At 33.5% G+C, this 72,089-nt stretch overlaps 2 protein-coding genes across 2 annotated transcripts; one reads left to right on the top strand and one right to left on the bottom strand.

Annotated features, from left to right (window-relative positions):
- The first annotated feature begins 16,476 nt into the window (after window positions 1-16,476).
- Window positions 16,477-18,851, top strand: LOC114167561 (cytochrome P450 81E8-like). The gene is made up of 3 exons (XM_028052659.1): window positions 16,477-17,037; window positions 17,298-17,664; window positions 18,044-18,851. Exons 1-3 carry the CDS (start codon window positions 16,523-16,525, stop codon window positions 18,650-18,652), a joined length of 1,491 nt encoding a protein of 496 aa, XP_027908460.1. The 5' UTR covers window positions 16,477-16,522; the 3' UTR covers window positions 18,653-18,851.
- A 19,083-nt stretch (window positions 18,852-37,934) lies between these two features.
- On the bottom strand, window positions 37,935-38,408 carry LOC114165215. Its single transcript, XM_028049874.1, has one exon. The coding sequence runs from the start codon at window positions 38,406-38,408 to the stop codon at window positions 37,935-37,937; it is 474 nt and encodes a 157-aa protein (XP_027905675.1).
- Between the last annotated feature and the right edge of the window lie 33,681 nt (window positions 38,409-72,089).

Here is a 72,089-nt window from a genome sequence, read left to right as displayed (position 1 = left end):
TGTTTTGGGGTTTCTGGGTTGATTCTAATTGGGAAAAAGAGAAGTTCTAAGTGATTATAAGTGATTAGAAGTTTTACATTGATGTATTACTTGTGATTGAAGTTAAATTCGATAAAATGGTCATGAACATTCTTTTAGGGTTGAAATTTGGGGTTTTGGTGAATTGAGAGTAAGGTTTGTTAAATTGTATTTGGATTGTTGTTGAGATAGCCAAAATTGAATGTTGAGTCAAGGTTATTACTTTCAGGTGTGAAAAGCTGAGTAATGCAGTGAAAAACATTGGGAAAACGAGAGGGGGTCTTCGTAGGTGCTGAAATTATGGGAATTTTCCCAGAAACGCATGTACCGCCTGGCGGCATGGAGCCTGCTGCCAAGCATCAGTGCAGAGGCAGTGAGTCTGCGTGGCTGCGAGGTTAAATTCAGGTTTTTAGGTATTTTGATATCCAGTTGTTTGGGAAAAATTGGATTTGGAGAAATTCTAAGGATAATTGGAATTGGATAAATTTGAGGGTGGAGTGGAATAGGAAAAATTGGAATTGTGATACTTTACAGTTAGTGCCTACTTAGGGGATAAGAATGAGATTGGCTGAGAAGAATCAAAGGAAAGACTTAGGCAATTGGAATCAATATTAAGTGTCTAGTTAGCCAAGAGTATAATCAACATGTCTAAGAGATGAGTAATGTGGCATGAGTTGTAAGGGGTAATTGAATATGGCAAAATAGGTTTATATTACAGAGTGGAGCAGAGGGTATAAAGTTAGTGATTGTAAATTGACAAGAATGAGTATAACGACTAGAGCATTTAAAATAGTAAAAAGGTAATGATAGGTTGGTGGTTCAATTGATCTTATGGAAATTTACTTGATATAATGGAATTGGGAACCCATATGGGTGTAAGGACATTAGTATTAAGACGATTATTAGTAGATTTGGTACTATGGAGAGGTGCAATTGCGTGACTGAGGGGAGCATGGGAATGAAGTGCAGAAAACCATAACTGAGCAAGGTACTGGTGCAGCTCCTGGCGGCAGAATGGGATTCGCCAGGTGATAGTTGCTAACATAGTGGGATCATGGAGCGCGTGCACCTGGCGGCGAGGGCAGTTCCGCTAGGCGGTGTCTGTAGCTTTGGCATCTTATGAGGCGCTTTGCGCCTGGCGGTACATGTACCCCACCAGGCGGCTTGGAAGTCTGTTGTGCCAGGTGCCTCTTTTTATGTCGCTAGGAGATGATGTTGCAGTAGATGTGTAATGCACTTGCTTTGGTGTGCGTGGTCTACAATGTTTTAGTGATTCCTTAAAGGTGTGGTTAAGCACGTGGCATTCCTCGAGTTAAGCTCAGAATGGCATCCCTCGAGTTGATCTCGGGATGGCGGATGAACACGAGGAACCCTTAAGTTGAGCTCCAATTGGCGAGTGTTGCCAGTGTGAGTGTGTTGGTTGTGGCGAGTATGGATGTGTCTAGATAAATTGCGCTCCTCAGTAATTAGCTGACAAGTTTGGTAGTCTTAGGACGTTACAAACTATGTTCTTATTTGGGAACTCCACCTGGCATTATGGTGTGTGATCCGTAGCATGGTTTCTCGCACGTGCTCTTATGGTTGTGGCCGATAGGTATGGCAGCAAGACACCTTGAGGTACTCACTAGAAGATATAGAACACGAATAACATAGTTGTGGCCATGTGTTATGGAATCAGAGGAGGGATTTCCTTTAGTGTGATTGTATGATATATATATATATATATATATATATATATATATATATATATATATATATGCATATACATAACTATATGTTTATTCTGTTAAGCTCACTCTATCTACTTGAGTTTGGCGATGATCGTGTCTGCAGGACACGGTAGAAGATTATGTGGTTGCAGGTGGTTCTGGTGAGGCTTAGCTACAGAGCGGGGATAACTCGGGAGTTTTTATTATTTTATGCTTTTGAAATAATTTGTAAACACTTATGAGATACTTTGATGTTATTTTCAGTTTTATCATTTACGAAATTTGGATTATTATTGGAAGTAATGAAAGTTGAAATTTCCCGCGTTTTAGGGAAATAGATTTATAATAAATGTGATTTTATTTTCTTTTTTATTTTATTATTTAAATCCATAATATTTAACGGGATGTTACAGTTAGGATCAATTGCATCCAACCTTAATACAAGAGATTAAAGGTGTGCTGATGTAGTTGAAGTTAAGTTTGGTGAATCAATGGTGTGAAATTAGATTGTCTCAAGTTACAAAATTAATCTAAAATTACTAAATTCTAGAAAGAAATAATTTAGGAACTAAATACACCCAAGTGTCTATTCTACACACTCCGTTTTCAAGTGGATCACCCAAAAACCTATTCTCCACCCTATTTTCTACTAAGTTACACTCCTCATTTCACTCAAAATTCAGCCTCATTAATAAACTTACATGTGGCAATCCTTAACTTCTAAAACTAACCAACCAAAATATGACATGTGGCATAATCCTTATACACAAAAACTAACCAATCAGGATGCGACACATCATTGTTTTCCTCTTCACTCTTATCTAATTATCCAACAACCTAAACATTGCAGGAACTCCGTTAGCCACATCGGAACAACACCAGGCACCACCTGCAACTGCGCATCGGAGATTGCATAAAAAAGCGAGCCAACCCCACCATGTGAAACCCACACTGTCAACCACCGTACATCCACCATTGACGAAGCAGCTTGCCATGACCGAGATCGAAGGAGATTGGTGCGCTACGCACACTTGCAGCAAAATGCAAAACAGATTTGCATGAACCACCGGAACGCGAACTCACGCTACCACTTGCTATCATGCTCGCTGCCTAGTTCAACGTTCTACAACCATGATGGCAACCCTCACGAATCCAAATTGCGCCTTCAAGCAACACATATGCACCATGGACAGAAGAGCGATGTTGTCAGATTTGTTCATGGACCTGCAGAATAGACACGTCAGTAGAAACCACAAATCGCGCCACCATCCATGTGCAAGTTCAGCATGGTGGGCGCAAAAACCCTAATTTTGGAGAGAGGGTAATGCGACGTGGAAAACTCTAATCGGGAATCAGGTCAAATAATCAAGTATGACTAAAGTTGGTCAAATAAGGAGTTAAAATGTCAATATTGATATATTTATAGTAATTGGCAAGTTTGGATAAGGGGAAAAATGATTATTTGGAAAATTAATGCAAATATTAGTTGGTGATGATTAATCAGCTATCTTTAAATAATTAATATATTTAATTATGTTAAAAATTATTAACCAAGTATATATTTCAAATAGTTATAAAACTAGTTATATCTCTCCAATTTTTTTAGATATTCATAATCATTATAAAGATAAATGATATTTATTTTTATCTTTATTTTTAAAGATATTTGAGAGATTTCAACAATAGAAAATACCAGTCCAAGTCCTATACAAAGAGACTAAGTAGAAGCGGAAAAGACGAGCTTAGAACTTCGGAGTTTAGGAATCCTTTACGATGGCCTAATTTTGTTCTCTCTCCATTCTTCTGCTATTTTTGTTTTATGTTGATTTCATGGAGTGCTAAGCTTCAAGGATTCGTTCCACTCTAATTTCATTATGATTATGACTCTGAGGTTAAAATAAATAAATTTATTTGTTCTTTTGATTCTTGTTATGATTTATTTTCATCTATGTCTTTTCCCTTTAAATCAAGTAAAAGTAATAATTTTTACATTGTAACAAGTTAGCACGGTGTTAAATCTAAATAAAATATCAATCTTATGAGTTCAAGGATGCTTTTTAATTTTAATTGAGAACGTACTTTGATTAAAGTTAGAAACTTTCATGTGATTGAATGAGCTTTTGTCAATGATTGAGAATGTACTTTAATTAAAGGTGCAAACTTTAACCACAATTAATCAAGAATGTACTTTGGTTATTATCTTTTTGCTTAATATTAGAGGTAAAATAAGAAACATGATTAGGCATGGTATTATTTAATTGAGAACGTACTTTGGTTAAAGTTACTATGATTAATCTACAAATTTCTTACTTTTAATTGAGAATGTACTTTGGTTAATAGTGAGAATGCTAACAAATTAATTGAGAATTTACATGATTAATTTGCAAAACTACAACAATATTTAATTGAACAATAACCTTTAGACAACTGATGATTGTTCTATTTTGCAAAAATAGTGGAATCAATATATTTTCTTTATCACTAATTTTTATTTCTTTTTATTTTTATCTTCTTCTATTATTTTTCCTAATATTATTTAACTAACCACTTTTGTATAATTTTTATAAGAAATAATTTGTCAAGGATCAATTACATATTCGTTGGGAGACGACTTAGGGTTAACTTTACCCATACTAAACAATTGGCTACTTTCATAACAATATTGAAGTTGTTACAGATGAGTAATATTAATTTGATAGCTTCACGACAATGTTTTTGGGGAACACGATTAGAATTTTGATTATCTAGTATTTTACTTTTTCTTATTGTTTTGATTTTATTTTTTTAATCACTAACATCTTATTTTTCTTTATTTTTTTTCTAACATTTATTTTATTTTATTTAGTCATTTTTAATTTTTTCTAAGCACAATTTTTGTTTGAAAAATTTTGTAGGAAAATTTGTGAAACTAGTTGGGGAACACTTTGACGAAGGAAAGATAAGATACTTAAATTGTCCATTGAGACACCTCTCTTTCTTGGAAGTTTACTCAACAAGATTTTAACTTATTTCTTTTCATAAACCTCTTTCAAAAATGCAACATAATTTTTCATATGAAAATAATCAAAAGTGGTATTTTCAAATGAACTATGATTACTATCCACAACAACCACCTCATCCATATGAATATCAATAGCAAATTGTTACATATACTTTTGCACCTGATATAAATGGGTTAACTACACGTGAACTAAGTGATCTATATCCTAGATCATCTTTTTTAGAATATGAGCAACAACCATACCATGAGCAACAATCATATTTTTAGTATCCACTCTAGCCATCATATCTTCCATTTGGCTCTCAACATCATATTTTTGTTCTCCGTTTAAATTGTCTATTTCTACATTTGATTCGTGGAAATTATATGTTTTTGTGATTGGGGATTTGCGAGTGCACTTACATTGATTTACATGGGTATGGGGGTTTGAAGGATAAATTGTTTAGTTTGTTTGTGTGTTGAACTACAAAATAAATAAATAAATAAAAATTATGGATCAAAGTAAAAAAGAAAAAACTATATATTGAAAAAAAACAAGTAAGGAAAAAAAAAAGTGGAGTTCAACACAACCTTTTGTTGCAATTTTATTTGTGCACTAACACAAAAAAGACAATTTACATTTGCGACTTTACGTCTGACCAACCAGAATCAGACATAAAAAATGACCGGTGACAAACTTGTAATTAAATTATCAATTTTTACGTCTGACTAGCACTAGTCAGACGTAAATTTACGTCTAACTTGCACTAATTAGACGTAAATTTACGTCTGACAAGAGAAATCAAACGTAAATTTACGTCTGATTAGTCCCATCAGACGTAAATTTATGTTTGATTTCTCCTGTCAAACGTACATTTTTGTTTGATTTCTCTTGTCAGACATAAATTTATGTCTGATTAGTGCAAGTCAGATGTAAATTTACATCTGACTTCATCGCGTCATACGTAAATGTTGAAACTTAAATCTCTAACCTTCTTCCCTACAGTGTTGCGACTGTGCGAGACGGGAACGCGATTTTACCATTTTCGAACTGCACCGGTGGACATCAAGTGATTAATTGTTGAAAGGTTAGTTTGTCTTTTGATTCCATTTTGCTGCACCTCAATTTACCTTGAAACCCCTAATTTTCTGCAGCGGCGATGAACTGTGCAACGGCGGCAGAACTACAGTGACGGAGGACTGTGCAGTGGCGGCAACAGCGGTGGAGGACTGTGTAGTTGCCACTCCATTGCAGAAACGCGAGCAGTCACCATGGAAGCGCGACGATGCAGAACCTCCACGCATGAGACGAACCAGAAACACCATCGCAGCAGCCACCGCGACCTTCAGAAGTGGCACCTGTTCGAACTTCCAATGTAGAGCTTTATTCATGCATCACTTTTTGCATCTCTTTTGCGAACCTATGGCAGCAACTTTGTGAAACATGAACTCATCGCCATTGTCTCCCACCTGCAAAGCTGCAACTAACTTTACATCTGTTCTCTTGGGTCAGACGTAAATTTACGTCCGGTTTAACGTCAGACATAAATTTAGGACTACCGTTACTACGACTAACCTGGACCAAACAAGAAAAGCAAAAAACACCGGACGTCAAAGACCTTTTTTCTGTTAGTGGTGGTTTATTGATATTTTACTTGTAATCAGTCTTTCTCTTAGAGTCTCCATGTTGTCTCCTTTAACTCTTTTTGGTAGTCCTATTTTGTTTTTATTGTGTTGTGTCTTTAAAATTTCTTGAAGTTTTGTTTAGAGTTTTGTATTTTCTTTGATCTCTTGAGTCAAGATTTAGATCTCGCAACATTTTTCACATTGTTTGTTCACTCTTTGCTTAAGCTATTGGATTTCTTTGCCAAGCACTAAAGGGTATTTGAGTGATAAAAGGCAAGAGAGTACATTCAAGAAAAAAAACCTATAAGTATGATACACAAGTGAGAATTTGAGTGAAACACTTAGAAGAGTGGTGAGGTCCTTAATATATTTTATTATACTAACATTTTCTTGCAGGAACTAGCAATATTGAGTAATGCAACATGTTTCCACAGAGGCATCCTTCTGGAACTGGTTTAACATATGGTTTAAATTATCCTACTCCTAACCATGAACATTTGGTTATAGGACTTGACCGTACCAAGAGAGTGACACGTAGAGATACACCTAGTGTTTATGAGGCCGTGGTAAAAGATGTCAATGCCTTGGAATCCATAATTATAAAGCTAAATGACAAGTTGCTAGTATTAAAAGGAAGCACAATCCTGATAGAAAATCATTGCCAAAGACAAGTGCACTAAGACGTTCCAAATGTGAAGGCTATGGACATGAAACTCATCAATGTCCTAATGGGGATGTAAGTCACATGACTAATGAAGACCTTAAGAACTACATTTCATATTTGAGAGAGGAGGAATGAAGGACAATTCAAAAATTATATGTATTGAAAAGAAGGCAAGAGCGGAAGCTAAAAAGAGCCCATGAGAAGGAAACACTTATAAAAAGTGAAGCAAAAGAAAAGAGAGAAAAAGAAGAGAAAGAAAAAAGTGAGAGAGAAGAGAAAGAATAATGAGAGAAGAGAAAGAATAATGAGAGAGAAAAGAGAAAGAAGAGCGAGAAAAAGAAAAGAAATAAGAGAGTAGAAAAAGAGAGGAGGAAGAAAAGAGAGAAAAAGAGAAAGAAATAAGAGAGCATTATGAATTGTCAATGAAAAAAGGTACTAACTTTCCTTTTATTGTTTTATTGCCTATGGACGAATTATTCATCAAAGAGTAATGGCATCAATAATGGAAAGAAGAAAGGATACTTAGGGAAGACTTGTTCATCAAGCAACAATGGGATCAACAATGGGAAGATGAAATGATGATAAAAAAAAGACACAAGCTTAGAAATATATGCTCATGAATTAGCTTGTTTACCCATTCCTAACAAACCTATTGGTGTCATACCTATAATTTGGTTGTTTGTTTGCACAATATTCCTTTTCTTTTCTTTGAGTATTATATCTTAAAATTGTTTGATGATTTGTGCAGGTGGGTATTTAACCCTGGGGGCAGACCTCCAAAATCTTTGATAATAAGAGATTGGCCTCTTCCAAGATCCAAATCCCATTTTAGTAGAATTTCTATTTTTTTTTAATTTAGATTTTTGTCTCTGATTTATGTTTGTGTTTATGCATAGGACCTTCTAGAATTCAGATCGAATTCTCTCCAAACAGGGGAGAATGGTAAAGAATCTTCAAGTGAGAAAAATTTACGACAAATTATTTTTAAGAAGGAGGGTATGATAAGGACTATCTCCTAAACTTCAAGTTGTACAAATTTGAGGACAAATTCTCTTCAAAAAGGAGGGAATGATAGAGGACTATCCCAAGATTCCATACAAGAAGAACTTGAAAATGAACTTGAAGATAAACCTTTAGGTTTTCTTTTAGAAATTAGTTATGTTATATGTTTTTGGGCTTTGGGCTTTCTTTTATAAATTAGTTTATGTTTATTATGTTTTTGGGCTTCGGCCTTCTTGTAGGGTTCTCAAGTTTTCTTAAACTTATGTGCCTATATATAGAGGTATCAAAAATTAATGTAGCCACTTTTATTCATATATTGAATTTTATTTCATTAAAGAGAGGATTATCTTTGTTCTTGGCTTAGGGCATGTGGTTCTTATCAAAGTTTAACATCTATGTGGCGAATCTTCACTTGACTTACCAATCTGCTAGATTGTGGCGTCCTCCATCTCTGTCTTATTCCGCTTTCTTCTCTGATTTATTCGTGTCATGCCTCTTGAGGATTAAAATTCAGAAATGATCATACTCTTTCCTGGATAGGATCGTATCAGATCACATGTGTTTGATGAAGATTAATGAAGATCCACTTGAAGATAATGCTTTTATAGTGCTAAATTTGTAAATGGTGTGTTAAATGTAATGGTTACATGTTATATCATGTTGGTAGGCTATATGACATAGGTTAGATGTTTTGTTAGTCTTAGTATGTCCTTTTTAATATGTTAAAATGGGTTTTAACAAGTTAAAAGGCTTGTTGTAAATAGTTTCTAATATGAATGTATTCAACCAGTTGAATTGTTTTTTATCGACTAATTTCACTTTAGTAAAGTGAAATCAAATGATTGTACGAAAAATTCAATCGAATGATTTCACTCAAGACCAGACTATATAAGTTGTGTTTTCGAGAGTAGAGGCACGATTCTGAGTTTTTGAGCTCGAAAATTTGTTATTCATCACTGGAAAACTTTCTCTTCGCTGAATTACGAATAAATTTTTTCATTAACTCCCATAGGAATATTTTTTATCATCCAATTGCACACTAATTGATTGAAGAGGATCATATTTACAGGTTGTCATAACAAATCGAATACAAAACAGAAATTTGAACCACACACAAAAGCAATGAACAAAACAAAATACAAACCTAATATAAGAGGATTGTAAATACCTTAAAATGACATAAAGAACATGGTGCAAAACCTCAAAACATGTCTCAAAGCAAAAAAAAAATAAAATTGCGATCAAGTGAAACCTAAAAAATTGCAAAAGAGGTTTAGGACTTAGGGTTTATGGCTTAGGGCTTAGGATTTAGAAAAGAGTAACTTACTGCAATAATCCGTTCTCAATCATAAAATTTGCAAAAGAGTATTAGGTCTTAGGGTTTAGGAAAGAGAAATTACTACAAGAATTTCTTCTTGATCATGGATCGTTTGAGGCTCTTGATACCCAATGACGAATCTTGACCAATAATTATGGGAGAGCCAAATTAATATATTCAAAATTTTGAAGTTGTATTTGATATGAACACCGTTTTAGATACACTCTCCTAATTTCATCCTTTTTATTTATTGGATATTCTCATATTTGAATATGTTTTCTTGTATAATATTGTTCCAAAGAATTATTATCAAACTCATCATCACCTGTAATTTTCTTAACCTTAAGAAATGACTCCTCCAATTGAACAATTGGATTATAAGTACGATATTCTGGTTTGTGTAAAGAATTTGAATTTGTTTTAATTTTCATCTTCGTGGGTAGTTTTCCTTTTATTATTTTTAAAAATAAATATAAATTCTTTTACTCTTCATCAATTGACCTATTTTTTTTTAAGTTTGAAATTCAAAAATAGTTTATCATAATCTAACGAAAAATTCAAAGTTATACCTAATAAAAGAAAACTCTAATAATCAAGTCACAATTGAAAACTCGTTATGAAAAAAATACATAGTACATTATTTTTTCTTCTATCTTAATAAAAAGTGAACATACAAAGGCTCATGAGATTAAAAAAAATAATGTTAACTATAATAAACTAATAATTCACTAGCAAGTGAAATAAAAAAGAGATTTTTCTTCAAAAATTAAAGAGAACATAAGAAATGATAGTAAAAATATTAAGTTTGTCTTTAACGTTTTTTTTTTCTTCAAAAACAAAAAGAAAAAAAAAATAGGTGAAACTGAGAAATAAGTATAATATAAGAAAAATTCAAGAGACAATGTAAAAGAAGATAAAATAAAATCTTAATAGATATTTTTATTTTTTATTTTTTATTTTAATATTTATTAACATTAAACGTTGTGCATTATAAAATGAAGGCTTAATTATATTTTAAATGTCACTTGTTCATTGTTCAATCGTCGTCACATGTCATCTTATTATTTTATTATTTTAAAATTTTATAATATAATTTATAATTTTATAATTATTTGATTTAATATTTTTATAATTTAATAATTTTTATATTTTAATTCAAAATTATATAATTATAAAATTATGATATATTTTTAATTTTTATTCAAATAATAAAATTATAGTTTATTAATCATAAAATTTTGAATTAAAATAATAAAATATATAATTATAAATTTATAAAATTAAAAAAATCATAAATTACAAAATTTTACAATAATAAAATAATAAAATGATATAGGTGACAAGTCAGGAAAATGACATGGAAAGATAATAATTATGTCAGTCCCTTAAGAGTCACATCATCTCATCTAGAAAAAAAGTTAACATTAAATACTTAATTAGTACTTAATGAATCACAAAAATTTATCACCACTCAATTAAAAGTTCTCATGTTTATTAGAAACCTAAAACATAATTAAGCCAAAAAATATAAAAAATACATAATTTAATTTTTATTAATTTTTAATATATAAATTTTACAAAATTTAAAAAAATGGGGGATCATGATCCCCTACTCTATAAAAGCTCCGCTACTATTGATACCCTATATAAAACAAAAAAATATATGAGAAGGAAATTGTATTATGTTTGATACTATGTTGAAAACAAAAAATATATATAGAGACAAATTATATTGTTGACTGTGTATTGTATTATTGACCGTGTATAAAATATATTACACACAAAACTAATCATATAAATCACGGGTCTAAAACACGAACATATGTTATATAAAAAAATTTATAATTAAAATGGTTAAAACCATATTTACATTCTGATAAAATATTCTTGCTCTATTTTCTATTTTCAATTAAAATTATATTTATGACTATTAAAAATTATTAACAATTTTATAAAATATTATATTAAAAACCATGCTCAAATAATTATAAAGTAGCTAGAAGACGGGTCGTTGTCACCCATCTACAACCTGACATCTCCACCTTCTATTCGTAAATACGAAAAAAAACAAACTCCTTTATCTATAATTTTGCTGTTTCAGTCTCTACCACAAAACATTGAAGTCATACGTAAATATTTATATATTTAAAATATTAAATTGTAGGTAGTATATTTTAAAAATAGATGAAAATTAAATTATGTATTTTTCTATTTATTTTATAAACCATAACATTTAGTGTTAATAGATAATATAATATAAAATTAAATATAATTAAGAATAAAAATATTTAGGTTTAATTTTTTTTTATCAAAAATTATCCTACAATAATGTTAATTACATTAATAAATCAAACTATCCATATTAAGAGTTTCAATTTTAATAAAAAAATCATTGATATGTTTTAAAAAATTTAACGAAATTTATCGTAAAAGATCAAATTGTATCAATTTTTCAATAATTGAGACCAAATTAAAACTAAAAAAACTGGAGGACCAATTTAACATTTTTAAACCAAAATATGAATAAAAAAAGTAACTAAACCAAATATTTTTTAAGATAATTTTTATTTTCTTTCTCATTATCTTTTTAGTTCTACACAAATTGTAATAATTTCTTACTCTAATATTGTAATCATTTCTTGCTCTCATATGTTTTCTTTCTGTTCTTGAAGAAAAAAAAAAGTTAGAAACAAACTCATTATTTTGCTCTCATTTCTCATTTATCGCATCACTTTCTTGTCTCTTATCTGAATAATGAAAAACATTATTTTTTATCTTATAAACTTTTTTGTATATTCATTTTTTTATGAATATAGAAGAAAAATAAATAATATATTATGTTTTTTTTATATCTGATTTTTAATTATGACTTGATTATAATATATTTTTATTTTAATAATTATGTGTCTCAATTATAAAAAAATACTATGATAAATTATTTTTTAATGTTATTTACAAAAGAAAAGTATATTGATAAAGAATAAAAAAATAAATTTATTTTTTAAAAGTAATAAAAAAGAAACTATTGATGAAAAGAAGATAAACTCTATTTCTTCATATATTTTAAAGCATTAAACTAATTATCAATTCAGTTAAAAAATTTATTTTTTAAAATATTATATTAATGATCAAATCTAATAATCTTAAAATTATATTATTTTCACCCTCCATAATTTTTTTTTATCAATGTCACTAAATTCTGGTTTCCAAATCATTCATCTCATTTACATGTACCCTTTTAGAGCACATGTAATGCAATGTATTATTTTGAAATTTTAGATCACATTTTTGTCCTATTATGTTGTACAATAAAAGATCTAACCTAACTTTTGCTAAGCAGTACACCTTACAGGTTTTAAATAAAATCGTGTCACTGTCACAATTTGATTTTTATTGTATTTTCTTCGGGATGTAAAAAATTGTTTTTCTTACGATTTTGAGGGGTTTTTTACAATAATTTTCTTCATGTTATAAATTATAAATGTTGAATGTTATTTTCTGTAAATTTTAATAAAAATGAGATCTTATATTTACTGTATAAGTTATTGTACTTTCTATATTTTCTATGGAATTCAACTAGCAAAGTTGCTTGATCGTCAAAAATTAAGACACTTTGAGTTATGAGCATTTATCGGAGAGAAAAGAAAATAAATAAGAATGAGTGATTAATAAAACATATAAAAAATTTAAAAGACAATAAAGAGAAAATAAAAAAATATTTTAATAATTTTGTTTCTTTATATATTTAATTATTTATTGTTGTACATTATAAAATAAATAAAAATACTTAATTTAATTTTTATTAATTTTTAATATAATATTAAACTAATTTAAAAAGATATATACAATTTAAAATTTTTTAACAATTTATACAATTTAAAAAATTTTAAAATATAAATAATACAAAAAAAAAAATCAAAAAATTGAGGAAGGGCCGTGGTCGCCGTTTGCCCTTTCTAACATTAAAAAGATATAAATAATATAAAGTATTAAATGTTCTTACAAATATTTAACATTTAAAAGATTAAATTGAATTTCAACTCTTCTTTTATGATAGATTTGTTCTCTCTCTACTCTATATCACCCATGCGTTTAATATTGTTTGAAGGGTTAACGTAGTCAAATTAATTGAAAAATTAATTAAATAATGAATTTATAATGATACATTAGGTATATCTTAACATTTTAATTTATTTATAAATTTTAGTGATTTTTTACTATTGCGATTCTTAAGGATATATTTATATCATCTTAATATTGATTAGTCTTTTTATAATATCATTAACTGTAATAATATGTATAACTGATACTCTTCGTTATAGTTGGTGGGTTGGTTGATAAGTTAATAAGATTAACAGATTTCTTTATTTCAATATTTAACGAGCTTATTTAATGTGATTTTTTAAATTTATTTTCTATTTTCTTTAAAAAAAATTAATGTCCATTTTTTCTAAATTAATATTGATAAATCTTAAGAAATAACATGTCAAATACATTAGGAAAATCCAAATTTAGTACTTCATATTCATTTTCTAAATAATATCAACATCAATTAATACAAAGAACATATATTGATCACAAAATAAACCACATTAACTTTTTTAAAATAAAATAAATATTGAATTGAAAATAAAAATAAAAATTACATCAAATAAATGTCTCACATAATAAAAAAGGCTTACTAATTTTAATAATTTTATAGTAAACAGATATAAAATACTCTGCTGAAATGATACAGAGTATCTAGTAGTAGACCCCTCGCATTTACCACGTGAAGCAGAGCCTCTGTCTTTTCGGAGCTGCGGGCCCTATGATATACACCTCCACGTGTATGGTACTGTACCCAGATAAATACTCATCTTTTTTTAATTGATATTTTAATATCTTGTCATTTATACAATTAAAAATTATTTATAATAATTTTATATTATATTTATTTTTATTATTAGAATTAAATATAAATGAATATAACCATTTTATTTTAATCATGTTAATTTTTTTATGTATTAAATACATAATAATATTTAATTTATTTACTTCATTCATTTTAATTTAAATGTAAATTTAAAATATGATTTAATAAATTTAAAAGTCGTTTAAAAATTGATGAACCCAAAATTCACATGTATACAAGATTCACCATATATGATAAATATATCTTAAAACAAATACTAAATTGAATATAAAATATTGACATATAACACTATATTGATATATGGTACTAAGCTGACAGATAACACTATTATTATCACGTGATATGATATTGTTTTGACAGGTGAACATCTTTTTAAATTAAAAGATTAAAGAAATTACCAACTGACATGTAACATACATTATTCATTCTATATTAATTATTTAAATGATGTTAACAAAAATGATTAAATAAAATAAAATTGACAAAAAATAACATCAAAATAAAATATTAAGACTCAATTAAAAAAACCTCAACAAAAATAAGAAACAAATTAATATTTAAGTATTTTATATAATGTAAATAAAACAATTGATTCTCTTAAAAGAAACTTTTGAGAAATATAATACATATAAATAGATATATGGTTGTTTCAAAAAATTTAATTATTTATAAAATATATCTGCGGTATATAAAATAGTCTTAATTAATTCTATTACTTTTATATCTTTCAAAAAGAAATTCAAAATTAAAATTACTAAAATCCATCTTATCCGTTCACATTCTAAATAATTTCATTCATGTTAGACATTATTTCATTACATAAACATTTTATTAAAATAAAATATAAAAAGATATATAAATCCATACTAAAATTCATCCCATAATCCATCTCATATTAATTAACAATAATTCTTTTTTACCTAATGATATTATAAAAATAAATATTATCGTAGATTGCACTAATAATTGCCCAACCACGTGAAGTCGACATATAGAGCCGGTAGCTGGTAACTGCGACACGCGTAGCTGTGGACCCACCCTTATGCATCACGCCTGGCCGTGATAGCTACTCTTTCTTCTCTATCCATTTATTTTACCTAAATAATACAAATAATAGTAATACCTATTGCTGTTTTTCTTGTCCAACATTTACCAAACAAGATCCATTATTTTTCTTGTCCAACTACCTATTTGACCAAAACAATACCGACAATAGTAATAACAGAGCTACTTTTATTATCCAACATGTTTATTGCACCCAAATAATATTAATAATAATAATAAATAATTGCTCGTTTATTTTTAACACTCTTGCTTTGAAGTGTGCCTTAATCCATAAAAAAATTATTGTAGTCATAGTTATGTTAATCTGAGATGGGATCTGTTGGTACTCTTAGTTGGAATGAAATTTATTTGGACCAATAGTTGCAAATTATGGTATTTATTATTTGTTTTAGAGTTTGAACATGTATTTAAATTAATTTCAGTCTTTACTTTTAAGTAGTATGACTATTAGGTGTACATAAATAAATTCTGAATTAAGGTATAAGGAAAATGAGTTTTATCTTCAGAATATTTTTTCATCTTTCAGAAAAAAAGAGATATTTTAATTAGAATTTCATTTTCATGGTAGGATAATTATATCTAAAATATTATCTTTTTCAAATTATTCATAATTTTATATTTTAAAAATGTTTCGGAGAATTGAAAGAACACGATATATTTAAATTATCTTTATTAGATGAAAAATAACCCAACTCCAAATTTCACATTGAGATTGACTTTTTATTTTAATTTTAAAATATAGGGTTAAAATTGATTTTTATATAAATTAAAATTAATTTATAAAACCTGTTACATGTGTTTTTAAAACACAAATGATAAAATGACTAATTTGTCTTAAATTATTTCATTTTTAAAGCGTTAAGAAAATTTTCACATGATGTAATCATCATCATTTTTATTTTTCTAAAATTATTTTCAGTATAAAAGTAATTATTATACTATTTTATTATGTTTATTATTGTAATACTATTTTTTAGTAATTTAAAGTTAGAATATAATATTATTATTGAATTCCTATTAGTTTTTTGTATTTTTTTGTCACTGTTGATTATAGTGCTATGTTTTATTTTATTTACTTTATATTTGTTCGAAGAATGTATTATTAATATACAAATTTATATTTTTTTTGTCCATCTTACCATTTTTCGGCCTTTATAAATTGACATGCATGGAAATGAGAAATCACAACCAAGAATCAATCAGTAGCAGAAGCAAAGCTTGAAGCATGGCTATGTTGTATTTGGCTTTGCTCATTCTGCTCTTTCTGTTTTCCCTGAAGCTCTTGTTCCAAACAAGAAGATTCAGAAACCTTCCTCCAGGACCAATGTCTTACCCTATAATCGGAAACCTCTTACAACTGAAACAGCCTTACCACCGCACATTCGCTCAAATGTCACAAAAATACGGCCAAGTCTTCTCTCTCTGGTTCGGTTCCCGACTCGTTGTCGTCGTTTGTTCACAATCCGCGGTGCAAGAATGCTTCACCAAAAACGACATCGTCTTGGCCAACCGACCTCACTTTCTCTTTGGCAAATACATCAGCTACGATAACAGCACCATCCTTCACTCTTCCTACGGCGACCACTGGCGCCACCTCCGTCGCATCTTGTCGCTCGAGGTTGTCTCAAACAACCGTTTGACCTCCTTCTACGAAGTCCGAAGAGACGAGATCATGAGGCTGGTGCAAAAGCTCGCTAACCTCTCACGCAACCAATTTACCAAAGTGGATCTTAAAAACATGTGAGTTTTTGTCATTTCAAAACATACGTCCATATCATGTTTCTAAACTATTAAATGGTGCTCCATAAAAACACAATCAAAGACTAAGGCTAAAAATGGACAAAATAAGAGATAATTATTTACCTCTCCTCAAGGTTGGGAAGTAACAAATAAAATATGCTCTATCTTTTATAATTACCAAAACTAGTTTATTCAATTACACATTTCTCTTATTTCTATTATTATATTAACATTTATCTAATTAACATTTCTAAATTAAGGTTTATGGAAACGTCATTTAACACTATGACGAGAATCGTAGCTGGTAAAAGACTCTTTGGTGACGACTGTGATGTGAACGATGTGGAGAAAGCAAAAGAATTCAAAATTATCATTAAAGAGTTGGTGATATTAGCAGGAATTAATAATCGTGGAGACTTCTTGCCTTTCGTGAGATGGTTTGATTTTGATAATTTGGAGAAGAAGTTAAAAGGATTTGGTAAAAGAACAGATGCATTCTTACAAGAACTCATTGAAGAGCGTCGTAATGGAAATAACAATGGAAATACTATGATAGATCATCTCCTTGCTCAACAACGATCACAACCTGAACAATATACCGATCAAATCATTAAAGGACTTTCTCTGGTAATTAACAATTTCTTTAAATATGACTTTCCTCATTTTTATGTGTAGATGACTAATTTATTTTTGAAAATGATAAAAATTTTCATGATGGTCATAGTTATCCAAATAATAAATAGAAATATGTAAGTTGGAATATATATGTCAATCTTCATAACTTAATCTAATGTGTAATTTAAATTATAGCTTTAAAACAAATGTGAATACTAAAACAACAATAAGTATATTTATTTACGTAACAAATTTTTGTCCATTTTGTTTAGATTCAAAACAAAAAGACTAACATTTTGGGAGAGTCATTATCTAGTAATTAATTGCAAAGAAACTAAGAAGGATTTTTCCGCTTTCTGTCATGTATTAACTCTTTTTATGGATTTCACAGAGCTTGCTACTTGCCGGAACAGATACATCAGCTCTAACTTTAGAATGGACAATGGCTAATTTATTGAACCATCCAGAAGTTATAAAGAAAGCAACAAATGAAATAAACATTCATGTAGGATCAAATCGTCTCGTAGAGGAATCTGACATGTCAAAACTTCCTTATATTCAATCCATAGTTTACGAGACACTTCGATTGCATCCTGCTGCTCCAATTTGGTCACCACATTTGTCTTCAGAAGATTGCACCGTAGGAAAATATAATCTCCCGAAAGACACAATTGTGTTGGTGAATGCTTGGGCTGCTCATATGGATCCAAAAATGTGGAGTGAGCCAACACAATTTAAGCCTGAAAGGTTTGAAAATGAGAGTGAAGTAAACAGATTACTTTCATTCGGGTTAGGAAGGAGGGCTTGTCCTGGATCAAACTTGGCGCAACGTACCGTTAGCTTATCCATAGCCTTATTACTTCAATGTTTTGAGTGGAAACGAATTGGTAAGGAAGAAATTGATATGTCTGAAGGAAATGGAATTACCATATCAAGAACAAATCCATTGGAAGCTATGTGCCAACTTCGTCAATCATCTGCAGTTAAAGATATGTACTAATTTATGATGTTATTTTGTGTTGTTTAAAGAATAAACATTTCTGTGGAGCATATAATATTATAGTGTTATTTAAAGAATAAGATAATGTAATGCATGGAGAGTAAATGTATCTTAAGATTACGTGGTGATTATGTAATGTGTTGATAATAAATATGCTTTTGCATTTAATGTGATAAGTTATAAGTTCTTATTTTATTTATCTTATTTGATGTGGTAGTTACTTTTATAAATATGTGATTATAATTTAAGGTTTTTTATTATAATAGAAATTGTGATAATTAAAAAAATATATTTTTAATTCTTTTTTAGTTTTAATTATGGATTACTAGAAATGAAATATTAATAATCCGAATAGATTTTATATATATATATATATATATATATATATATATATATATATATATAATATTCATTGAATGAAAATTAATGTGTCTTATTTATTAATTTTCATATATTAATTTACATATGTAGATGATAATCATATTGAATGTACATATTGCTGCTCTTTGATTATTGCTCCTCATAGATTCTTGCAAGTTAGGGGAAATTATATCTGCTGTATTCTCTGGTATATTGTTTGTTGTTGTTTTCCCCATCAGAGTGGTATCAGAGTCGATGGTTGAAACCGGCTCAAACGAGTGCAGTATGGTCCTTGTATCGAAAGTCTTCCTGATAGTGTGGGTCAGGTAAAGCGTGTCCCGTTAAGAGAGAAAATCTTCAAGGCCAAGATACTATAGATATTTTGAGAATATTAGGAGATTTTAATAACCAACTATTTTATCTTTGTAAGCCACTTTCGATAAATATAAACCGATGTATGGAACGTTATTAATCATGATTTATTATCTTTTAGGTAGATAGGTTTAGCTATATATACAAAATTGTAACCAATTTACCTATAAATAAAGCATTAACTCCTATGGTAAAAGGAAAGAACTATTTTGGCCAGAGTGTGATTTGCTAAGGTTGAGATACTTCTTCACTTTTTATCTTTAGTTTAAGATTCATTTACACTTTGGAATAATTATTAATAAAGATAATTGAATTATGTAGTAAGATTGTAACATCCTAAGCAGATATTACTTAATAAAAAGTAATAAGAATTTAAATAAATCATCCTTTAATATTTTGTCCAAAAAGTGCAGGAAATTTTAAAATTTATTAAACACACTAAAATCCAAAAATCCATAATTTAACTTAATTATTTCAAATTCCAAAGTTTAACCAGAATTAAACCAATACATGATAAAAGAAATATTTTTCTTTAAATCAATCCGCATAGCTTACCCTCACTCTAGCCCTATGCATCATCAACAACACCTGTGATATCCTCTGCTCCCGTGTGACATGTCACACGATCATCGTCAAACACAAATAGAAAGGGTGAGGTCAATATAATTAAACATGCATAAACAAAACCATAGCATAAACCCTCCCCCAAAACATTCTAACTACCAAATACCCCTTCTTAGAACCTTTCTCACCATGCATTAGGGCAAATAGGTCTCCTATCCTATCCATCCAGATTTTACACAACTTGACCGTGGCATTACAAATATCACATGCTTCCACGAATCTGACCGCTCATGGCCCAACTCTACGAACCTCCCCGCTCGTAACTGCCTCAAATGTGAGCACAAAACATACGATCCTCCCTGATCGTATCCCCACACGAGAGTACATCCAATATGAACCTCCCCGTCCGTATTAATCATGCGTTTCATCACTAATCACGAACCTATCCGCTGTAGTAATGTCAAGCATATCCTAGCCCAAGGTCATCATCTCCAAGCATGCAAAACACTTAAAATCATCAACCTGACCTATATGAGATTCGTACACACTCAACCCTGATCATATGGATTTCATATGCTTCCATGAACATACCACTCATGGTCCAACTCTACAAATCTCCCTCTTGTAGTTCAACACGTGTGGAAACATCCCGTTACGAACGTCTCGCTCGTAACAATCAAGTTGGACTAGCCAATATGAACCTCCCACTCATAACAATCAAATGGATATAGCCAATACGAACCTCCCGCTCGTATTCAACCATAAGGTTTCCAACATCACAGACCTCTCGACTGTGATTATCACGCGTTCAACCTCCATTACGAACCCCTCGCTCGTAAAAGGATCCAAGCATATCCCAGACCAAGACCATCACACCAAACCATGCAAATCACAACAATATATTGCATTGTCCCTACGCAATCACCTAGTGTTGCCTAAGTGCCGCCAGGCCAAATTTCAGTGCAGACTATCTAGCAGTCTCAAGTTTTCGTCGGGCACCGCTCGCTGTAGGGCCTCCCTAGTTCTTCCTATCACTTGACGGTCTCCCCTAAGCCGCTAGGCACTATACTAGTAGCTAGGGATGGCAAATAAACCCGCCCCCTTGGGTATTGCCCGAACCCGTCCCCGTTTTGATGGGGAATCCCCGCATTGACTGGGTATGGGGAATCCCCGATTTTTTCAATTGGGTAAGGGGATGGGGATGGGGATGTACATATCTCCGCCATAATACCCGTCCCCGTCATATCTCTATCCTCATTTAAATTATTAAAATATTTATAATTAATTAAGTAACCCTATATATATATATATATATATATATATATATATATATACTTTTGGTTTTTTATTTCTTTTAATTATTTGATTTTTATGAAACTCATTCGCATCTCCATTATAGTTTTTAGGTTTAATCATGCCTTTGGTCCCCATTTTCGAGTCAAAATCTCAACTTAGTACCTGAATTTTTAAAAGTCTCAAATTGGTCCCTTTTTTTGTTAAAACGTCTCAAGTTTACCCTTTTTGTTAAGTTTGGATTGACGTCGTTAGAGGGAGTGCCATGTGTCAGTTCCTCGATTTTTAATTTTTTAATTTTTAATTTTTTTTTGAATTTTTTTTAAAAAATAAAATTTTGGCACGTGTCAAGCTGTTGTTGTGCCACGTGGCAGTGACAAATTGATGTGGCAGTGACAATGACAGGTGTTAGTATTATTCCAGGTGTCATTTCCTTAGTCTCAATTTGGTCCCTGTATTCTAATTTTTGTCTCAATTTAGTCCCTATTTTTGTAAAAATAATCTAATTTCGTCCCTCTCCAAATTAAAAGAAAAATTAATTATTATATAAATGTTATACAAATATTTGTATTAAATTTGATATTTTTATTATATCTTTTTAACATAGCTAAGTTTATTTAAAATTGTGTTTCACATTCAACTTTACTTAAAATTGTTTTCAAATTTTAAATTTATATGTTTTTTATTGTCACATGAACTAGTTAATTTATGAATTTTTTTTCTATTAACAACTTTAAAACAATTTTAAATAAAGTTCAATGTAAAATATTAATTAAATGAACATAATTTGGTTAAAAATATTTACTTGAAATATCAATTTTGATAGAAATATTTGTGTACATTTATATAGAAATCAAATTTGATTTCAATTTGGAGAAGGAAAAAATTGCTAATTTTTAAAAAATTGGGATTAAATTGAGACAAAAATTAAAATAAAGGGATCAAATTGAGAAATTGGAAATGACATAAGTGACACGTGTCATTGTCACTGCCACATCACTCTGTCACTGCCACGTGGCACGATGATAGCTTAACACGTGACAATTTTTTTTTAATTTTAAAAAAGAATTTAAAAATAAATAAGAAAAGTCAAAAAATTCAAGAATTGACACATGGGACTCCCTCTAACGGCGTCAACCCAGACTTAATAGAAAGGGTAAACTTGAGACATTTTAACAAAAAAGGGGACCAATTTGAGACTTTTAAAAATTCGAGTACCAAGTTGAGATTTTGACTCCAAAATGGGGACCAAAAACATGATTAAACCTATTTTTTATCTTATCATAACCTTTATGTAATTATGTTAAAATTGCATTTATAACATTTGAATATTTCTATTATTTTTTAATATTTTTATTTATTGTATATTTTTCTTTCACATGAGAATGTTTAATACTCTCAATTTAAGTGTTTAATAGCATAAACCTTTCATTTACTAGGTAATATTTAAAAAAATTTACTTATTACTATTAATTATTGTTTCATTTGAAGAACTCTTTTATGTGGCTAAAACAATTTTTGTTATTTCTCAACCATTGAGTATATATGTTATATTTGAAAATTTTTCTTAGATCTCTAAGATATTTTTCATCTTATCATACCCTTAATTATACACTTATTTTCCTTTGTGCGATTCCTTTCAATAGTCTCCAAATCGCTTATAAGACACACATTTGTAATTTTTTAATATTTTTATTTTTTGTTTATTTTCATCACATAGAATACTATTTCGATATATTTTATCTAATTATTTTTTATTTTCTAACTCATTACAATCACACTTTAATTTTTTCACTATAATTGTATAAATAATTTTTATTTACTAAAATATAAAAATTTAATGTAATTGCTATGAATATTTTTTTATCACCATTTAACATATATTGGAATTCAAAAGATACAAGATCTATGTTAAAATTTTATTATATTTATTATTTATTCTTTGCGTCATTTTGATTAAGTGATCTATTATGTCTTTTATTAGTGTATAAAAAAGAGATTCATTATAATTTAAAAAAATGAAGTAAACAAACATTTAAAATATATTTTAATTTGAATATTTTTTTTCCTTTTATATATATATATATATATATATATATATATATATATATTTTAATATTTTAAATTTTATCAACTAGGTTTCATTAATGTTTGCAAATTTAATAAATGTTTTGGTTCTCATGAAATTTTATTTGCTATTCTAATCTAAAATGTAAAAATTATAATTTATTTCAAAATATTTGATATCGAAGAAACAACCATCCTTCTAATATTGAATATTTGATAATATTATGTTTCCTTTACCGTAATTTTTTATTATTTTATAAAAATTAATTAAAATTAATATTAAAGTAGTAAGAAAACGGGTACGGGTATGAGTACAAGATTATACCTGTTACCTGGTGGGGATGGGGATGAGACAAAAGTTTGATACCCGTTGGGTTTGGGTATGAGGATGAGGATGAATTGTTTATACGGGGTTGGGTATGAGATAGCGAAACCCGTCCCCGCCCCGCCCCGCCCCGTTGCCATCCCTACTAGTAGCGTGACAACTGCTGGTTCAGCACCTCCAAGGTAGGTTTTAACACCTCAAACAATCAAGTTACACATCCAGAACTCAAAATACATGTTCATGCATTTCAACTTGACTCACAATGCATTACCAACTCTCATATACAAGGATCATGTATATGTACACATGCATTGACAATGAAGACCATGCTAAGACTTGAATTTAATAAATAATTAATCGTGCTCTTAAGGAACTCATAACAAATACCAAACATTGCATACCACTCCTACAAAGTCATAACTTACCTCACCGGCCCCTACAATAATCCCTTTAGTTCAATTCCCCTTACTAACTCAAGTTTAGCATCATGCCATAACCATATCCCACCCGTTAGACTCACAACAAAACCATAGATTCATTTTGTAACAAAACAACATGCATCTAAGGGAAAACGCCAACAACAACCCAATTCGCACCAACACACAATTGACATATTCCATGATGTATACTAGGCGTCGCTTGGCGGTGCATACCTACCACTAAGCGATGCATCAGACAATAGGTGCATAACTCCCCAATTCCTCCACTACGAGAACCCTGAAAAGACCCAATGCTCAACCCATTCGTCTATTTTCACATAAACACATTCCATCATGCTTTCAATTTTCATACATACTCAATTAAACTCAAATGAATACAATATCCCAACAATTGTAACCTGGACATTATGTTTCCGCTTCATTCCCAATCACAACATGAACCCTCACACTCAAACATGCAACGATTCACCAATTTATCATCACGTTGTACACTTCCAAACACTAATCACATAACAATTCACACTAACATACATATAGTTTCAAGGAAAGTCCCCAAACGTCACAAAAGCCATGAGATGCAGAAAATTAAGCAATCCAATTCGCGTCACCTAACGGGTAAAACATTGTCACCAGGCAGTTCATAGCAAAACCCAGAAAATGGGTTTAGAAGACATGCATCGCCTTTTTGGGCCCAAAAACATGATTTTTTTGCACAAAATGCGAGGGAAAGGGATTCTATACATTCATTATACCACAAAAACATATAATTAAGAAACTAAACAAATAAAGCAGCATTGCACACACAATGCCAAATATCCATCGTTTGCCTCCCAATTACCAAGCATATACACAACTATCAATCCATTACATGTTTCATGGCATTTCATGCATACATAGATTTATAATGTCATATCGCACAACCATACATGTATCCAACATAAATTAAATGATTAAACATTACACTAATGGCATACACAATATGACTCAAACTCAAGTACTCTCAACATTACTCAACACTTAACCACTTGAGTTACCAATACTCCTTATTTTGATTGATCCATCTAATTTCTTTAAATGTATCCCCACTCCACAATTATTGATAAATAAATATTTATTTATATTTAATTTTTTCGAGTCTTGCAAAGTTCATCAATAAACTTTGCTTAGAATTAACTATATATATATATATATATATATATATATATATATATATATATATATATATATATTTGTAACCATAATATAATAAAACAATTTTGCACGAGAAAAGTTTTTACTTTCACCATAAAATAATCAATTATCACTATATTTATTAATTTAGATACCATTTTATAAATTAAAAATTCTTGGTGTATAATTTTTATTAAAAATTAAAAATCATAATTAATTTGAGAATTATAAACCGGTTTTTAATTTTAAATTCAAGACTAAATTAAATTAATTATCTCGCAATTAAAATATAAAGATTAGATATCAATTTAGATTCTAATTTATAAATTAATTTTAAATACTAATAATTTTCTAGTTTAACATTTAAATTATTAAATATTTACTATTTATTTCTAAAATTAATTTAATTAACTTTCTGGGCCGTGATAGAATATTCCGGAAAAGGAAATTCTTGTACCAGTAATGTTATTAGTGTATTAAAATAAGGAAAATGATATTTTAATACATTTTTTTTGACCCACTTTTAGCCCATCACTCTTATCACTCTTAGATCATCTATTTTAATTTTTTAAAGTGATGTGATGTGATGATTTAAGGGTGATGAGAGTGGTGGGTTAAAAGTGGGTCAAAAAAAGTGGGTTAAAGTATCATTACCCTTAAAATAATTAGAAAGTAGGTAGTAAGCATTAGAGTTGTCAAAATAGGTTGGAACCTGCGATCCAACCCGACTCACCACGGGTTCAGGCCGGATTGGGTTAAATTTTTTTTTACAAATTTCAATACGGGTTAATTTTTGACCCGGCTCATCTAGAACCCGGCTCATCCGGGTTGAACCCGTGGTGAGCTGGGTTGGCTCACTGACCCGTAGATAAAAGGGTCCCACAAGTATTTTTTATTTTTTTTATTAAGTTAAGCTTTACATTTAGATCATGCTAGGTTTTTTTTATCCAACACATAAATAATTTGTATTTTTTTTTTTATTTTGATTTGTATTTGGATTGTATTAAAGTTTATTTAGATTTTAATTAGAATTACAATTTATTTTTGACTGAAAAAAATAAAAAAATTGTATCATTTTAATTAAGTGAACCTGTGAGTCAACCCGTTTAACCTGCTAATCCGTGTGGGTCGGGTCAGGTTCAAATTTTCTTGACTCACTAAAAAGTGAGCCGGGTTGGGTTGACTCATTAAATCATCAACCTGTGATGGGTCAAGTTGGGTCGGACCGGGTATTCATTCTCACCCATATCAACCATGTGAAGTCGATCTGATGTTCTGGGTACATTTTTAGTCGTACTATCTGAAGTAGTTTTGTCTTCACATGGGATTTTTATGTTATACATTCGAAGAATATAATATTTACATAAACCATTTATATCATTTTAGAAAATGTGTATATGATATTTTAATTTTAAACCCCACCATATTGATGTTATAGTAATGTGATACCGAATCAAATATTAAAGATAAATACTAAGGTGTAAGAAAAGTTATATTAGATACCGGCCCTATAGCATTGAACAGATTTTTGGTTATGATAATCTTAATTTGATTTTTGGTTATGATAATCTTAATTTTATTTAAAATTTATTTTTTGAACTTTTTTTTATGCAAAAATTATTTATTAAATTGTTATAATTAATTTCATTTAATATTTCTTTCTCAACAGATAATTGAACTAATTTGTTTAATCTTTCTTGAAACATTGTTAGATCTTAAATAAGCTTTTATTATAATTAGCTTTGAAAAACTCCTTTTGGCTGAAACAACTGACACTAAAATTGTTAACATTATTCTATAAGTTATAACAAGTTATATATGCATTTGGAAAAGAATTTATTCTTTTTATATAATTAAGAATGTCAATTGATTTATCATTTTCCAAACCTATAATTTCCGTTAGGATGTATAATTCTGAAATTAAATCAAATCCATCAATATCCAACGAATTATCGTGTTTTAAAGATTTTTCAAGGTTTAAGCAATTTTCTTTTCAAAAATGAATTGTCTACACACTATAATACACAAGACATTGCTTTTTTTTTTTGTTCATAACTCCTTTTTGTTGTATAATTAAAGTCTCAATTCTTCTTTTCTTTTAAACTTTTAAATAGTCTGATTCAAATTTTCTAGTTGACATATCTATATACTTTTATATGAAATTAAAAATGATAATATATAAAACATTACTAAAGATAAATATATAAAACGAATGAATTAAAACAATAGAACCTGGTTCCGGTTGTCAAGAAAATAAACTCGATAGTAGACTTGTAGTATCTTGAAGTCTGAAGTCTCTTTTTCGTTCATTAGTCTCAACTTTTTCACAAACTTGCAAAGTTGTTTATTTTAAAATTAATTATTAATAAAAATAATTAAAAAAATATTGGTCTTCTAAACTTGATAGTAAGTCTGTTTTTTCCCTAAACTTGAATTATCTTTTTACAGCAAACTCAATTTTGAATTATGCTTCAATTAATCTATTATCCACCAAAAGACTAAACCATAATCTAATTAATAGTTTTGTAAAAAAATTCAATTTCTCCTTAAGATATATGTAAAAAAAACTCTCGAAACCCTAAAATCTAAAAGTACTGAAAAACAAAGTTGGGGAAAAGAAACACATTTCTAATTCTAATACAAATCCAAAACAGAATAAAAATAAAAACAACACAAAAAGAAATAAAAAACATACTAACTAAAAATAAGGATGAAAAAATTGGTACACAAGGACAACATGAGATTCAAAAGATTTAAGGGATGTGATATGCCAAAACCCTAGAAAAAGGACTACCAAAAGAAAATAAGGTAAGGAAAGGTAAGAGAAGTCATAGATAGATAAAAGAAAAAAATATAATTCAGATTAATCATAAGAGAATAAAGAGAGTTAATCATTCTCTTCCTCATAAACAAAATTATAATTTATTAAGAAAATGTCTTAACTCATTAATTATCATTTATACTACCAATAAAAATTAACATACACTAATAATAATTTAATTAAATTTTATTCCCAAACATAATCTTATAATTAATTTAATAGAGCTATATTAATAATAAAATATTTTTTTGAGGCCTTTTTTATCTTAAACATAATTTTATAATTAGTTTAATAGAGGCATATTAATTAGTACTAAAACAAATTTTTAAATATTTTTTTCTTAAACATAATTTTATAATTAATTTAATAGAAAAATATTAGTAGTAAACTTTTTTTTTAGACGTTCTTAATCTTGAAACCTAAAACGAGTGCTTTACTCTATTTACCTTTAAGCCGACAGTGATTGTAATTGTCATACAGATAGAGTATGTCGTTGTTAAAAAACATTACACCCTCAATAAAACCTTAAATATATATAGGACACTCTTTTAAAATCTATTTCTTTATACATTATAAATACAATAATCAATTCTCTCAGAAAAATTTGAATATATATATATATATATATATATATATCCAAACTAACTTTCTACACCCATAATAAATAAATTATATAAGCTATATTTTATGTAATATCTAACAATATTGTATAATATTGGAATCTACTACTCGTAGTTGAAAAAGACTTCAAACGTGTAATTTGCCAACAACCAACCATAACTTTATCTAATTATAACCCTCCTCTAATGTGAAGTCCAAATCATCAATTTGCCAACCATCAAAGCCGCAATTATGTTAATGAAAACCAAATTTCTTTAATTTGTCAAAATACTTTATCTTTGTAGTGGACAATATAAATCATTACAGTCTCCATTGCCAAACTTTACTGAAATAAATCACCCTACATGATTAACATCCAAACTGCAACAGTTGTTATGGTATTGCTAAATCAATTTAATAAAAAAATAATAATATCATCACACCAACCCATCAAAACTATATACATTACCATTCCAGCATCAAAGTTTGGATCCAAAGCATAATATTTTTTAATGATCACGGATTGGATTTTTAATAATTCAATCCATATCCATTTTAGATCTAAATAATTGAATCAGATTTTCAATCTAAATCCATTTTTTAGCAAAACTAGTTTGAATTTTCCTAAAATCTAGATCCAAATATTTGGGTCAAGATTTGAATCTAGATCCAAATATTTGGATCAAGTTCAAAATCCAGAATCCATTTTTTATAAAAGAAAATTAAATTGAATTTTGTTCTTACTGGGACCAAACTGTATTCCGCAAACCTGTTGAAGGGTTCTTGTATCCGGTTGTAGGTGAATTTTCTCTTGCTTGGATGAACTTCGGGGACGGTGCAGGGAGACCTGCAAAAGACACTCTAATGCCTAAGTTAGTACTGGTGATGTCAGAATCTCAGGGAATATATTAATGCGTAATCAATGCATGGGATAACATGCTATATATATATATATATATATATATATATATATATATATATATATATATATATATATATATATATAAATTTTTACCTGTGGGTCCTACCTGTAATGGGCTTTGGAGGCCTAAATACCTCTTTACTTGCTTCTAGATCCATTGGCCATGGGTGAAAATACCAATAAGCCCCTCGAGAGTTATTAGCAGACGATTATTGGTTATGAGTGTGGAGCGCCGTATACCTTGAATGGTGTCTTCTAGTACGCGGGACTCGGTACCCGGCCATATAGATCTGAAGGGTTAGCTAACCGGTGCTGTCTAGTTCCTTTAGGTGGTCGCTGGCTGTGGGATGCTTATTCTGCGCTTTGGGAGGCCTTGGAGGGTGCTCGTAGTATGTGGAACTCGGTACCCGACCTTGTGAGTCTGAATGGTTGGTTACTTGGTGCCGCTTAGTTACTTTAGGTGGCCGCTGGCTTGGAGGGTGCTCATAGTATGCGGAACTCGGTACCTGGCCTTGTGGGTCTGAATGGTTGGTTACTTGGCAGGTTGCGTACCGTATTTTATGTGCATTTGTACATGTTGATGGTATGATTGGGACAAATTTTTTAAGACTTGTGTCCTTAGGGCCGACACCATGGAATTTGAGAGATATTTTTCTCGGGACTAAACTCGATTGACTGTCGGTCATGGCTAACTCGACCGAATTTCGGTCGAGGTCGGCCTAATTTTGGTCGAGGCTGACTTGGTCGAATTCGGCCGAATTTTGGCTTGGGTCGACTAAACCAAATTCGAACGAATTTCGGTCGAGGCCTTCTCGGCCAAGTATGTATAAATTTTGGTCATGACCGACTAAGTAAAATTTGGCCGTGTATGACCGCATCTCGGCCAAGTATTTATAATAGTAACATTATAAATGTAATAATACAATGTGAATTATGACATTTATAAGTGTCGTTCTTTTCATTGGATTTGTTTTTTAGTAAGTAAATAACGTCATTTTTAACTTTCATTAATTACTTCTTAAAAATGTCATTTTATACAACGTATAAAATGATGTTTGTTGCAGCGTTTCACTTTAAAACGCCATATTATATTTTGTGGCGGCAAGAATTACGACATTTTCGAAAAATGCCGCGCATGTAAATTACGACGTTTAAAAACGTCGTAATATACAAAAATAAACGTCACAACTTACACGATTTTTTGTAGTGACAGGTAAATTTGGGCTAGTACATCTCAACATTTAGACTAACTCAACTAAAAATTTAAATTGAAAATTTGGATTGGAATTTTTGGATTATCCATATTTGAAAATCGAGATTTAGAAAATGAATATCCAATCCCTAAAATATGTAAAATATAGATCAAATTGAAATCCATATCCAATAAAATAGATTTTAAATGGATTGGATTTTTAATAAAGTGAATCTTAAATCGATTGGATCGGAACAAAAATGGATCAAATTAAAAAAATGGATTTTTTGCATACTCGTAATATTTTTCATAAAAAAGAACAACCTGATAGGCACCTTCAAATTCATACACATGAAGTTTCCAAACCTTTATTTACAATATACCTTATCACGTTATAAAAAGTACAATTGCTTCATAATTTTGCACACACACACACACACACACACACATATATATATATATATATATATATATAACAAAATAACCAAATAATATATTACCTAATTAAAAAAAAATCACCAAATAATACAATTTCAGTCCACACTTTTGCTATAAAAAATAAACCATGTGTAATTGTTACCAAATATCAAATCAAACCAAACTTTTATTTTCATATATTTTATGTATTATGAAAAATACCAAAATGGTATATCGTTTGAAAAATGAATCAAATCCACAAAATATATATAAAAATATATATATATATATATATATATATATATATATATATATATAAACTACTTATCAATATAAATTATATACACTTTTTGTCCATTCTACATAATAATATGGCTTAAATACCTATTTGGTCCACATTTTCACGGTGTTTGTTGTCGATGATCCTAATTTTTTCCAAATGTTTAAAATGGTCCTCATTTTTGCAATTTGGTTTTAATTTGGTCCTTTTGTGTCACACCATTTAAATGACTAATAGAGCACTATACAGGTGGCACTGTTTCTATTATGTCTTCCATTATGTGTATTACGTGGAGGGGTAATGTACAATGAGTTGGATTATCTAGGTTTAAAGTAGGGAATTGTGGGAAAACATAATTAGAGATTTGGGGAGATGAATTTTCAATCTGAGGTTTGCGATTTTGTGGGGCTTGTTCAAGCACCCAAGGAGTTGCACTAAGTTATGGTAAAATTTTAAAGCAATTTAACGTTGGTTAAGCGGGACACCGATGTTCTTCGACTTCGATTATAGGAGGGGCCGACTTCCTTCGATTTCGATTGTAGTAGGGGCTGACACTCTTCTACTTGGTTGCAGCAGGGGTCATTCCTCAACTTTGATTGCAGTAGGGCCGACATTCTTCGACTTTGATTGTAGTAAGGGTCGACGTCCTTCAACTTCGGTTGTAGTATGGCCGACATCCTTCAACTTCTATTGTAGTAGGGCCAACATCCTTCAACTTTGGTTATTGTAGGGTCGATGTCCTTCAACTTCTGTCGTAGCAATGGCCGACATCAAACTTGTCATTTTATTTGCAAAAATACCACTGGTCATTTTTTATTTTGGCATTTTCTTAGACAAACATTGGTTTAGAGACGTTATAGCCCATTTTTTTGTGTTAGTGACACACATTTTAGTGCTTTGAAGAAGCTTATATAATAAAGTGGTATTGATGATAGTAATGATCTTATAAGATAACAATTTGCCCGAGATGGCTAGTTATTGACTTATGATATTATGGCTTACCAAATATGTTTTCTACTAGGGTTCCCCATATTAGCATGCAAATGTACTTAAAAGGTATATCCATGTTCTTGCAATTTAACATTGTGGATACTTTTTGCATGAATTCCCTGTTTAGACCCACTCAACCAACCTTAGTTTTGGAGAAGTTCACTAAGGGGTGCATAAGTGATTTTTCTAGAACTTGTTGATTTAAGCCTAATTTAAAGGTGTTTTGTAACTTTAATCAATTTATTTTCCCACCTTAAATGAGCTTAATCTTAACTTCAATTTCATGAACAAAATATAATATCAAATTTGATAACGTCGTCGTTGACGTGATCTGTAACATTCCTAAGGAATATTACTTTTAAAATAAATGTAGACGAATAAATAAAATTAAAATAAAACACAATGATATTAATAAACCTCATTTATAATTATAATTTCCCAAAATGCGGGAAAACTTAAAAACTTTAATTGTAACATAATTCAACTATTCGCAATTACTTTATTCATAAATCTACCAAAGTTCAACATAATCAAAATTACATCAAAATTCTTTAATAAAAATCCTTTCAAAAGCCCCAGGTAAACCCTACACTCCGCCTCTAAACATCTCCTGGCTCACTTGTCAAAACATCTGCTCCCGGATAACAGGTTATCTGATCATCACCATACAGACACACAAATAGGGTGAGCTATGCACATTTATAAATATATATATATATATATATATATATATATATATATATATATATATATATATATATATATATAAAATAAATATGACATCCATCCAAAAGAAATGACATCCATCCTTGATCTCATGGTCCTTCATGAGTCATATGCATGAACTAGGTCTTGGGACTTCACTGTGCTCCCAAGAAACCAACCCATTTGTGGTCCAACCCTACGAGCCTATCCCGCTCACAGTCCTGCCCCACAGACTCCTCGTCTGTAGTAAAACATCCAAGCCTCCCTCGCTTGGACCATGGCACACACGCAATCACTATACTATGGACTCCTCGGCCAATAGCGGCAACCGGGAACATAACAGTTCCTTGCCCATCGTGCCCCCGACGCATGTAATCACCATACTAAGGACTCCTCGCCACTTAGCAACCGACGGGAACTACACAGTTCCATGCCCATCATGCGTCCCAACCATAAAGCACATCCCAGACCCATATTGGACTTAGTCCTTCAAGCCCAAACACCACAAACACAAGCATATAATTCCTACACTTTAGAAACTCACAATCAAACAGTCCTACGTCGTACACAAGCATGAAACTCGTAGTATACTCGCTTAAGCACACAAGCATGAAACTCGTAGTATACTCGCTTAAGCTAGAGCTCTTCGCCCAGGCTAGCCAGTCAACCTCGCTTAAGCCACCCCATCTCGCCTGAGCGAGCGTGAAGCAGTGGCTTCATCACTTCATCTCGCTGAGGCGAGTTCTTCTCACCTGAGCGAGTCATACTTGCGCCCAAAAACACATAGACCTCGCCTGAATGAGAATTCGACTTAAAGTTTGCATCAAACCACTTCGTCCACTCGCTTGGGCGAGCTACTTTCGCCTAAGCGTGAGTATCCATCGCTCAGAACTCAAAACTTCTCGCCAGGTTTCATTGGAACTCGCTTAGGCGAGCCATTCTCGCCTGAACGAGACTGCGTTTCGCTCAACCTCAACCTTGATTGCCTAAGCGAATTGCTCGAGCCTAAACCCTGAATGAACTCCTGCAACTCTCGCCTAGGCGAGAAGGAGTCGCTTGGGCGAAACTTGTAGAGTTTCGCCACTGTTCAATCATGAAAAGACCCAAAAACATACCCAAAACGCAACAGATACAATGCCAAGCATTCCACATCAACACTCAACCTATCAGTATATGTTTACATCCAATGGAACTACTAAAACCCAACATTTAATCAATTATACCCATTCAATACCCAAAACCCTCACTCTAATCATAAAAATGTATAACATGGCTTTGCATACAATCTCAACCAACCAAATTCTGAATCATAACACAAACCACACGAATTCCATGACATACAATTATCAAATTCATACACCCAAAATAACAACACGAAAATTAGGTTCAGCTCCCCTAACCTGAAATCTTAGTACCAACTAGTAGCCTTTGAGGGTTCATGTCCAATTTCTTAATCCCCTAATTCTTCCTCTCAAGTCTTCCAGTAACACTCAATTCTCTCCTCACACTCTCAGAATTCATATTCCTCAAGCCAAATGACAGCACTGTCAAAACCCTCTTTTTCCCTCAAAATGACCTTTTATATGTGTCTAATTTAGGGGTTTAAATGTTAAAACGAAATTAGGCTTTATGGTGGGTTTAATTTCTATTAAAGGATCATTATATAATTAATGGTTTCCAGCCCCCTCTTGGCTGCCCCCCCTTCTGCTAGATTTGCCTTTGCCTTTTGACCTTCAAGTCACCCTAATTTTATCAAAAATAAAGTCAACTTTATGTCCTTCAAGGTTTGAATCCGTGACCCTTCACTCATAAGGCTTAAGCTCCACCATTAAGCCAATTCAGATTTTGTGATAACCATTATAATCCTATGATTATAACATCACTCACTAGTCACAATTATATTATCAAGATACAATTAAATCAAATAACACACAAAAAGCATACATAGGACTTGAACTCAAGTCCTCTCACACAATTAAGTACTCTCAACCACTTGAGCTAGTACTTTTCCACGTCATACCAATTAACATTTAATGTCATAAAAGTCCCCTTCTCCCTCATCTATTAGTTAATTAATTTTTTTTCCACATGTCTTACATTCCCCCCACCTCAAAAGAATTTTCGTCCTTAAAAATGAGACTTACCCTGAAAACAAGTTAGGATAGGACCTCCTCATGACGTCCTCCGTCTCCCATGTCATCTCCTATGTTGTCTCATCCTAGAGTACCTTCACTGTCTTTAACTCCTTGTCCCTAAGTTGTTTGACTTGTGTATCCAGTATACGAACCGGTCCGACTGGCATGGTCAGATCCTCTCGCACTTGCACCTCATCTGACTCTAACACATGGTCTGGGCTTGCAATGTATTTCCTCAATTGCGAGGCATGGAACACATTATGCAAGTTGGCTAGGTGAGGGGGTAGAGCAATCTCATACGCCATTGTTCCAATTCTCCGTGTGATGTGATAGGGCCCTATAAATCTCGGAGTCAACTTCCTTGATTTAAGAACCCTTCTGATACCTGTGGTTGGAGTAACTCGGAGGAATACATGATCTCCCTCCTCAAACTCCAATGGCTGTCTCCTCTTATCAGCATAAGACTTCTGCCTATTTTGAGTTGCTCGCATCCGTTTCTGAATCAACTTGACTTTATTAGTCGTCTATTGCAGAAACTCTAGCCCAAGTACAAATGCTTCACCATCCCGATACCAACACAATGGAGTTCTACACCTCCTTCCATATAGTGCTTCATACGGTGCCATTCTAATACTAGCATGATAGTTATTATTGTATGTGAACTCTACCATGGGTAACACATCATTCCAATTTCCCAGATGGTCCAGCACACAAGATCTCAACAAAACTTCTAGGGATTGGATAGTCCGCTCGAATTGATCATCCATTTGAGGATGATAAGATGAACTCATTCTTAGCTGAGTACCAAAGGCTGTTTGCAAGGATGGCCAAAACTGTGAAGTGAATCTCGGATCCCGATCTAACACTATGCTTTTTGGCACCCCATGTTATCTTACCACCTCCTGTATATATGTTTCTGCTAGCTTATCCATCAACCATTTCTGATTTATAGGTAAGAAGTGCGCACACTTGGTCAGTCTGTCTACTATTACGCAAACTGAATCATGCCCTCTTGTCAATTTTGGTAAGTGTGTCACAAAATCCATAGAGATACCGTCCCACTTCCACTGAGGTACTTCCAATGGTTGCAGTGTACCTCCCAGCCTTTGATGTTCAATTTTGGCCTTTTGACATACTAAACATTGAGCAACAAAGTTTACTACGTCCGATTTCATCCCATTCCACCATAAGGACTCCTTCAAATCCTTGTACATCTTAGTCATACCGGGGTGTAAGCTAAGACGACTCTGATAACCCTCCTTCAGAATCTGCCTCTTGAATAAGGGTTCCCCAGGCATGCACACCCTAATGTTATCCGCTCCCATCTGGTAGTCCTTTCCTTTATCTGTACCCAGCCATCCTATAAATTGTTGCAACTCCATATCATGTCCCTGACCCACACGTATCTCATCTAAGAACTCATATTAGTGACTTTCAACAAGCTGCATTATATGACTCCTTCCCCAAACTACATTCCTAGATTCATATCTCAGAGTTTCTCAATTAACTCCAACTCCTTTACCATCATGCAAGACATATGCATCTTTTTACGACTTAAAGCATCGGCTACGACATTTGCCTTGCCTGGGTGATAAAGCAATTCAAAGTCGTAATCCTTCAAGTACTCCATCCACCTGCGCTGTCTCATATTTAACTCCTTCTGATCGAACAAGTATTTCAGGCTTTTGTGATCACTGAAAACTTAAAATTGAGACTCGTATAGGTACTGCCTCCAAGACTTAAGAGCAAACACAATGGCGGCTAACTCCAAGTCATGAGTCGGGTAATTTTTCTCATGCACCTTCAGTTGACGAGAAGCATATGCCACTGGCCTCCTTTCTTGCATCAATACACACCCCAGACCTTGATATGATGCATCACAATACACTTCAAACATCTTCTTTGTATCAGGAATTACTAGCACTGGAGCGGTAGTCAAACACCTCTTCATCTCTTCAAAACACTCCTCACACTGTTTAGTCCAAGAGAACGACTAATCTTCTCTTGTAAGATGTGTCAAAGGGTTCACCTTCTTTGAGAACCCTTTCACGAATCTCCTATTATAACCTGCTAAGCCCAAGAAACTTCGCACCTCTGTCACTATCTTAGGCCTTTCCCACTTAAGCACCATCTCAATCTTAGCCGGGTCCACTGCAATGCCCTTGGCTGTGATGACATGTCCAAGAAATTATACCTCTTCTAGCCAAAATTCACACTTGGACAACTTCCTATACAACTGGTGATCTTTGAGTATCTTCAATACAACCCTCAGGTGGTCAGCATGCTCTTCTCCCGTCTTAGAGTAAATAAGAATGTCGTCTATGAAGACAACGACAAACTTATCTAATCAAGGCCGAAAGATTCTATTCATGTAATCCATGAATATCGCTGGTGCATTTGTTACTCCAAATGGCATCACCATATACTCGAAATTGACTAAGATCTGATGATATCCAGATCATTGGTCAATTTTGGAGAAGACTTTTGCTCCCTTCAATTGATCGAGCAAATCATCAATCCTTGGCAGTGGATATTTATTCTTGATGGTTAACTTGTTCAGCTACCAATAATCAACGCATAGTCTTGAACTTCCATCCTTCTTCTTCACTAATAGCACCGGGGCTCCCCACTATGAAGCACTAGGCCGAATGTACTTCTTCTCTACAAACTCTTTAATTTGCTTCTTGAGTTCTGCCAATTTTACAGGTGCCATTCGATATGGATTCATGGACACGGGACCCGCACCAGGAATTATGTCAATGGTGAAGTCAACATCCTGACTCGGTGGCAATCCTGGTACTTCATTCAGAAACACATCTGCGTACTCATTAACCACCTGAATATTCTGAATCATCTCCGCTGCACCTTTCTTCTCTGGTTTAGCCATCACCATAAAACACATGGCTCCTTCTTGCAGCGTTTTCACAGCCTCACAAGTTGAGACCAACTCCAACCCTTCATGTTCTAGGAATACCAAACTGCGTAGTCCACAATCAATTATGATGTGATTGTTAGACAACCAGTCCATCCCCAATATCACATCCAATCCCTCCAAGGGCAAGCACACCAAGTTCACGTTGAATTTGCGACCTGTCACTACCATTGAAGACCCAATGCAGACTGAATTGGTAGCCACCTGACCTGAGGAAGGAGTCGAAACAAGCAACTCACACCCCAAGTCATGTTTCTCCAGGCTCAATCTCCCTATACATGCATTAGAGATGAAAGATTGTGTTGCTCCAAAATCGAACAACACTAACACTGATTGACCCAACAATAAACATGGCTCGAGGATAAGATTACCTGATTGAGTAGCCTATGTGGAGGTCATGGCGAAAACCCTGCCAGCTGTTTTAGCTCTTTCTGCTAGTGATGCTGCGGTCTTCTTCACACCCAAACTCTTCTTTTCTGGACAATTATTGGCAAAATGTCCTGGTTTATCGCATATGAAACACTTGCGACGGTCACCTGATCCTCCTACCCCATCTGTCAACTAAGGACAATTTCTCTTCATATGGGGTCTGCCACATTGGTAGCAAGTGGGACCCTGAGAGGCCTATGGTCGGCTGTAAGGCTTCTTAATCTGCCTAGCCTCTGCGACATTTTTCTGATGTCGACTCACTAGATCTGGTCCTCTTTCTAGGGACTCTGCACTCTTGGCTTGTTCCACCAATACTGGAAATCTCCTTTCTCTCAGAGGTGTAACAACCTTCTTCAATTCATGTTTGAGTCCCTGTTCAAACTTAAGGCACCTCCACTCTTTAGTGATTGCTTGAGAATAATACCTTGCTAGATGCTCGAGTTTATTAACACATTCTTGCACTTACATATTTCCCTATTGCAGAGCCAAAAACTCAGCCTCTCTGTCCTGCTTAGTTATATCTGGAAAGTATTTCTCCAGGAAACGAGTCCTGAAGTTGGCCCAAGTCACCGGCTCTTCCCTACTCTCCATCTATTGTTGCATGCCTACCCATCAATATTCAACATCCTCATTCAGCAGATAGGTGGCAAATAGAAGCTTCTGCTCATCCACATAATTCATCACCTTGAAAATCTTTTTACATTTGCGGAGCCATGCATCCACTTCATCAGGAGAGGCTTTGACAGTGAACTCAGCTGGCTTGTGACAAAAAAGTCCTCCACAGTTGGCACCTTGACTGGTGCAATCGCCGTTCTAGGCTGTGCTGCTATAGGTGGCTGCATCGCATTGACCATCCGGTGAATAGCCTCCGCGATGTCATCAACACCATTTCCGTTCCTTCTCCTCCTGTTAGCAGCCATAGCTTGAATACGCCACATTTCAACTGTTAAGAATCAATTCACTTGGTTAAGCAAAGCCACTCACTCAATTACAACATTAAATTCAGTCACACAAACAAACAATCGATAAACTCACCCCCAAAAGCCCCAAAATATTTAAAATATTTTCAAGACTTTTGCTCTGATACCAATTGTAGCATCCCTAAGGAATATTACAATAAATGTAGACAAATAAATAAAATTAAAATAAAACACAATGCTATTAATAAACCTCATTTATAATTATAATTTCCCAAAACGCGGACAAACTTAAAACCTTTAATTGTAAAATAATTCAACTATTCGCAATTACTTTATTTCATAAATCTACCAAAGTTCAACATAATTAAAATTACATCAAAATTCTTTAATAAAAATCCTTTCAAAAGCCCCAGGTAGACCTTGCACTCCGCCTCTAAGCATCTCCTGGCTCACCTGTCAAAACATCTGCTCCCGGATAACAGGTTATCCGATCATCGCCACACACACAGATAGGGTGAGCTATACATATATATATATATATATATATATATATATATATATTGATATATATATATATATATATATATATATATATATATATATATATATATATATATTGATATATATATATATATATATATATATATATATATATATATATATATATATATATATCTATATATATAGATATATATGTATGTATATATCTATGTAGATATATAGATATAAAGATATATATATATATATATATATATATATATATATATATATATATATATATATATATATATCTTTATATCTATATATCTACATAGATATATACATACATATATATCTATATATATATATATATATATATATATATATATATATATATATATATATATATATATATATATAAAATAAATATGACATCCATCCCAAAGAAATAACGTCACGATAGTATTTCATTATTTTTCAAATTACCCATCCCTGATCTCATGGTCTTTCATGAGTCATATGCATGAACTAGGTCTTTGGACTTCACTATGCTCCCACGAAACCAACCCATTTGTGGTCCAAGCCTACGAGCCTATCCCGCTCATAGTCCTGCCCCACAGACTCCTCGTATGTAGTAAAACATCAAAGCCTCCCTCGCTCGGACCATGGCACGCACGCAATCACCATAGTATGGACTCCTCGCTCAATAGCAGCCAACGGGAACATAACAGTTCCTTGCCCATCGTGTGTCTGACGCATGTAATCACCATACTAAGGACTCCTCACCACTTAGTAGCCGACGAGAACTACACAATTCCATGCCCCTATTGGACTTAGTCCTTCAAGCCCAAACACCACAAACATAAGCATATAATTCCTACACTTTAGAAACGCACAATCAAAAAGTCCTACGTCGCACAGAAACTTGAAACTCATAGTATACTCGCTTAAGCTAGAGCTCTTCGCCATGCTAGCCAGTCAACCTCGCTTAAGCCACCCCATCTCGCCTAAGCGAGCGTGAAACAATGGCATCACCACTTCATCTCGCTTAGGCGAGCTCTTCTCGCCTGAGCGAGTCATACTTGTACCAAAAAACACACAGACCCCGCCTGAACGAGAATTCGACTTAAAGTTTGCGTCAAACCACTTTGTGCACTCGCTTAGGCGAGCCACTCTCGCCTAAGGGAGAGTATCCATCGCTCAGAACTCAAAACTTCTCGCCTGGTCGAGAAGTCGCGTTCAAAATGGTACATGTTTCATCACGACTAGCTTAGGTGTGCCATTCTCGCCTGAACGAGATTGCATTTTGCTCAACCCCAACCTTGATCGCCTAAGCGAATTGCTCGAGCCTAAACCCTGAATGAACTTCTGCAACTCTCGCCTAGGCGAGAAGCAGTCGCTTGGGCAAAACTTGTAGAGTTTCACCACTGTTCAATCACGAAAAGACCCAAAACCATACCCAAAACACAACAGATACAATACCAAGCATTCCACCTCAACACTCAACCTATCAGTATATGTTTACATCCAATGGAACTACTAAAACCCAACATTTAATCAATTATACCCATTCAATACCCAAAACCCTTACTCTAATCATAAAAATGCATAGCATGGCTTTGCACACAATCTCAACCAACCAAATTCTTAATCATAGAACATACCACACAAATTCCATGACATACAATTATCAAATTCATACACCCAAAATAACAACACGAAAATTAGGTTCAGCTCCCCTAACTTGAAATCTTGGTACCAACTAGTAGCCTTTGAAGGTTCTTCTCCAATTTCTTAATCCCCTAATTCTTCCTCTCAAGTCTTCTTCCAATAGCATTCAATTCTCTCCTCACACTCTTAGAACTCGTATTCCTCTCACAAGCCAAATGACAGCACTGCCAAAACCTTCTTTTCCCCTCAAAATGATCTTTTATATGTGTCTCATTTAGGCGTTTAAATGTTAAAACGAAATTAGGCTTTATGGTGGGTTTAATTTCTATTAAAGGATCATTATATAATGGTTTCCAGCCCCCTCTTGGTTGCCCCCCCTTCTGCTAGATTTGCCTTTGCCTTTTCACGTTCAAGTCACCCTAATTTTAGCAAAAATAAAGTCAACTTTATGTCCCTCAAGGTTTGAACCCGTGACCCTTCACTCATAAGGCTTAAGCTCCACCATTAAGCCAATTCAGATTTTGTGATAACCATTATAATCCTATGATTAGAACATCACTCACAAGTCACAATTATATTATCAAAATACAATTAAATCAAATAACACACAAAAAGCATACATAGGACTCGAACCCAAGTCCTATCACACAATTAAGTACTCTCAATCACTTGAGCTAGTACTTTTCCAAGTCATACCAATTAACATTTAATGTCATAAAAGTCCCATTCTTCCTCATCTATTGATTAATTAATTATTTAATTAATTGGTTTTTCACATGTCTTACACGATCAAATTAATACTACTTATCTATAACAACTTTAGTATTGTTAAGAAAGTAGCCAACAAAATAGAGAGGATAAACTAAGTCGCAGTTGTAAGACCCGAGAAATTTAAATAATTAAATAAATTATTATTTAATAAATGCGAGTAGTAGAAATCTTTATGGCATTTAATGATAATTATTGTGACATGGAAAAATATTAACTTATATGGTTGATAGTATTTATTTATGTGAGAGGACTTGGGTTTGAGTCCTATGTATGTTAATTGTATGATATTTTTGAAATGTACATTGTTTTAATGTTATGCGTGGATGTGAGTATTGATAATGTAATCCTAAAATTATAAGAATTATCACAAAACATGTATTAGTTGAATTGGTTGTGCACTTGACTTGGGAATTGATGGGTTGTGGGTTCAAACTTTGATAAGAACAAAACTAACCTATCTTTTTGCCAAATTTTAATTTTAACTTGAATATGAAAGGGTATAGACAAACCCTAGCTGCAAGGATGTGGGCTGAAAAGGCAGCCACTAATGGTCCTTGAATGACCATTAACACCAAAACATTAAATCATTTTCGTTTTGGGGTTAATGATGCTTAATTAAGGTAATTTTGGAAGAGAGAGAGAAAAACATAAGAGAGGAACTGGTTTTGGACCTGAAAAAGTGAGATTCTGGAGGTAATTGTGAGAACTGCCATTTCAATTTTGGAAGTGTTAGAGCTGAAACCTTGGAATATCAAAGGGAGTTTCTTGGGTACCATAAAGAAAAGGATAGAAGAGCAATTGCAGCAAGAAATTCCAGGTAAGGGGAGCTATTTCGTGTATTCTAAAATGCGTATGTATGAATGTGATTTGCATGAATTTTCATACTCTATATGGTATGATGTAGAGGTTTTATTGTATTGATGTTGTTTGCGCAATCCTTTATGCGTTTGTATGAATATGATGGGGTTTTTTTGTACCATATGGTGTTTATGATTAAATCTCAAATTTTGGTGGTCAAATTAGGCTTAAATCATGTTCATAAGACTTGTGCGCTGTGGTAGATTGCTTGGTAATGATTGAGATGTGTTTTGGCATTGTTTTCTTATGTCTATAGAGTAGGACTACGAGCGGGCAGGTTCGTAGAGCAGGACTACGAGAGGGGAGGTTCGTAGAGATAGGACCACGAGCGGGCAGGTTCGTGTGAGTATCATAAATCATGAGTCCATGGCTAACTATGTTGTGTGAATTGAAGGTTGAAAAGCCTTGGGATATTAAGGACTTGGCCAAGAACTAACTACAATCAAACGATTGGGTGCATTATTAATTTTATTAACTTGTTCTATTGATTATCTTTGAGCTCACCCTTTTTGTTTGTGTTTGGCGATGATCGTGTGATTTGTTACACGAGAGCAGATGATGCTACTGGTGATGTTGGTGATGCATAGAGACGGAGAGAGGGCTAGCTTGGGGGCTATTGAGATAGGGATTTTTTTGTGATGTTATTTCATTATGTTGGATTTTAAAGACTTTTAAAAAAATTCTTATTTAGTTATGTTTAAATTGTGGCGCTTTGAAAAATAATTTGAATTTTTCCGCGTTTGGGAATAATAAAATTATGTCTATTGATTTTCTATATTCCATTTATTTATTTTAATTAAGTAATTTCCAGTAGGGATGTTACAACAGTAATCTCCCAATGAACACGAAATTGATTTCTATCAAATTATTTCTTATAAAAACTATACGAAAAGGGTTAGTCAAATAAAATAGAAATAAAATTGGTAAAAGATAAAAAGATTTAAAAACAATGATAAAGAAAATAGGTTAATTCCATTGCTTTCAAAATAGATTTTCACTACTTATCTAAGGATTATCATTCAATTAATTATTGTCTTAGATTTTGAAATTAATCAATGTAAATTCACAATTAATTTGTTGGTGTCACTATAACAAATTTTCAGATTTGCGAGGGAATAATCCCTACCTAATCCCTCGTCGATCTGTCGCAAAATGATTTAGTGAAGGATTAGCGAGCAAACAGCGAGGACACTAAATTGTAGCTAAATTATAGGTAGCTAAGTTGCGACGGAACTACTCCATAACTAATCCCTAGCTAATTCCTAGCTAATCCCTAACAAACTGGTTATAGGAAATATGTAGCCAATCCCAAACAAAATATTTGTAGAAAATCCTTAGAAAAATGTTTGTAGCAAATCCCTAACTAATCCCTAGCAAACTAGTTGTAGAAAATTCCTAACAAAATGCTTGTAGCAAATCCCTAACAAAATGCTTGTTGCAAATCCCTAACAAAATGTTTGTAGCAAATCCTTAGTTAATCCCTAGCAAAATGTTTGTAGCAAATCTCTACCTAATCCCTAGTAAACTAGATATAGCAAATCCCTATCAAACTAGTTGTGGAAAATCTATAACTAATCCCTAGCAATATATTTGTAGCGAATCCCTATTTAATCCCTAACTAATCGCTAACATACAAGTTAGAAAGAGGAAATTTCTAAATCATGTTACTTAAAGTCGAGGCTTGAAAAACCTATTTGTTACAAACATGCAAGAAAATAATGTTTTGTAAATTTTACTAAATTAAAAGTAAAGGATTTACAACAGATGTGTCAAAAAGAGTGTGTTACAAACAATTCTCTTCTGAAATAATTCCCAAAAAGTTAAGGCATAAGTCAACAATAATGTTGAGCAACGCAATTTGAACCTTGACAATGGATGTCTTAGCCAATAAATCCTCTAAACTCAAGGAACTACTTCTATAAGGTAGTTGCAAAGGGATCCTTTCATCTTTGGAAAATGACTTTTTTTAAAATGGGGATGTGGTCAGAAGTTTCCAAAAGTGAGTCCCATGAGAAAGGAATTGATGTGTGAAGAAATCTCCTCAACAAATGGGCACTACATTGTTGATCACACTCATATATCCACACAACCTACCAAACATGAGTTGCATCCATAAAATATCTCCCAAGCAAAATCACCCAAAAAAAAATAAAGGAATCGCCGTCAATGAGCAACTACTCACCACTGGGTTCCTATTCTAGATACAAGTAACAAGGAACGACCATATTTTATTCATTATTGGGAAATCCTTCAGTTGATACAGCAATAGTGATTCTAACGCTTCTTCAATTGCTTCTTTAACTTCCCTTTCATGTTCATAATATGCTTCTACTTTAACAATGAGAAAAATAAAAAATACATCTTATTGCTCAAAATGATTTTAAATTCATACTCGAACTGGCAAGAAAAAAATAATTGACAATCACTTTCCAAAAACCCCACCATTTTGTGTCACATTCAGCAATATAAGAACCCCGTGTCATTTGGAATAGTTATCCATAAAATTTTATTTTTATAAAATCTAGTCTGGTTCATAACAACAAATAAACCTCCTAGGTAATAAAAATACAAAATGTAACACCCCATTTAATTAATAAAGCTAATTAAAGGAAATGTCACACAATATAATATAAGAAACAAGATCAATGGAGTACAACATCACTCCTACAGATACCCAAAGTTCTTATAGGACAAATATTGAGGCACACCACAATGCCAGTACAAAATAGGGTAAAAAGTCTAAAGTATCCAAAATACAGTGCTAAATGATGTAATACATGGGCCACAACCCTAACAAAAGACATAATTAGTAGAGCTCAAGTCCAGATGACTAAGCAGTTGAACCTCCATCACCCTGTTGGCCACGAGGATTTCTCACATATGCTCACATTAATAAATTGATGATTATCACAAAAGGAGAGAACCACACAAGCAAGACATACAACAAGCAGAAGGGTAAGCTAGAGAAGAAAATGATTTATCATACCGTACATACAATTTTATAGTTCAAGATGCATAAGCCAACCAATCATGTTATGACATGCAAACAATACATTAAGACTCAGACACGACTCATCCAAATACATATAATTAGTTGGATTCAACGGATGCTTGCACTTGTGGTGGCTTTTACTTCTCTATCGAGCTGCTCTACTGAGCGAAATATTCTAGTGTCTCAACCCCCACACACAAGGTTAGCCCTTAATGGGTTCAAGGCCTCCTACTACTCTCACCACTAGAGTCAGTACGCTCTATGTGAGCCTAACTGACTCTTTAAAGTGTCAGGATGTAGTCCTTACCTTGAATCCTTTCTAAATTATATAGATAGGGCACACCATGAATTCCCACTAATCGGGGTCATGGAATTACGTCCCAACCAACTAAGGCACCACCATGAGGTCTCATCTACAGGCTCACGGAATTACGCCCTAACCAATGAGGCACCACCACAAAACTATTGTGGAATTACGCCCTAAACATACCATCATCATGTTTCATCCATTAATATAGAATTATATCTCATACCAACACCATGCCACTTTCATTACTAACCATCTCATTTGTTATACATGCCAAGATCATACCAACACATCAATCAAATTCGTAACCTCAAGTATTTTATGCATATTCACACACCTCATACTTTAAATAGAGCAGGCCAACCAATCAAACAATTAAGAACAACCATGTGAGAGAAACAAGGTGGCTTGCAGCAGATCTTTTCAAGCCCAGAGCCCTCGCTCAGACAAAAGGAGTGCTCTCGCTCAAGCTGCAGACTCTCACTTTGGCGAGATCGCGACAGAGGGCCTAAGAAGTTTTACGAATGCTCGCTTAGGCGAGGCCATCTCGCCTGAGCGAGATTGTCTTTGGCTCAAAACCCAATTCGCTCGCCTGAGCGAGTACTCGAGCAAAACTCCTGGGCGAGGTTCTCCTACTCTGGCTTAGGCGAGATGAGCTCGCTTGGGCAGAAATAGCAACTCGCGTCTCCTATTTCACTTGACAGTAGCAGCACACCAACTCCAAACAATATTCCATACATATTCATCCAAACCCAAACATTATCCATCATATAAATCACAAAAGAGGGGTAAAACAACCAACATACAATCAAAATATGAAAAACCTAGCTTCCCTTACCTAGAAAGGGTGAGCAAAGGACTTTGACACCAAGTGCGGAGCGCAACAGCTCGAGGAACAAGCTTAGAAACTGGAAGAATAGAGGAACAAATTTAAAAAATGCGCTTACTACGAAACCCTACTGGAAATACGAAGATATGCCTAAAGGGGAGAAGCATGAGCTGTAGAATGACTTACGTGGAGCAAGAAAATGAGATTGAGCTTGCTTGACCAAGGTAGTACCAAACCTTAGAAGAGAAACGACAACATCTCTAAGAAGAAGGGGAGACTGTTTTCTGAAAGTGGAGTGAAATGAAAGGGGTTAGGGCAATTTAGGGTCCTTGGCTCCCAATGGACCAACCCTAGGCCCAACTGATTTGGGGCAGCCCCTTTAAAATAAAGGCATATAATATAAGTGGGCCTTACACAAAACAAGGTAGAAAACCTTTATAAAGAAAAGTGCTTCAGAAAAACCTAAATACATACATCAGTACAATAAAGCACTCAAATATCCCTAAATATGTTTGACAAATAAAAAAAAAGATAAGTTCTATGAAACTGGTTTTGAAGCTTATACCATTTAGGCATATCCTCTTCTTTTTCTTACTACTTTTTAGCATTGTTTATAATATGAGGTTCAAATCTTTCATATCTATTTTTAAATTTGTAGTTTAATCAAAATGCTTGATCAGAGTCTAGCAATTTATGAAAAAGCATGCAAAACTGGCAAAAGTACCCAAACAGAATACATGCTTCCTATATTTACATCAATGGCTAACATGTTAAAGTGTAAAGCCTTTCAACAAATAACATTAAATATTACAATATCATCCATTACAGTTTTTAAGTCATCTAATGGTGTATTTGGATAGAGTATTTTAATGAAACAATTCATTTTTTTTGAAGCTTTTAGATTTCCTTGTTATGAAATACTTTGTTTGGACTGAGAAATTAAAAAGCATTTAAAATGTAATGATTTTTCTAAAGTATTTCAATTGGCTAAATTAGTAAAAATTCAAATACCTTACAAATAGGTGAAATTTGAAATTCTTCTCACTCACGACCTTATACTCTAGACTCTCTGGACCTTAAACAATATAAATTATTCAAATATTTGTTAACTAATAAATTGAATACCTAATAAATTTTTGTGGTCTCTCCTCAAAATTTAAAAATTTTTCAATTGACTCCCTACAATTCAGTGTGGTTGTTAACTTTGTGATGTGACAGTCATCTTGCAGTGTCATTTTCCATAGATCTTGTTACATAATATTTCTTACAAAAGATGCTGATGATGAGATCTTTTCCAAAATACTTATTGTATTTAATGAAAATAGTTTTTAAATTTAATTAAATTTATAAACTTATAAAATTTAAAATAAAAATAAATAAATAAAAAATTACAAAATTGTAAAACATGTAATTGGAAAATTATAAAAACAAAATTATAAAACTATAAAATATAAAATTACAAAAGGTAACAAAATTACAAAATTATAAATATATATAATTTTACAATTTATTATAAAACTATAAAATTACAAAACATAAAAATTATATTTGTATATTTTATAATTTCGTAATTATGAAATTATATATTTTTATAATTTGTTAATTGTTGTAACTTCATATTTTTTAATTTTAATTTTTATAATTATTTTTCATAATTTTACAGTTACATGTCTTATATTTCTATAATTTCGTCATCAAATCTCTTGTAACAAAATATTATGTGGTAGGTAACATTTTTTGAGAGTAATAGTGTAAGTGTCAGTTCACAAAGTTGTTAACAACCACACTTAATTGTTAGATCTCAATTGAAAAGTTTTAAAATTGTAAGAACTCAATAGAACACAATGATTTATTAGAGACTAAATTGATAGTTTCTAAATTTATCATGAACTCAAAACATAACTAAGCTTAAAATAAATATTGTTAAAATGAAATTTTATCTCACAAGAAATTAAATTGTTTTATCCAAACATGAAATTGAAATGTAAAGTATTTTAATTTATTTATCCAAACAAGTTATTTAGAAAATGAAGGAAATTTAATTACAAACAATTCAAATACAATGCATTTCAATTTCTCAACATTGTTGAGATGCTTCATCAAATACAAGTTAAAGGATTATATATGAAATTACCCTAAAACAAACATAAAGGTAGTGAGCAAAATAAAGCCATCTGTGGAGCACTAATATTTGTTGTTGATTAAGTGTATCTGAAATGTTTTTGATGATGTCCATTATAGCATGACAATGGTTAACATAACATAGCAGACAATGGTTAACATGACATGTGTGTGATAATCTGAAAATGTTAATCTGCTGCCTCGATAATCAACTAGCCAACTAATGTAGTCGACTAGGCTCGTGCTGACAACAACTGATTTATAAAAACAAACTTTGCACCTGCTGTTAAAAGAGTTGTTCAACCCAAAGAAAGAAAGAAAGGTGTGGAACAAGTTCTTGGAGCTATCTTGGAAGATCTTCTTGAGAATTTCATCAAAACACATCAAAGTTGGCTTGGCAAGATGGAGAAATTTCAGTCTTGGAAAAGGTGTACTCAACTAATCTTTAGGTTGTGTTCTTGTGTTCTAAGTATAGTTTGAAACTCTATGTTTTACTGTTTTCTAGTTAAAGCAAGTGTATGTGATAGCCTTGCTGTTTTTGGTTGTTGAAGCAAGTGTGTGTGATAGCCTTGCTGTTTTTGTTTGTTGAAGCAAGTGTGTGGTATAACCTTGCTTGTGTGATCTTTTTATCTTAGAGTTTAGATTTACCAAATGTCTATGTAAATTTTGTAATTCTTGAGATATAGTGAAAATCTCTAGTTGTGGTTTGCTAGGGGAAATTGGATGTAGATTCTAAGGAATCAAACCAGTATAAATCTTTTGTGTGCTTTATCTCTTCTTCTCTATATTTTGACATGGTATAAATTCTCCAAACATTAAGCATCCAATCACACTAATTCAATTGATTCTACAAGCAAAGGGTTTATCAAAACAGTTTCAAAATTGCTAAAACTAGGAAAAATTTGTTAAAACCAATTCACCCCCTCTTGGTTGTGAAATATTGGTGCATCAAATCTATCAATATTATTATTTTAACATGACATAATGTATCATTTTCCCACTAAATCAACTTCACCAAACCACTGAAAGGGTATTCTTAACCTAGGTTACTGTTCATTTGCTAAGATCAAGTTTTAATGATAATAAACTATTAAAATACAAAATCTCGGTATTATAATAGTTTGCCGAAAAAATGCGATTAGAGAAAACAAGATTACACACTACATGACAAATCACAAATTATCTTCGAAATTAACATTTTACATTTTATTCACAAATTGCCAGCTTCTTTGGTATCATGATACATAACCAATATGTTTTTTTTCCAAAGCATGTATTCAGTGGCACGAAGGAGTTTAACATAAGGACTACACCACATATTTTTTAGTTACAAAGATGAATTCTAAAATTGAAAGACAAAAAAAAGTTATTCCAAATAAAGAAAATTAAAAGTATATGTAATCTACATTACTTTAATTATTGTTTGATCTCAATAATTGCATCAAAATCCAAAACCAAAGATTCAACAATTGCAAAAACAACAACTCTGATAATACTTTTGGAGAAAATAGGGGTTTGGCCATTGAGTTGTTCGAGCACCTAATTACTTGATTAGAGAGAACGAAGACAAGAAAGCATATAAGAGAAGATGAAAAACATGATAATATTATTACAAAAAAGAAAACCAATGCCTTGGAAGTGCGAGTAAGACGATCATCATTCTTACTGACGGAGATGTTAAGGATCATCGTGAAACACATCTCCTCGCTTTGCCAGCCTATGGAGGATGATAACGATGGCGACGATGGTGAGAAACACAGAGTGACGGATTTCAACCTCTCCGATGTGAAGGTTGTTCGCGTGACGAGAACAACAACGAATAGTTTGACCGAATAATAGTTGAGATGCTCGACGAGAGGCGGCCAATAGGAATGCGTCGTGGCCACCAGCGTACGAGTTTGATTGCACGGAATGGTTAGGGCTCTGCAACCGAGGATGTCTTAATGGTAAAAGTAAAGATCGAGAGTAAGAATGCTAGTGAATTTAAAAAAGTATTTGAAAAGCCACAATAACAATAATAATATTATTTATTAAGATTTTAAGTATAACATTTTATTTATAAAAATAAATACATAATATTATTGTTAATATTATAAAATCTGTTTGTATTAATATTGATTTTTTACTAATATCCTTTTGAAAAGGAATTTGTATTTTTTTTTAAATAATAATTTTAAAAAATTTATAGATATTTTTCTGAAAAATATTTCACAATTAAAATTAATTCTAAAACAATTTCATGAACATTTTACATAAAAATTACAAGCAGTAGATATTTATTTTAAGAAAATTTTCAATAAAATTTACATATAATAACATCAATTATTTACAAATAATATTTTACAAAATTTGTAGAGATTTTTTGCTGAAAATAATTCTAAAAAACTTTCATGAATATTTTTTATGAAAAATATTTTCTAATAAAATTTGCAAATAGTTTTTATTGATAAAATGACCTATCTTTTAAAGTATAACTAATTAGCTTCAAATTAGCTATGACAATATTTTGTCGTTAATCCCTTGCTAAATAATCATAAATAATTTTTCTCGCTAGTTTCCTCGCAAATTAGTTACGATTTTTTTGTCATTGATCCCTCTCTAAGTAGTGGGGAATAAATTTTCTCGCTAATTTCTTTCACAAATTATGTACGAAATTTTTTTGTCGTTGATCCCTTGCTCAATAGTGATAAATTAGTGAGAAATAATTTCTCTCGCTAATTGCCTAAAAATTTAGCTACGAAATGTTGTTGTCACTGATCCCTCCCTAAATAGCGAGAAATTAGTGAGAAATATTTTCTCTTGCAAATTTCCCTCATAAATTAGCATTTCTATTGTAGTGTGTTCTTACTATTAACCAAAGTACATTCTCAATTAAAAATATTAATTTTGTAGATTAATCATAGTAAATTAACCAAAGTACATTCTTAATTAAATATTACTATGTCTGATCATATCTATTCTTTTATCTCTTATATCAAGTAAAAAGCTAATTAACCAAAGTACATTCATGATTAATTCTTGTTAAAGTTTCCACCTTTAATTAAAGTACATTCCCAATTATTAGCGAAAACCCATTAAATCACATGAAAGTTTCTAACTTTAATCAAAGTATATTCTCAATTAAAATTAAAAACCACTAGACTCATATAATCAACATGCATAAGGATTAAAAAATCTCACTAATTAGGTATGATGTAAAAACCATTACTTTTTATGTTATTTAGAGATAAAAGACATAAACGAATGATTAAAAACCATTTGCCTTCTTGACTTTGACATACTAATTTAATTATTTTAAATAACATACATAGATTACAAGACCTAAACAACTAAACCCCTAAGTCTTCAATGTATCTCTTGAATCAAAGCATTCTTTTAAGTCTTCAACATTTTTCCATGCATCATCATCAAGTCTTCCATACTTCTTCATAAGTTATCATCATCATCAAAACTCCTTATTGGAGAAAGATGTTCTTCTTTTTGTCAACAAAGGGATCCTAAACTCTGATGTCATCCAGATCATCAGGTTTGTTCGGGTCGTCGGGTCCATTCGGGTTTTTGGGCTCATCCATGTCGTTTAATCCGTCTAAATCGTCGAGGTCGTACAGATCATCGGGACCACCCGAGTCATCGTGCTTGCCTGGGTTGTTAGGCCCATCCAGGTCATCAAGTACGTCTAGGTCTTCAGACCCATCCAGTTTGTTGGGTCGGTTCGGGTCTTCGGGCCCGTACGTCTAGGTCTTTAGACCCATCCAGTTTGTTGGGTCGGTTTGGGTCTTCGGGCCCGTCCGGGTCGTCGAACCCGTCTTGGGCTTCAGACTTGTACGGGTGATCAGACTTGTTTAGCTCGTAGGGGCCTGTCTGGGTCTTCGGACCCGTCCATGTCGCTCGGCTTGATCTTTGACTCTGGCTTAATGTAGTATTATTTTGGGGGGCCTAACCCACCTTAGCCCTAACCCTAACCTACTAGAGAGGGGGCTTTGTGTAACATCCCAATTTTTTGGATGTCACAGATAGTTGGAAAACGAACACATTTGACGAAAAAGGATTATCATTGAAAATGTACTAATAAAAATACTTTTACTTTAATTTAAATTACATAATTAAAAATGTCAATTTGTCTAAAAAATCAAATAACCAATGCGAACAAAAGAAAATTACATAATTTTTAGTATCTGATTTTAATCAACTAAATATATTATAAAAACTCCCGAGTCCACCCCAGCCTCTCGTCAATCTTCTTCATGCCAAGATTATCTGCAATATCATCTGCTCCCTTATAAAACACACGTTATACGATCATCGCACATACAACAAACACACAAACAAACAAATAGGGATAAGCTAACCATAAAAAATGATATTCATAAAAGACATTCGTAAATAAAACATGTCCAATAATACTCAATGTCACATTCAATTAACACGAAAACTTAATGATCACAATCCATCCTTGGTTTGAACACACAAACCCCAAATCCAAACAATCATACTAAACCAAACATAGCATCACATTCATCTAAAATCTTCATTAAATTCCACCAAGAGTTTTTAAGCAAGGCAAAACACTCTCAACATGCAACACATGAGAATTTCATATTGCTAACAAAGTACTCACAATCACATCATGCATGGTAAGTAAAATTCCAAAGCATAAGCCCATCAACTTTTCAAATAATACATTCATATAATGAACCCAACAAGTGACATTCATTCAAACACAGTATAACATCACACACAAGTAATTATCCTCAAACCACCACTTAAACTACTTAATCATGCAACCCATACAAACCAAGAAAAACCACCAATCACATAACTCATTTATCCACATCACTCTCCCACCTTCATGCCTCAACATCCTCACTTACATCTCTCTCTCTTGGAAAATAACTAACTCTTATAATTTTTATGCAATCCAACTTAACAACACATTATGCAAACAATTTGGGATTTTAGAAATAAAACTTCAGCTTGTGTAAAACTCTAAAAATTATGTATTTATATTCAAATTAAAGATGATTGAATCAAGAATCAAATGCAACAATAACTAACTTAATTGATTAACTATAGATAAAGTTATGCACCAAACAAGCAACAAAGGTCAATGCTGTCAACAAGCAAACTACAAGAACCTTGCGATAAAAATTGCTCTCACTACAGAGCTCCGGTTCAAGATCCGACCGGTCAAAGTCAAGAACTATTTGTTAACAATCCATTGTTAACATTTCAGCTCGATCCAATGGTTAGCAAAGTAGGAACCTCCATTTTATGAAACCTGTGCAGTGTAGGAAAATGGGTAGCGCAATTAATCCAATCAAGAACCCAAATCCCGTAGTACTTCACCTTAAAATTAAAAAAAACTTCAAACACTAAATGTATGGATGCAAACGAAAATCAAGATTGCCCTACCACCAACCAAATAAGTATATTTCACACTTTTAATGCATTATGTGGGCCCTTAAGAGAAGTGTTTCATGGTACAATGAAACTAAAAACTGTAACAAGTAAAAATAAAACTAGACAACCCCACCAATTTAGAATGACTATTCAAAAGAAATATGCATCACTATTTGAAAAGAAATTCAAATCAACAATGTGCATAGAAATTGAAACAACACAACTACACCCAATCATTTAAATTCCACGCACTACACCATATAGCAAAAAGAACGCATGGCAAGGTTTCAAAAAGGTTACATTACTAAGCAAAGATAGAAGAAGGAAACGTGATCAACTTCATTCAAGAAGCAACATGAAAACAAGAGAAGAAAAAGGTTGGCTTCCTCTACCTGAATTTCTTCTTTCCCTCTCCCATAGCTTTCAACTCTCAATTTCTCTACTCTTGTTTCTCTCCCTCTCCTCCTTCCAAAACCCTAACTTTTAACCTATATACCCCTCTCACTCTAAATATTTTCTGTTAATATCCTTTGTTTTAAATTAAAATTTTCTTGGTTGTTATCATATTTTAAATCACAATTCAAAAGATAAAGGAAAAAATATTAAAATATAGAAATTATATAATGCAGCATAAATGATATAAATATATATATATATATATATATATATATATATATATATATATATATACTCCACACTTTCACATGATATAAGATGCATTATAAGTATTAGAACACTTATAATCCACAAACCACAATTCCTTAAATCACTTAAATAATTATTATAAATACCATAATAACTTAAATCACTCAAATAATAATTATTTCCTATTTCATAATTTAATAACCTAATTAAATTAAATAAATCAACAATATTAATCAAGTCATTAATTTTTTTCCATGCGTTCCCCTTTTGTCTAATTTTTGTCGGGTCTTACACTTTGGGGTCTAGGGTTTTTTTTGGCCCCCTTATTTGGGGCCTCCCTAAAAGTGGGCTTTATGAAGAGTGGGTCAGGGCTGACCCATGGGCTAGGGGCCAAATTGACACCTCTAATTGCTCCAATGTGGGTTGCAACTACTGGTTGGGTGTGTTTTTGTTCATCATAGAGGTGCAAGCTTTATGGAGGATGAACGAAGATGAAGATGGTGTATCGCTAGCACTGTTTCGGCAAAAAGCTTCATGGTGGCTGCCTAGGGTTTCTGCTTTTGTGGAGAAGGATGAGAGGCTTAAGATGATAAGTGGCACCATGTGATTGGATTAATTTTGTGAGTTGTGATGCTAACACATGTCATGTTATGATTGTTTCTAATGTGAGTTTGGACTTCCATGTGGGCTAATTTTTAAGTGATGGAAGGGTGAAAATAGAAACAATTGAGGGTGCAAAATAGGATTTTGGTTGACACATATGAAAAAGGGGAGCATATAAGTAATGTAAGGGGTTAGAAGTGATTTTTCTGAAACTTTAATCAATTTATTTTCACAACTTAAATGAGGTTAATCCTAATGTCAACTGCATGAAAAAACATTGGAATATCCAAAAATAATTTATGCAACTAAAAAAAACTTTTTAAGACATTATTATCTCACATGCTTAATAAATTTAATTATCATAAATCCTAATTAAATCAATCTTTTAAGAATAAAATTCAATTAAAAATCTAGAATTAAACATTAAATGAGGGCAAAAATATGCATTCATCATTCACCTTAAGTCCTAGCACCAATTCAAAGCTTTTTATTATCCTCATATTTTAAACATTAGCATCACTAACAAAGAGGGTATCATCCGCAAATTGTAGTAACCTCACTTCTATTTCGTTTTTACACACCTTTACACCACCATATAGGTTTTCCTTAAGAGCTCGTATGACCAACCCTACTAGACCCTCTAGTACTATGAGAAATAAGAATGGAGCCAAAGGGTCCCATTGTCTCAAACCCCTTGTCGGGGGCAAACTCCACTTTTGGGGAACAATTGACTAGAATCGATATTGAGGATGATTCCATACATTGTTTTATCCTACCAACCCATTTATCATTAAACCCTAATCTTTCAATCATATAGTATAGAAACTCCCAACTTACTAAATTGTAGGCCTTTTCAAAATCCACCTTAACAATTACCATCTTCTTCTTTCTAACCTTTAAGGAATGTTGATTGAGAAAAGTCTATGATCTTAGGTAGCTCACGCTTCAGCCTATTTGCAATAATCTTAGATATGATCTTATAGATACAACCTATGACAGATTTTGGTCTAGAATCCTCTAAGCCTATTGAGTTTTGGTTTTTTGGTATAATTGCCATGAATGAGGCATTACACCTTTTTGGTATTTTTCCTAAGCTATAAAACTAGGGAATCGCCTGACATACTTCATTCTTTATGGTATCCTAATTAATTTCGATGAAGTAAAAATTGAATCCATTTAGTCTTGGACTCTTAGTTCGTCCACACTGGCTTATAGCATCCTTAATTTCCTTCTCTTGTATTTCCATTAACAAAAACCTATCATCATTATCATTTATTTTTTTGAACTCAACTTCTTAAAGATTAAGGACACTCTTCTTAAGCACTATAATTTTTTTTTTCAAAGATATGCCTTACCTCTTCTTTCACTATACTCAGATCCTCACACCACTGCCCGTTCACTGCCAACCCTTTTAACTTATTCTTAATCCTTCTTCATGTTATTCTAGAATTGAAATACTTAGAGTTTGTAACCCTTTGTTCTATCTATTTAATCCTTGCCTTCTGATTCAAGATGATCCTTGTCTAACTATTTCTTGTTCTAAAAAATATAATATTGTTTACCCTTTGAAGTCCACCTCACACACTCTACTTTTACATGTGCCTTTACCCACATAAAACAACTCATTAAATTCAAATTAATTCATATATGTACATAGACAATTTTAAAATAACTAATTTGAATTTCTACACAAATTAAAAGTAATAAACTAGACTTTTATGTTACTTTATCTTGTTTTATCTTAAAATAGTTATATAAAGTTAAATATGGTAAAAGTTTAGATATTTATATAACATATATAACAACTCCAAAAATAGAATAATTTACTACACGTTTAATGGACTACTGCTACAAAATATATATTTTAAGGTTTAGGGTTTAGTTTAGGGTTTATGGTCTACAAAATATATAAACCCTAAACCTTAAATCCTAAAGGATTACCACATAGTATATATTTGATAAGTGTCTAGTTTTAGTAAAATTACATGTCATTTAGACACTTTTCTTGCATGGTTTTAATAGAAATCTTAGCAAAATAACCCCTTTTAACTCTAATTACATAATGAGAAGTAGAGAAGTAGTAACAAGTGGAATTTAATGTATTTGTGTTGTTTTTGCATGTAAAATGAAGGAAATTGTGACTGATGCGACTAAGTGGTATAAATGGTGTTAAGTGCCACAAATGCAGTGAAGGAAACCCTCATGAGGAAGAAAGATCTAGAATAGTAAAAAGTGGGATTTAATGTATTTGTTATGTTTTTGCATGTAAAATGAAGGAAATTATGACAGATGCGACTAAGCGGTAGAAATGGTGCTAAGCGCCACAAACGTAGTTAAGGAAACCCTCATGAGTTGGAAAGATCTAGAATAGGAAAATGTGGAATTTAATGTATTTGTGTTGTTTTTGCATGTAAAATGAAGGAAATTGTGACTAATGCGGCTCAACAGTAGAAATGGTGTTGAGTGCCACAAACACAGTTAAGGAAACCCCTATGAGGAGGAAAGATCTGGAATAGCCCGGGCCCAAAATGTTCAACTTAAGCCCTAAGAAAGGCGGTTTGGAAAGATCTAGAATGGCACCTCTATGGCCTGCCAAAGTTGGAATTGAAGCAACACACTATTTTTCTATAAAAACAACACATGCATTTGTCATTTGTATGCTGGTTTTAGGAACTAATATAGTAGTTCAGTTTTATGTTCTTAGGTCCTTATTATAATATCCTTAGAAGAGAACTGTGGGAGGAAGTGTAACATCCCGTCAGGATATTGCGGATTTTATAAATAAATAAAGAAATAATAAACAATTTCATTAAATAATACCTCATTTCCCAAAACGCGGAAAATTTAAACTTTTATAAATTTCAATGATAAAACCAAAATCCATAATTACAAAAGTAGAATAATCCAAAAATATCTTATAAGAGTTTACAACTTATGCCAAAATTATAAAACATGAAAATATATAAAACTCCCAAGCTTTTTCCCCGCTCCGTGACTAAGCCTCACCATCACCACATGCATCAACATCATCTGCTCACGTGTACCGCATACACGATCATCGCCAAACACAAGTAGATAGAGTAAGCTTAACAGAATCAACATACAATTACATTCATACACATATATAAGTCACTTATATATATATATATATCATGCAAATATCAAATAAAATCCCTCCTTCGATTCCATATTACTTGGCCACAAGCAGGTCATTGGTGGTCTACCTCTTTTAGTGATTACTCTAAGGTGACTTGCTGTCATACCTATCGGACACAACCGATAGAGCACGTGCGCGAACCATTACTACGGATCATACACCGTAATGCCAGGTAGAGTTCCCAAATTCGAACATAGTTCGTAACGTCCCAAGACTATCAAACTCGTCAACAATTTACTGAGGAGGGCAATCTATCTGGACCCATCCGTACTGGCCACATCCGTACTGGCAACAACCAGCACACTCGCACCAGCAACACTCACCAACCCGAGCTCAACTCAAGGGTTCCTTGTGTTCATCCCCCATCCCGAGCTCAACTCGAGAGATGCCATTCCGAGCTCAACTTGAGGAATGCAACATGCTTAACCCCCCTCCCGAGCTCAACTCAAGGGATACGTTGCGAGCTCAACTCAAGGAACACCAACAATCCCACCTTTCAAGCTTCACTAAAAGCCTTGTAGATCACCTATGTAGAATCAGCAACCCAAAGCTGTAGCAATAAAATTGCCTGGCGGGGGACACGTACTGCCGGGCGTAGCCGCTTCCAGACTGCTTGGCGGGGGACACGTACCACCAAGCGCCAAACGCCTCAGAAATGCCCTCGCTGCAGACACTGCCTAGCGGGACAACCCACACCGCCAGGTGCACGTAACTAGAAGTCCTTTGACCTTGCAGACTTCGCCTGGTAGAACGCTACCTGCCGCCAGGCGCTACACGTACAAATTGCTCTGTATTTCCAAGCTATCGCCTGGCGGTTTGCATTCCCACCGCCAGGCGCCATATCGTAATTTGCAAACATATGAAATCTGATTTAGGTTCTGGCTTACCTTCTCACACACTCTCTCACAGTGTATTTCACCTAATTAATCACTTCAACTCTCATGTGATTCCATTTATACCAAGGTTCTTAATCCCATCTAGGTTCACCAACCTAATTTTACAATTTCGTAAAATTACTTAAGTTCAACATTGCTAAATCCCAATATTCTAAATTCAGCCTCATGACTCTTAACATATACCATTTACCAAATTGTTAGTTAAGTCTCCATCATACGTCATATGGTATGTCAACCATGACCTAGTCACATTTACATCATACTCCCAACTTGTTTACATCATACTCCCAACTCGTGCACTTCCAATTAATATTACTATCCCACTTTCCAGTCCACTTTCACACCAATTAATACTCTGATTTAATTAATCTAAACTTCACTATTATTAATCCCTAAATCCACCCAAGTCAGTCATATCTTAGTACTCTTACATAGCTATATCTCTTTCTTTTCTTATTCTTTGAATCTCCATTAGACATCCCAAATTTTCCACCAATTCTGTTCTTCTAACACTCCAATTGCCTTGGGTTTATCTTCCAATTTCCACTATTCTCTAAACACAATCAACCCACTGCACTGGTATAGCACCTAGCGGCAGACTAAGTGCCGCCAAACGATTCTTGTTTATTCCAGGGACCCAACTTCTCCATGCACCTGCGAGCATTAACCAAATCCCCAACGACTCTGTTTTCCATTGAATTTTTTACTCAAATGCTACACTCACAAGCTTAGGATCAAGGTTCATTCCTATGGCTTCCAATATACTAAATTCCGTTACATTTTTTCCAATTAACTCAGTGCCACGATAAAATCTCAAATCCTCAACCCAAAAATGATATTTATACAATTTTTGTCCAATGCAACCATCAATCACCTACAATTCAATTATGTATAACGTCCAAACCCTCACAACCAATTCGTACTCCCCTTTTTCCGAATCAGAAACAACCCAAAACCCGAAACACATCGAAATCGAGCCAATATAGCACGCATCGCCTAGCGGATCAATTACAATCGCCAGGCTGTTCATAGGAAACCCAGAAATTGGGTGGTGTGGTTCGTGTCGCCTGGTGGTTCCTTTACAGGAACCCAAAACTACATAAATAGTGATGTATCGCCTGGCAAAAATTCATCACCCGTCAGGCAGTTCCTGGAAAATTCCAGAAACCCAGAAATTTACATGAACAACAAAGTATTCATGCATAAATAAGATATTCCATCATACAATTAAACCAAATGTGCGAATTAACAAGTAAAACTTCCCTAACCTAGTTTCCTTAGCTTAGAACTTGGTAGTCTTTGGGTCTCCTTTACTTCACCAATGATCTTCCTTGGCTTCTCTCAATTCAACCTCAAGACTCCACCCAATCCTCAACACTCTCAATTTTCGTTCTCTCCTCTGTAGTCACAATAATAGCCCACAAAACCCCCTTTCTTACCCCTGATTGGCCTTTTAAAAGTGGTCTTAATGTGGTTTAATGGTCTAAAAACAAGAAATGCAATTAAACTATGGTTAATGTCATTTAATTGGTTGTCTTATGATGGTTTTCCAGCCTTCCTTGGCTGCTAGGGTTTTCCTCTACCTTTTCATATTCCATCCAAAACCAAAAATAGCAAAATAAGGTTAAATTTGGGTTCTCCAAGGTTTGAACCCTCAACCATGCCAATGCCAAGTCAATGCCAAATCATCATGCCAATTCATGTTTCTTGCTAACTAATATAGTTCAAGTATTATATCATTCCACAATAAGATCACACACACACACACACACACACACACACACACACACACACACACATATATATATATATATATATATATATATATAATAACAAATAAGTAACACATAATTGGCATACATAGGACTTAAACCCAAGTCTTCTCACACATTAAAGTACTCTCAACCACTTGAGCTAGTACTTTTCCACGTCATACAAATCAAAATTTAATGCCATAAAGGCTTTCCCTACCCGCATTTATTAATTAATTAATTAATTAAATTCCACGGGTCTTATAAGAAGGAAGTGGTTCCTTACGCTTATTGTAAACCTCATTTTGAGCAACTAACTTCTTCCTAGTTGGGATCAAATGTAACTTTCAAACTCTTTGTACTACATCTAATTCAATATATTATGTTCTTGTTTTATGTGTTGGTTTTTTTTTTATTTGCTTTAATTGTTTTTATGACTTAATCAATCTGCATACCTCATCAACATTAGATGCAGAGACATACGATCTAGTGTTTAGATCCAATCAAATTTTGTAATGCTTGGCATATACCAAAAGTGGATATGCGACTTTAGTTGGTTTAAAGAGTTTTGTTCTTAATGCAAGGGTTCATATTCCTGGATGGGGACATCTTGCATCTGACACCCTTAGGTTCTAATGCTTAGACATGAGGTTAGAATTACATTTAAGAGTTCTTCTAGGAAGGCTAAGATAAAGAACATAACTTATAAAGAATCACAGGTAGTGCAATTGAGTGAAAGAAGCCAAGTTCAATCCTAACACCTTAATTAAGATCAATTATATTTATTATTATTAAAATTTATATTTAAAATTGTCAAACCTTTATTATCACTATCTTATTTCAAACTTTAATAGATTATATATTATTATCAAACCAAATCCTTATGCATACGACCTTGTTATGCTACAATTGACCTAGTTGTTGGACAAATTTACAGACCTCCAACTAGGTCACAAGAAGTTTTGGCGTTGCTTTCGTGGAATTTACGCTGAAATAACTAGCAATTTGTAATCAATTTGAGTTTTTTTGTATATTTTTGTAAACATGTGCATACTTATGTAGTTCACTAACATTTCTTCTGTAAAAATGTACATATCTTGTACAAACTGCATGGTTTTATTTTTTCTCTTTTGTAAAGTCTCTATTTTCAACCTTATGTTTTGCTTGCACACAAATTCACTAGTGGAAAAAGGGATATTAGATAAGTTCTGGAACGTGTATTAAATCGGTTCATAAACCGATCTAATATGAGGCGATGTAGTATGTTTGTAACTTATTAGATCAGTTATATGCAACCGATCTAATGTATTAATATTAGATCGATATTTGATACTCGATCTTACATTATTTAGCACGAATGCATCACAATCAAGTAGTTTAGATCGGTTGAGGTCTAACCCGATCTAATAGGTTGCACACTTTTAAAAAAAACAAGTATTAGATCGGTTATGCCCTTAACCGATCTAATATATCATATATTAGATCGGTTAAGGCCATAACCGATCTAATACTTGCTGTTTTTTTAAAAGTGCGTTTTGTAATTACAACTAACCAAAATTGTTTCATTATAGACCAAAACAATATAGACAATGCAGTTCCAACAGTTTATAGAGTACATAATTAAACAAAAATTCAAATCCAACAATGGATTTGAAATATTTCCTAAGTGAAAGAAAACTAATGCAACAAAGGAAAAGATTTACATATAAACATTTTTATGTTGCAAGAAATATTTGGCCCATCCAGTCCTCACTTCATTAATATTTTCAGATCCCAATGGTTCAACATTGTTAAAAACCTGTAGTTCAAAGCAGTGAATGCATATTAGTTAAATATTTCATAAAAACATGTTTCAAAGAGGAGTGTTTTGATTCCTTACTTCATCCCAAGAATCTTTCAGAGTAGCACGAACTATGGTCCACATCCAGTACATGACATAGTATCCACACTCAAAACTTCCTTTTTTCTTATTACACTAAGAAGATCAAATTTATAGTAATTAATATATGAAAAAAGTACAAATCATACAATATAAAAGACGGAAACTTATACCTTAGGATAAATCACTTTGAAATTTTATGTGGATGAAGTTGATTTACCACCTAACACATTGTACACATTCAGAGCACTAAAAAGTTAAGTCACTAGCCAATTACAACATATTTCATGACATAAATAACACATTATAAAGTGACTACGACATACCTCTGTAGTATATTTCTCATGGCAATGAGCATAACCAAACTACAATATTCTCCATTGGACAAATAATCACCAATTGCCAATGAGACCTAAACAAGAAATATAATTAGTGATTTGAATTAGTTAATTAATAGCTAAAATGACTAAGATGAACTTACACATGAATATAAGGTGCCATGTAAATTCTTTTCTTTGATTTCCTCATCCAATTTTGAATGTATGTCTAACATTCCATATGTTTATTTCCAAACTTTTGTATATGCTGAGGCTTAAGGAAACCATAGACATCAACATTCCCTATTTTGGAAACATATTCGTTTATATACATGCATTCAAACCATTAAGTTTAGAGACAATTATTGATTTCACAATATAACATAAAATGTACTCATAGTATCCGTAATTGAATAATTGTAATGTTCAACATTTGATGCCCCTATGATTTTGTACACATCGTTCATATGGACATATAGATGTATATCACTATTGTCAACACCGAAGACTATTTTATCCCAAGAAATGGCAAATGGTTTTTGAAAAATGAATTGGACTAATATTTTGCTTGGGTTGGGGCTGAGAATGGCAATCAGGGTTAAAAGAACATGCAACTGGGGTTGGTGCTCTCATTAGTTTCTGTCATTTGTTATTAAGACCTCTAGAAAAGTTCCTACACAATAACAAATAATTTTCATCCCTATTTGACTAAAATGAATGAACTTGATAAAAGATCAAGTTCATAAAATCAGCCACAAACGAAAAATTCACTCTTATGCTTTGAATTTCAAAGTAAATTGTTTGGACGAATTGACCAATTTTATGTGCACTAAAATTCCAAGAGCAGCAATCTAACACCTTCACCAAATTCAAATTCCAAAAAGGCAGCCAACGATTTCAATGTAATGAAGTTTGGAGGAATTGACCTTTATTAATGCAAGTGATGGTAATCTTCCAATGGAGGTAGGAGCAGCAGCAGAACAACAGAACAAACACAGCAGCGGTGACAGTAGCTCAAGCAACTTCAAAATGAGGTAGGAGCACTTACCGAACAAACACCATGGACCATTGAACGACGACTGCAATGTCAATGGAGGTGCGGCAGTGGCGTCTCCGTCGAGGTGACTCATGGTCTTTTAGAATGCAATCGAAATGGTTCGTGGTGCGATGACAACGAAGGTTCATGGTGTGGCGACAACGGAGGCTCATGGTGCGACGATAGCGGCGGTTCATGGTGCAATGACAACGACGATTTGTGGCATGGAGGTGGTGGTTCGTGGCGTGGAGATTTGCGAAGCAAAATGGAGAGGTTTCATGGTTCGCAAACAGAGAAGAAAGTAATAGAGAGGTTTCGTGTTTTGCAAACAAAGAAGAAAGCAACAAAGAGGTAGAGGTCTACAGAGAAAAATGGAGAAGAAGATGAACAGTGGAAAAGATGCACAGTGAGGCATGAGCGAGAGAGGAAAGGGTTTCGCGGGTTTGTGCAGAAAACATGAGATCAGTTTTAATTATAACCGATCTAATATTTAAAGGGATCAACTTTTTTTAATTTAAATAAAAGAATGTTAGATTGGTTCCCCCCCAAAATTGATCTAATGTATACATTTTACATCAGTTCCCCATACAACCGATCTAAAGTAATTCAAGTTATTTTCAAAATTGCCATCGCATATCTGTTAGATCGGTTCCTATACAACTGATCTAATATGCCTGATCTAATATCCCTTTTTGCAAACAAGAGGTAAGTTCAAAAGATGCATATTCCTTTTTTCTGGTTTAGAATTTTGTGTTTTTTGTTATTGAAAAGAGATCTCACAAAAGAGACAACAAAATCATAATTCCTCTAAAAATATTCAGAACAACTTTGGTGTAAGTTTTGGTGTTGAAAGGAAAATTTTGCAATAGATCCGCTCTTAAGTTGAAATTTATCAACTCTGACCTTTAATGCTTGTTCTATGCATAACTATTTCCACAAATATCCAATTTAGCTGATTCTTTTTTTATTACGTTCTAGATTCAATTATATTTAATTTGAATGTAAAAACATGATTTTTGGAGGTCTACGAAAGGTGCAGTTTAATTTTGAAAATGAAAAATGGATTATAGATGACAACTTTGACCTTTACTAATTGTTTGATGCATCACCGTTACCATAGTTATCCATTTGGGTTGATTCTTTGTGCATTACATTATTGATTCAATGATCTTTAACTTGAACGTGGAAAGTGTAGTTTAAACATATTAGCCTTATCATCTATTGAAAAAAATGGTTAAATAAAACTAATTTCGACAATTTAATAGATAATGTTGCATAAAAAAAAAATCTCAAATCCTTGAGTTGTCCCTGCTTAGATACATGTTCTAAATTCCATGTGGGATTTTTTTTTGTATTATTATCCCATTCTTAATGTAAGGCCCAGTTACTTTTAGGCCTTATTTTAAAAAGCCATTCCAAAACAGATGGGCATAGGGCTAGCCCAAAGGATAAAATGCGACCCTAGATCTGCCGTAACTCACTCATTCTACTCTTTCAGAAAACCTTAGAGCTGCAGCCGCCTCCCTCTCTGCTAGGGTTTTGCTTCCACTGTGACGTTGAACTAGGAGGACTCGTTGCTCCACGTAAGTATCTCTTTCTCACTCATACTGATCCCCATAATCATCCTCCGTATTTCCAGTTAGGGTCTCTTGTTAACCTCGTTTCTTGGTTTTGTTCCATTTTTATTTCAGCTCGTTAGTTCATTCCTAGAGCTACTGTGCTCGTTGTCGTGCCGTCAAGGTCCTTACTAACCCTTTTCCAGGTAAGGAAAGTAAGGGTTTTGGGGCTTGAATGATTTTTTAGTTGTAATAGTGTCTGTTGGGTGTTGTATGAACTGTATGATTGCGATGAATATGTGAAATCCCTTGTACTGCAATTTGGATGCGAATACATGATTGTTGCAGGGAGAACAATGGCGAGATCTATTGCTCTCGCCTAAGCGATACTGACTCGCCCAGGCGAGACATGCAGGAGCAGACTAGGGGTTTCACGAAGTCCTGTTCAAGCGGAGAGCTCTGGTTTTGAGCGAGGCACTGTCTCTCTTAGGCGAGAGACGCTCGCCTAAGCCAGAAGGCGTGGAAGCTTTGGGACGCTGATGTAGTCTAGCCTAAGCGAGGAGCCTTACCTTTGGGCGAGCGGTTGTCTCGCTCAAGCGAGGCAGGGTTCGCCTAAGCGAGGCAGGGTTCGCTTAAGCGAGCCAGCAAAAGTCTCCTAGTGCCTTGTTGCGATCTCGCCTAAGCGAGGGTCTACCGCCTAAGCGAGAGCACCCCTCTCGCCTGAGCGAGGGCTCCTAGGTTGAGCGAGATCTGCTGCAGGTTGCATGGTTTTCTTCACTTGGTTAATTGGATTGTTTAAATTGTGATATATTTTGTATGATGCATGAGGCATGTGAAATAAAATGCATGGTATGATCTGTGGTTATAAATTGGATAGATGTGATTGAGTGATCGTGGCATGTGAAAATAATGAGAGGGTTAGAAATCAAAGAGGCAAGGTATTGGTATGAGATGAAGCTCTATACTCATGAATTGGGAATAACCAGTGGTATGGATTCAACATGTGATACGAATGAGGATTGGTTACAGAGGTTGGTATGAAATTATAAGCATGATGAGTATTCTTTTATTGTTTGTTTATGATTGGTCTGTGGTCAGTACGTAATCCCTTGGAATCTCTAGGTGAGATTTCAGGGTCATGCTTTAGTGGTCGGGACGTAATTCCATAGCCCCTATTAGTGGGTGTCCGTGGTGGTGCCCCATCTATATAATTTGGTAAGGATTCAAGGTAAGGTTGTATCCTGACACTCTAAGGAGTCAGTTAATCTCACTTAGAGCAGACTGACTCTTGTGGTGAGAGTAGTAGGAGGCCTAAAACTCATTAAGGGCTAACCTTGTGTGTGGAGGATTGATTCATTATAACACTTGTAATATATAGCTCGGGGGTGAGCAAAGGTATGCACCACAAGTGCAAGCATGTGCTAAATCTGACCAGATTATATGTATCCGGATGAGTCGGGTCGAGTCTTAGAGTATTGATTTGAAAGTCATAACATTCTTGGATGATGTATGTATATTTGACTGTGAAAGTATATCTGATTGCATGATAAAAATCTTTTTGGCTCTAGCTTACCGTTTACTTATTTGATTGCCTTGTATGTTGTTTTTCTACCTTTGCAATGATTATTAATTTATTGATGGGAGCAGATGCGAGAGGTAATCGTGGTCAAAAGGGGAGAGATGATTCTGCTGCATAGTCTACTCGGGCAGGACTTCATGTTCTTATTGGGCTTTTCTTTAGGGCTATGGCCCAGGTACCAGTCCGTCTCTTAGATTCCTATTTAATTCTATTAAACTTTAGAACTTGTTTCTTTTTGGGGCATCGTGGTGTGCCTTGGATTGTAAGGAGTTAGTTTTAAAACTCCAGGACTGCGCTACTACTTTATCTTTGTGTGACGCTTTCTTTAATTACCTTTATTAATTAAATGGGGTGTTACATTTATAGTATTAGAGCGGTCATTCGTTAGGTCTGTGGACTTGGATGTCCGCTTAGCTTTCTCTGTGTATCTTTTAGTGTTCTTAGTTAATTCTTATCTTATCAAGCCTAACCAAGTGTTTTTCTGTGTGCCACTGAACTATGGCACCTCTTCGTAGGACCTTCCAACCCTCTCAAGGCGATGTACTTGATATCGCCAAAGCTATAGAGGCGATGGTAGCTGCTATGACGCAGCAAAGCATGACAATGATGCAGTAACACGAAGCATCGATGCAACGACAAACAGTGTCGCTTGAGCAACAACAGCTAGTAATGCAGCAGATAGAGGTTGCAAGAGTAGCTGCTGAGGATGCTCACAAGCAACACATGGAGGCCCTCCGCCAGCTAGAGGAGAACAGGGCGACTGCCTTTGCCTTTGGACCTGAGCCATGACCTGCAGTCAGGGAGTGGAGTCTGGAGGACTTTCTGAAACACCATCCGATGAAGTTTGATGGGAAGACTAGCCCTAATGCCGCAGACCAATGGCTGAAGGATCTAGAGCACATCTTTGATGCGAAAATGTGCCCTGTGGAGAACAGGTTGGCGTTCTCAGTGTATATGCTCACAAGAGAGACGGAACATTGATGGATCAGCATGAAATCCATCATGGAATTGCGAGAGGAGCTAGTGACTTGGGAGGCCTTCAAGGGGAAATTCCTCTCGGAATATTTCTCAGACAGTGTCTGGTATGCCAAGAAGGTGGAATTCCTCCAATTGACCTAGGGAGGGAAATCTGGGACTGAGTATGCTGAGAAGTTCAAACACCTCAACCACTTTTACACTCTACCGCTTGATGAAAAATGGAGATGTCGCAAATTCGAGAATGGTCTTCGTGGTGATATTTGATTGATGGTGGCTCCCTTGTCCACCAAGGATTTTGCTGCTCTAGTGAAGAAGGCCAGAGTGATGGAGATGATGGAGAAGATGGAGAAGGTCAGCGCCCACAACAACCACATCAACCACAATAACGATAGAGGATTGGTGGACCATCTGGGTCCAAACCTAGACACGAGGAGCGGAGGAGGTCATATGATAGACCCCACCATTAGTCCCAAGGGTCTAGGAGTTTTCCTCCCCAACAGGGCCGAGTGCAGTGCTATATATGTGGAGGCCCTTATCTGAGGAGTGCCTGCCCACGCATGGAAGGCTACCGCCGGTGCAACAATTGTAGCAAGAAAGGCCATTTTGGGAATGACTATCCCACCCTTGCTAGGTAGTGACACGCCCTCCAATTTAGACTCCTGCTCAGAACCAGTAGAGGCACCGAGGCAACAGGCCTCAGGCGACAGGCCGAGTGTACGCCATGTAAGGAGCAGAAGCTGCAGGTTCAGGTAACCTTGTGATAGGTGATTGCATGTTAGCTGGAAAATCATGTTGTGTGTTGTATGACTCTGGAGCGACACACTCTTTTGTGTCAAATACTTGTGTGGAAAGGTTGGATCTGTCGGTGTGTGAACTACAATGCGAACTTGTGGTGTCTACTTCGGCATCGGGTTTAGTCAGGACGTCGTCCTTATGTGTTAGATTTCCAATGGAGGTGGAAGGGCGCAGATACAAGGTGAATTTCATATGCCTACCTCTACAAGAGTTAGAAGTAATCTTAGGGATGGATTGACTCTTTGTCAATCGCATTCTTATAGATTGCCGAGAAAAGAAGTTGTTATTCCCCGACTCAAAGGAACTACAAGAGGACATATAGTGTTACATAATCTTCACACATCTTGAGGTGGAGAAAGAGGAAGGGACGTTAGTTTTACCGATCGTGCACGAGTTTGAGGATGTATTACCGGATAAGGTGCCAGGATTGCCTCCAAATAGAGAGGTGGAGTTCTCTATTGACCTGGTACCAAGAACAGGCCTGGTATTGATGGCCCAGTATCGCATGGCTCCGGCAGAGTTGGTGGGGCTTAAGAAACAAATAGAGGAGTTGTTGGGAAAGTAGTTTATCCGGCCCAGTACTTCGCCGTGGGGAGCACCAGTGTTGTTGGTAAAGAAAAAGGATGGGAGTTCACGTCTGTGTGTGGACTACAAGCAGTTGAACAAAATGACAATCAAGAATAAATACCCTCTCCCGAGAATTGATGACTTCATGGATCAGCTGCATGGGTCATCAGTGTTCTCGAAGATAGATCTGTGGTCAGGATACCATCAAATTTTGGTGAAGGCTGATGATGTGCAAAACACAACATTCAGGTCCTAGTATGGACACTATGAGTATGTGGTTATGCCTTTCGGTGTGACCAATGCTCTGACAGAGTTCATGGACTATATGAACAGGATCTTCGGGCTGTTCCTAGATAAGTTTGTTGCGGTCTTCATTGCAGACATCCTTATCTATTCCAGAGCCCAGGAGGAGCATACCGAGCATCTGAGACTAGTGCTTGGTGTCTTGAGAGAGAAACAATTATATGTCAAGTTGTCTAAGTGCGAGTTCTGGATGGATGAAGTCAAGTTTTTAGGGCACGTGATATCTGCACAGGGTATTGCATTGGACCCAACAAAGGTGAAGGCAATGGTAAAGTGGGAAAGTCCCAAGTCCGCAATAGAGATACGAAGTTTTGTGGGTCTAGCCGGCTACTATAGGAGATTCATAGAAGGATTCTCCAAGATAGTGGCTCCTCTGACACAACTCACTTGGAAAGACCAACCTTTCACCTGGACAGATAAGTGCGAGGAAAGTTTCCAAGAGTTAAAGAGAAGATTGACGAGCGTCCCTATATTAGTGATCCCCGATGTTGGGAAACCTTTCGAAGTCTATTGTGATGCTTCTCACATGAGGCTTGGCTGCGTGTTAATGCAAAAGAAGAAGGCGGTGGCGTATACTTCAGGACAACTTAAGGTGCATGAGCGTAACTACCCCACTCATGACCTAGAGTTGGCGACCATAGTGTTTGTTTGAAGATCTGGAGGCATTATCTATATGGTGCCCAGTTTCGTGTGTTCAACGATCATAAAAATCTCAAGTATCTGTTTGATCAAAAGGAGCTGAACATGAGGCAGAGGAGATGGATGGAATTCTTGAAGGATAATGACTTCGAGCTCCTATACCACCCAGGGAAGGCGAATGTAGTTGTTGATGCCTTGAGTAGGAAGATTGTACATACTGCACACCTTATGATCAAGGAGGTGAGACTACTGGAGAAGTTCAAGGATATGAAGTTGTAGGTGGAGTTGGGATCTGAGTTCATTAGATGTAGCACCCTGACTATATCTAGTGACTTCTTGGGCTCAATTAGAGAGAGGCAGTTATTTGGATGTA

Source organism: Vigna unguiculata, chromosome 10 (genome assembly GCF_004118075.2).
Source record: "Vigna unguiculata cultivar IT97K-499-35 chromosome 10, ASM411807v1, whole genome shotgun sequence".
In the NCBI taxonomy this organism is placed as follows: domain Eukaryota; kingdom Viridiplantae; phylum Streptophyta; class Magnoliopsida; order Fabales; family Fabaceae; genus Vigna; species Vigna unguiculata.
This window is presented reverse-complemented; position numbering and strand designations above follow the sequence as displayed.

Excerpts from the sequence above, each read along its gene's own strand:
- LOC114167561 (XM_028052659.1), top strand. The coding sequence starts at position 16,523 with ATGGCTATGTTGTATTTGGCTTTGCTCATTCTGCTCTTTCTGTTTTCC. Across the intron at positions 17,038-17,297 it reads AAAGTGGATCTTAAAAACAT|GTTTATGGAAACGTCATTTA; the intron begins GTGAGTTTTTGT and ends TTCTAAATTAAG. Across the intron at positions 17,665-18,043 it reads TCATTAAAGGACTTTCTCTG|AGCTTGCTACTTGCCGGAAC; the intron begins GTAATTAACAAT and ends TGGATTTCACAG.
- LOC114165215 (XM_028049874.1), bottom strand. The coding sequence starts at position 38,408 with ATGGTAGTGACAGGTCGCAAATTCAACGTGAACTTGGTGTGCTTGCCC.